The sequence below is a fragment of the Nicotiana sylvestris genome, chromosome 11 (genome assembly GCF_000393655.2).
Source record: "Nicotiana sylvestris chromosome 11, ASM39365v2, whole genome shotgun sequence".
Taxonomy (NCBI): Eukaryota; Viridiplantae; Streptophyta; class Magnoliopsida; order Solanales; family Solanaceae; genus Nicotiana; species Nicotiana sylvestris.
This window is the reverse complement of record NC_091067.1, coordinates 152,027,035-152,099,123: the sequence shown is the minus strand read 5'-3', so window position 1 is coordinate 152,099,123 and position 72,089 is coordinate 152,027,035. Positions and strand designations below refer to the sequence as shown.

Sequence of the window (72,089 nt, the reverse complement as noted above, 5' to 3'; positions counted from 1 at the left end):
CCAAACTGAGGCTTCTTAGATTTTCTTTTAGGGCATGGATAGTTGCTTTGTACCCTTTTTCCTTTTCTCCCCAGATCAACCGTTCTTGGATTTTATCATTGAAGTTTTGAATATGGGGTCTTTTTGTTGGCCTTCTTAGCTCAGGCTCTGGTACATCATCCACGCGAGACCGTTTTTCAAACCACCTTGCATATCCAGGATTTATCTCACCCTTTGTAGCGTCTGGGACTTGAGTATCACTTTTCAAGTATCGGCACCCATTCCACATCTGCTGAAGTAGAGCCTCGGGAATAGTGGCTTCTGGGTGTAATTCGATTACTTGCACACTCAAATCTTCATCATCAGGAACTATTTGATATCTCCCTAATTGCCTTAGGACTCTCAGTGGTGCATACGGCTGAATGCTTCTCAATCCCAATAGTAGTAGATAACTATTTGAGGCTGACATGTGTATTACTTCCCTCATCGGGAGCCATCCCAGAGTCCATTCAATTTGATTTGCCGTTAAAGCCTTTAGATGAGATACCCATGCTTCTATCCCTTCTGGAGCCTGATAATTTTTTGTTCTTTCCTCATAGCTCTCGATGCAATTATCATTGTTTGACCCATACTGTATGATCTTGGGCTGTTGTTGGAGATGCTCCATCACCCACATTTGCAACAAAATTTTGCATCCTTCGAAGACCTTTGCTCCTGATTTACATAAAGTCAAAGCTCGATAAATGTCTGATAGAATGATGGGGACAAAGGTGTGATTTTCTTTGGTGGTGAGGATTTGCACAATTTTTGCGGTGCGAATATCAATTGTTCGCTCTTTGTTTGGAAAGACCATGACTCCTAGAAAAGCCACCATGAAAGCAAAGCGACGGTGAATCTGCCAAGTGTCTTTGTTTTGCTTATTGGTAAGGCCTTTCTCATGAATTTCGAACCCATCTGACTTTCCGAACCTTGAATACAAAAAGTTGAAGGAACAACATCCATTGATGACATTGTTTTTCCTGATTTGACTGCTGATGTTCAGAAGACCGAAGAATCGATGTACCGAAGGAGCCTTTGTGAATATCAAGCTTTGATTTCTTAAACTTCCGTCAAAACCAGCATATCCAGCTATCTCCTCTAATGTAGGAGTAAGCTCGAAGTCAGAGAAACGAAAGACATTGTGAACAGGGTCCCAAAAAGTTACTAGTGCCGCAATCAGATCATCACGGGGTTTGACTTTCATAATGTCCGTGAGATTTCCCAAATGCTTGACGACCCATTTTTGACCGTCTTCGCCTAAATCATACCACCACATTTGAAGTTGAAATAGAAATTCTTCTGTACTCGTGGACGAGGGGCTTTGTGTGGTGCTCATTTTGTATCTGAAATTTAATTTTAATAAAGTCAAAATTCATTTTGAAAATTTATACTAAAAAAAAATCATTTTCGATTTTTTTTTTAAATACCTTTATTTCAAGATTTAAAACTATTTTTCTTTTTTTGAAATTTTTTTTTAAAAAAAAACAACAACCCATTTTATTCCTCTCTTCTCACCATGATTTCATTTAAGCTGGTCAACAAGCATGTTCGAGGCTAATGAATGCACAAATAGCAAGTAGGATGCATCATGATGGTCTTTTTATTTCGGGTTCACCTGTCCTAGACAGACCCAACCCCTGTGTTGAGTCTCCAAGGCCAAATGTGTATGATGCAAATAGATGTTCCTACTAGGGATCCGGTACATGGCTGAGTTATTCTAAGTGTAAAACCTTAGGTTGATTGTTCTAAACCTGGCTTACCCAAATGGACAGTTTGAGCCGAAGCGGGGGCAACGTACCGGGAGCACGAAAGTCTGCCCGACCTAGTTACTTGTCCCAACTCCGTCTTATTTGGTATGACTTTAACAGAAAGGTGGGTCACGCGCACGTGTACACCATAAATTCAGAAGACTCAGAAAGAAGGGGGTTTCGTAGCAGTTGTATATATTCACAATTCAAATAATATTAAAGCGGTAAAAAAAAACATTTAGCATATTAGCATATAAACAGTTGAAAATTATATAGTAAGTAAAGCCAATAAAAACAGATATTTTAAGCTCGAATTCTTTAAACCCTGAACCAATGGTTCTGGGTTACAATAGGAACTTTTGTCCCCAGCAGAGTCGCCAGAGCTGTCGCACCTCCTTTTTACCGCGCCCGCGTGGGTGCGTGGGGAGTTTTCTCCAATTGAAGGACAGTCGAAACGGGATTTATTTAATTATTTCAGAGTCGCCACCTGGGAATTTTAAGGCGTCCCAAGTCACCAATTTTAATCCCTGAATCGAGGAGAATATGACTCTGTTTATTATTCTGCGAACCAGAAATCCTGAGTAAGGAATTCTGTTAATCCGGAAGAAGGTGTTAGGCATTTCCGAATTCCGTGGTTCTAGCACGGTCGCTTAACTGTTTTTATTATTGGCTTAATTATCTTGATTTTTATTAAATACATTTGTTACGTGATTTTTCTACCGCTTTTAATTATTGTGATTAAGGACCCTTCTTTGAATCGAATTACGCGTACGTATATTCGTGTTATAAATTTAAAAAAATGCGGAATTGTGTCACGCGTACGTGTACACAATAACTTTTGATAATATATTTATTAAGCAATCATTTTTTTTTTAAAAATGTGTCGAATCAAGAATATTTGTTTTTCTTAAATAATGAACCGCACATCTCGGTTCTTTTAATGAAATTGTTTTAACGCCTTTGGAAAAAATCCTTTTCTTAAATATTCGCTCGAAATTGTGCGTACGCATAATCCGAATTTGCTTTTAAAAATATAATCAGGGTACGCGAACGCATCCCTAACTGCACAAAATACTTGTAATGGTATTAGGGATTTTCCACCAATTGTTTATTATATTTATATATTTTTTATGCGAAAATCATGAGAACTCCCACTTTAGAGGCCTATAAATTCTTTGAAAAGAATTCACAATCTATTAAAGGTTGCCCGTCGATTATAATTTTCGAGTATAAATTATATTCATCCCGCTATTCAAATTCGAAGGAAAAGAATAAAAATATGATTCAAACAAATACAACATATATATGCCAAAGGATGAATTGTATATGAAACTAACAAACATGATTTATGAAAGGAAGAAGTATTTTTGAACAATTTTTCATTATTTAATTAGTGCAAATCCCATTTCTAATTGTCATTGACATAAAGTGTTGCAATTTGTATATCTCATCTTATTCTCATATACTTGCTTTTAATCTAATAGGCCTAATTATTTATCTAAGATGGTAAATAGGCATCAAATTGATAAGAAAGGGAATTATAAATCGATTAATAATATTGCCTTACATGTGACATAGTTTGTATGTCTAAAACATTCATAGCACTTTAACATCATAATGAGCCATAACAACTCCACTTTCCATCCACTAATGGTTCTATAGATACCTGTTATAATGCCACATAAGAACGTACAACTTATATCATTCCTTCCACAACTAAATCAGATTATCAGAATAAACTAGCTATATGGTTTTGACATTTTCACGCTATTCTTTATTCAACTAACAACGTCACAAGGCCTAGTTAATGGCCAATCTTTATGTCATGTTTCCTACCTTGACAGTTCAAACATGACTAAACTAATGAGATGAAGGGCTAACATTATTACAAAGCTTTATACGAATTTCAAAGTAAGACAATTAACTCATAGCTATCAAATTGAATTCACTACTAATTAACTAACATGAAACAAAAAATGAAATTTAAACTGATGAACGTGGACAAATGGAAAACAGAATTACAATTCGAACTTCATTGATTAGTCATGTTGAATCTCTTTCCAACATAAAATTTAAAAGACATGTACCTGAAAATGAAGGTAGAAGGAGTAAATTTCAGCAGTAGCAGCAATAACAAAATCAGTAGAATGTACCGATAACACAGCAAGTCTGAACAAGACCCGTTAACCCAGATGAACAGTGACAGAAACTTGAGGGAAAGATTTCAGATTCAAACTGAAGTAATATCAAACAAACAGACCCGGACAGATCCAAAGAAAAGTATGTTTCTGATTTTCTTTTCTGTTTCTATATTTGTTTCTGTTTTTCTTTTTCCTCTTCCTCTTCAGATTCCAAGAAGAATTTGATTTTTCTGCTGGATTTTTTCTCTTTTATCTCACTCTAGGTGTATTTTCTTAAATTCTCTTTCAAAATCTGTTATGAAGTCTCTCTAAACTCTCTTTCTCTGAAAACTGATTTTTTTTTCTTCTTTTCTTTCTCTGTCTTTCTTTCCTTTCTTTCTGTTTTTTTTTTCCAGATTTTCTCTTTTTTTCCTCCTAAATCAGATTTCTTCAATCTGAAATCTCTGCCTTTCTCTGAAAACTCCTCTTCTCTGAAAACTGCCCTAAATCAGTCCCAATTCCCTCTCTGAAAAACTGACTCCTTCAGTCTATCCAGCTCCCTGTATTTATACAGGGCTGGTCCTATACAGTTTAGTGCTGGATGGACCCTTTTCTCCTTTAAAAATCAGAAAGTTTTTCCATTAAAACTACTTTTGAATAATTTAAAACTAAGTGCTATTTATCCTGTTTTTCAGCAGCCCCATTATCCCTTGTTTCCCATTAGTATTTTAAATTATAGCCAACCAACATTCCATTGAAAGCACACTATCACATTACCCTACTGTTTCATTTCAAAATAAACCTGAAATCCTTCTGTAATTACAGCCTTTAAACTAAAATCAGAATATGTTGCAAAACAGATTTTAAAGTCTGCTTTAACAGTTATAACCAGTCCTAGGATTAAATTCTTATTATAATTGTATTTAACTAACACTTGTAAACTTGAATTCAAACTTAACATCACAATCAATTATACTGAATTAACATAGCAATCAAACTGAATTTCAACATTTGAATTCACTGATTTGCAAACAAACATGATTTAATCGACGAGTATTAATCAGTTGATTACTTATAACATTTGTCCATAATTAGTCTAAAACAATAAAAACAGACTGTTTCAATTAGCATTATCATAAATGAGAATTCATAATATAACTAATCGACGAACTTAATCGAGTCGATTACTTACATTGTGAATAATCACAACCAACAGAAATAGTTTCATATTTTGATCATATAGACGGGCATGAGACAAAGATGACAGAATTTAATCAAAACAAAAATATGAAAAATCAACGAGTTATTAAAACAAACAAAAATACATACAGAATATACAAACAGAAATAGAAAAGTACCTCTGAATTTTAATCAGACTCGAACTCAACTCGGCTTCGGATTTTGTTTGAAATCAAACAGACCTTAGTCGAAGTATTTTCCACTGAAAATACTTCGACTAAGGTCGATTAAACCTCAATCTTTATTCAATCTGAACAGAATCCAAAAGTTTGGTATTTTTAGGGTTCTTGAAAGTTCGATTTGGGACTTAACCATTTCTGGTCAGATTCGAGGAGAACCAAATATGATACAAGGGTGAGGGTAGCCTAGGGGTAATTTGGTGTCAGCTTAAAACGGATCTGAGTTTGTTCTTGTTTGGTCCGAATCTTCAAAAGAAGATTCGAGAAGCTCGGAACTGATTCGAGCCAAACAAACTTCAGATCCATAACAAGGCATGCTAGGGGGTACTATGGTGTTATTTTGGAAGCCATTGGAAAGGTTGGAGTTTTCAGACCCACCTTCGATTTAATATTCGAAGAGTTGGGGTCTGATTCGAAGGAAACTAAGGTTGGATCTGTGTAGAGGATGTTCAGGGGATTCTAGGGTGTTATTTTGGTGACCGGCGGCGTTGATGCCGCCGGGTTTTAGGCGGTGGGATCCTAGGGCGGCTAGGGATAGGGAGGGGTCTGAGGAAGGTGATGCTGAACAGTAGAGAGGGGGGTTTAGTTAGGGGGCCGGGGTAGGGGTCTGGAACTTATATAGGGGAGGGGTGGATTGATCTTGTCCGTCCGATCAAGTAAGATTCACGGTCAGGATCATCTCACTTAACCAAACGACGTCGTTTGGTTTAACGTTGGGGTCGGACTGAATCGGGTCAATGAGTCGGGTTACGGGTAAGGGGATGAGATCTTAACCGTTGGTTGGATTTGATCCAACGGTTCCTGAGAAGCCACGACCAAACGCTGTCGTTTTGGTTCGTCTGGTTTGGATCGGACCTGGGCTAAAGGGGGTAATTTGGTTTGGGCCTGGATTTAAATCCAGGTCCGATTATTTTTATATTTTTTTTATTTCTTTTTCAACCATTTCATTTTTCTAATTTAAATTTCTAATTTTAATTATAAAACAATTTTAACTTCACAAAAATATATTAATTACTCTATAACAATTACTTAACACATAGACAAGACATCAATCACACAGTGGAATATTTAAAATAGAACTATTGCATATTTTTTGTGATTTTATTTAAATTATCTTTTAAATGCATAATTAAATCCTATATGCATGCAATATGTATTTTATTTTATTTTTTATTTTATTATGACAAAGTAAACACTTACGGACATAACACAAGTATTTAACACCACGCAAATTCAAAAATTACATAGTAAAAGAAATTTATTTTATTTTTTTGATTTATTTTGGAGTAGTTTTCGTAAGGCAAAAATCACGTGCTCACAATACCCATGCTAGGTGACAAACGTGTGGGTGTATACCTCGAGGGATTGAGACTTGGTCTATCCCGTGAGGTCTCATGTCCATCATATGTGTTTACGTAGTTACTTGTTGCCGAACTTGTTTGCCTTCATGTTAGAGATCATGCTTAGGCTTTATTCATGCTCACATTACTTGTACTCAGTCATAGAAATTATTGTACATGTTTACCTCAGTCTCTATTATTTACTAATATGTTGTGATACTTGATGTGAGCTGTATTCCCTTATTTGTTGGTGATAGTGAGGCTAGTGAGGTACATGATTAAGTGAGACCGAGGGCCTGGTTGTGAGGATATTAATACCATAGCGCATGAGTTAACCGTGTAGCACGTGAGTTGACTATGCGGGTCCAGGTATTTATACCATAGCGCGTGAGTTGTCTGCGTAGCACGTGAGTTTATCTTGCGGATCCAGGTATTGATATGATGGCTTGGTTGTGAGGATATTAATACCATAGCACGTGAGTTATCCGCGTAGCACGTGAGTTGACCGTGCGGGTCCAGGTATTGATACCATAGCGCATGAGTTGTCCGTGTAGCGCATGAGTTGTCCGTTTAGCACGTGAGTTGACCGTGCAGATCTAGATATTGATATGATGGACTGGTTGTGAGGATATTAATACCATAGCGCATAAGTTGTCCGCGTAGCATATGAGTTGACCGTGCGGGTCCAGGTATTATAGCGCATGAGTTGTCCGCGTAGCACGTGAGTTGACCATGCAGATCTAGGTATTGATATGATGACACGTGAGTTTTCCATGCTTAGTGCTTAGTCTTTGGGAGCCCCTCCTGAGTCTGTACACCCCCCAGTGAGCGCAAAGTGTTGAGTGTATTGAGTGTTGAGTGTTGAGTGCTGAGTGCGAGTGCTGAGTGATAGAGTGACATTGCTGTGAAGTTGCATTTACTTTTGTTGTTGCTGCATTTATCTGTTAAATTTCTTTGTGGTATTTACTAGTTATGGAATTTACATATTTATTCATGTTTATTTTTTTAAAATTGTGAAAATAAATAATTGGATTGTTTTACTTAGCTCGTCAATACTGCTTAGTTCCTTAGTTATTTCTGTTACTACTAAGGTGGTTGTACTCATATTACACCCTGCACTTTATGTGCAGATCCAGGTGAGTTAGAGCGCGGCGATCGTTGAATTCAGGCCGACTAGCTGTGGAGATTGCAAGGTAGCTGCTAGTGTCCGCAGGACCTTGTTACTCCTCTTGTCATTTCTTCTTTTGGATAGTTAGACAGTTTATACATCTTAGTTTATAGTTTTAAACGCTCATGACTTAGTGACACCCCGATGTTTGGGACTCGTTTTCGTATTTCATATTAATTATATTTAGAGTTGATTTAGTTTATGAGAAATTCAAATGTTGGAAATATTTTATTAAATTCTTATAATCGATTTAGTAGTAATATTTTGGGAAATAGGCTTGAGATTTTGGGTCGTGACATTCATGTTCTTCTTTAAAAACTAAGATTCATCTAAATTTTTTTAAGGGAAAATACATAAGTACTCCCTGACCTATACACGGATTTCCAATTACATACTCTACCTTTGCAGAATTTTTATTACCTCACCTAAACTATTTTAAAGTAGAATTATTTGCACCTTTAAAGCTGATGTGGCAGAGTGTGTGTATTTTACTCTCCTTTGGGAGAGTGAGAAGCAAGAAAAAATGATTTTTAATTATTTTTTTTGCTTTTTTTACCATTTTTTCTTACTTTTTTCCCTTTTCCTTTTCCTTTTCCTTTTTCTTTGTCTTTCTCTTTTACTTCTTTTTTCGTTTCTTCTCTAATTCTGGCGGATATTCATTCATTAGAGACTTTATCTTACTGCTTTTCTTTCATTTATTCTGTTTTTATTTTTTCTCTTTCTATTTCACACACAAATTAAACTCTCAAAAAGATCTATTTATAAGCAAAGTAAAATATACTCAGATAGGGATAGAAAAATGTCGCCGGGAAAAAACATTCGCCGAAAAAATGGTGTACTTGAAATTCCGATGACCACAATTTTATGCCGCCAATGACCAAAACAAAAAGAAAGAGAATGAAATAACAAAAAAAATGATAATAATGAGAAATAAGAAAAAAGGATAAGAAAAAGAAGAAAGAATACAAAAATACTAAAAATATATGTGGCAGCGCGTGTACTTCACCACTTGCCAAGAGTTTGGTTGTCTAGTTTTAGGGTGGTATTTATTCCATTTAAAAATAGTTTAGGAGGGTAATAGGATTTCCGCAAAGATAAAGTGTGTAGTTGAAAATCCGGGTATAGGTCAGGGGTACTTATGCATTTTCCCTTTTTTTAAAGAGAACTCGATCCATGTTACATATTTTTTTCCCTTCAAGACTGTCACGACCCCAACCCCGGTCGAGATGGCGCCCAACACACTGCTAGGCAAGCCTGACCAATTAACAACCTCAACCCATTTCTTATATAGTTCGTTATCAGCTAACACAGTTAAATTACCAAAACACCATATTAAAATTCTGAAACCAGAGTTAAATATGCGGAATTTCAAATGATAATAATACTACTACATAGCCCATATAGACCCGGTGTCACAAGTCTGAGCCTCTAATACCATTTCATCACCCTAATACATATCAATCTAGGGAATGCGGATAAAAAAGAATAGAAAGGAGAGATCGGGGCTGCGGAGGCCATGCAGCTACCTCGATGCTCCCGGATATGCGCTGCTCAACTAAAAATCCTCACTCAGCCTCAGATGCACCTGGATCTGCATGCAACGTGCAGGGAGTAATGTGAGTACTCCGACCCAGTGAGTAATAAGTATAAATAATGACTGAGAATAAGAAATCACGGAGAAACAAAGAGTAATCTATAATGTGGCATTTTAAACAAGTAATATGAAAGCAATAAACCAATGGAAACGAAATATGGAAATGCTACAACAAATAAGCAGTTAAGTGACAAACATATAAAGAAAATCAACACATAGAACAGTACCCTATAGTACCCGCTGCGGCGTGCAGCCCAATCCATACATTTATCGTCGACGGCGCTCACTAGGGGTGTGCAGACTCCGAGAGGGGCCCCTTACGGCCCAAGCACAATATCAAGTAATCTCGTGGCATCAAATCTGGGCCCTCGACCTCATATCAATATCAGTATAACACTGCTGCGGCGCGCAGCCCGATCCCATAGTATCCTCACATCTGGCCCTTGGCCGTACTCAGTCCAAAAATCATATAATCCCCTCGGGCATTAGTAAAACAGTAGTTCTCATCCCAAAACATCATTTAATATATCATTTTAGTTTCAAAACCGAGTAAAAAGTGGTTGAGTTGTAAAATAGTGGAAAACGGTACGACTGAGTTCAAGTAGTAAGTCAAAACAGTGAGGAAATAGTGATAAAATTCCCCGGAGGGTTCAAATAGTTGGCACGAAGCCCAAGTATGGCAATAAGTTCAAACAATGATGATAACAAATAAGCTTCAATCAAAATGCGCGGTAAAAGCGTCACTCGGGATGGGCTAAGTCACAATCCCCAATAGTATACGATCCCACACTCATCATCAAGCACGTGTCTCACCTCAATATAGCACTACGATGTGCAAATTCGGGGTTTCAAACCCTCAAGATATCATTTACATTCATTACTCACCTCGAACCGGCTAAAGCTCTAGCTCGCTATGCCTTTGACTCACAAATCGGCCTCCTTGCATGTCAAATCTGACCAAAACAAGAGCGAATACGTCACAATATGCTAAGGGGACAAAGCCCAGGCGAAAACAATCGAAAAATATCAAAAACCCGAAATTAGCAAAACTCGAGCCCTGGACCCACTTCTCAAAACTCAGAAATTTTCACATCAACGGGTTCCTTATCTCGCCACGAGTTTATACATATAAAAATTTCTCAAATCCGACTTCAAATGACCATTCAAATCCCAATTTAAAATCTCAAAATCCCAAGCCCTAGTTCTTCCATTTTTAGCTAAATTTCCATGAATTTCTAAGTTAATTTCACAATATAATCATGTTTTGGTTCATAGAACTTACCTCCAATCAATTCTCCTTGAATCCCTCTTCAATTCCCCTCAAAGAGCTCTCAAAATACTCAACTATGGTGGAAAAATGACTAAAACTCGCGGAGGAAATGTTTAAAAACTTCACTGTTCAGTTCTGGAAATCCCTCCTTCGCGAACACGGTCAAACCCACGCGTTCGCGATGCACAATTTTCCGTGACCCACAAATAACCCTTCATGAATGCGGCACCACACCCCCGAACGCGATGCTTTGGACCTTTGAACCTACGCGAACGCGGTACCACTTACGCGAACGCGAAGAGCAATAGCTCCTGGACCTTCACGCGCCCATCTCCACTATGCGAACGCGACACCCATCATGAGGACGCGAAACATAACCTCAAGGCCCCTACGCGAATGCGAGCCATCTGACGTGAATGCAAAGTACAAACTCAGGGCCACCCAACTTCCTTCTACGCGATCGCGAGGGATCTCACGCGATTGCGATGGCCAAAAAATCCTCTGCAACTGCTGTTGCATTTTTTGCAATCTCCAAAGGCTCAAAACTTCCCGTTAGCCATCCGAAACCACCCCGAGGCCCCCGTGACCTCAACCAAAAGTACCAACACATCCTAAAACTTCATTCAAACTTGTTCCAATCATGAAAACACCTCAAACAACACCAAATCCATCAATTCACATCGAATTCAAGCCTAGCTTTTCTAAAAACTTCCGAAACACACTTTTGATAAAAAACCTAACCAAACCGCGTACGAATGACCTGAAATTTTGCACACACATCAAAAATGACATAATGAAGCTACAACAATTCTCGGAATTCCATTCTGACCCCCGAATAAAAATCTCACATATCAACCGAAAATCGCCAAAATACTAACTTCGCCAATTCAAGCCTAATTCTACACCGGGCCTCCAAAACCATTTATGATCACACTCCTAAGTCACAAATCACCTCCCGAAGTTAACCGAACCATCGGAACTCACATCCGAGCCCTCTAACTCATAAGTCAACATCCGGTTGACTTTTCCAACTTAAGCCTTCTTAAAAGAGACTAAGTCTCTTATTTCTTACCAAAATCACACCAAACGCAAGCCAATCAACTCGCCCACATAAAATACGGATAACGAAGCATAAAAAAGTAGAAATGGGGAAAACAGAGCGGTAATTCATGCGACGATTGGCTGGGTCGTCACATCCTCCCTAACTTAAACAAATGTTCGTCCTCGAACGAGTCAAGAAATGTACCTGAAGCCTCAAACAAGTGAGGATATGTACTCCGCATCTCCAGCTCAGTCTCCCAGGTAGCCTCCTCCACGGGCCGACCTCTCCACTACACTTTCACTGAAGCTATATCCTTCGACCTCAACTTCTGAACCTGGCGACCCAAAATAGCTACTGGCTCTACATCAAATGTCAAATCATCATCCAGCTGAACCATGCTGAAGTCCAACACATGAGACAGATCCCCAATATACTTTCGGAGCATAGACACATGAAATACCGGATGCAGACTTGACAAGTTGGGTGGCAAGGCAAGCTCATAAGCCACCTCCCAATCCTCTGAAGCACCTCGAAAGGCCCAATGAACCACGGACTCAACTTCCCTTTCTTTCCAAATCTCATAACACCCTTTATGGGTGAAACTTTCAGCAAGACCTTCCCACCAATCATGTAGGATACATCTCGAACCTTTCAGTTCGCATAACTCTTCTGGCATGACTGCGCTGTACGAAGCCTCTCCTGAATCACCTTCACCTTCTCTAAGGCATCTTGCACCAAATCTGTCCCCAATAATCTAACCTCGCCGGGCTCGAACCACCCAACTGGAGATCTACACCGCCTCCCATAAAAAGCCTCATATGGAGCCATCTAAATACTTTACTAGTAGCTGTTGTTGTAGGCAAACTCCGCAAGCAGCAAAAACTCATCCCATGAACCTCCAAAATCAATAACGCAAGCACGCAACATGTCCTCCAATATCTGAATAGTACACTCGGACTGTCCGTCCATCTGAGGATGAAATGTTGTGCTCACCTTCACCTGAGTACCCAACTCTCTCTACACGACTCTCCAAAACTGCGAAGTAAACTGAGTACCTCTATCTGAGATGATAGAAACCGGAATACCATGCAATCGAACAATCTCCGGATATAAATCCCTGCCAACCGCTCTAAAGAATAGGTAGTACACACATGAATGAAATGCACGGACTTGGTCAGCCGATCCACAATCACCCAAATAACATCAAACTTTTTCAAAGTCCGAGGAAGTCCAACAACAAAGTCCATAGTAATCCTCTCCCACTTCCACTCCGGGATAACCATCTGCTGAAGCAAGCCACCCGGTCTCTGATGCTCATATTTTACTTGCTGACAGTTGAGACACCGAGCTACAAATCCAACAATATCTTTCTTCATTCTTCTCCACCAATAGTGCTGCCTCAAATCCTGATACATCTTCACGGCACCCGGATGAATAGAGTACCGCGAGCTATGGGCCTCCTCCATAATCAACTCTCTAAGCCCATCCACATTGGGCACACAAATCCGACCCTACATCCTCAACATGCCATCATTACCGATGGTTACATTTCTGGCATCATCATGCTGAACCATGTCCTTAAGGACAAGCAAATGCGGATCATCATACTGGCGCTCTCTGATGCGATCATAAAAGGAAGACCGAGAAACCACACAAGCCAACACCCGACCGGGCTCCGAAATATTTAGTCTCACAAACCGATTGGCCAAGGCCTGAACATCAACTGCAAGAGGTCTCTCCCCAACTGGAATATATGCCAAACTCCCCATACTCACTGCCTTTCGGCTCAAAGCATCGGCCACCACATTGGCCTTTCCAGATGATACGGAATAGTAATATCATAATCTTTAAGCAACTTTAGCCATCTCAACTGCCTCAAATTAAGATCCTTTTGTTTGAACAAATGCTGAAAACTGCGATGATCGATGAATACCTCACAAGATACGCCATACAAGTAATGCCTCCAAATCTTCAATGCATGAACTATGGTAGCCAACTCCAATTCATGAGCGGAGTAGTTCTTCTCATGAGGCTTCAACTGACGAGAAGCATAAGCAATAACTCTACCCTCCTGCATCAATACATAACCAATACCAACTATCGAGGCATCACAATAAACAGTATATGAACCTGAAGCTGATGGCAAAACCAACACTGAAGCTGTGGTCAAAGCTGTCTTGAGCTTCTGAAAGCTCTCTTTACACTCGTCCGACCATATAAATGAAACACCCTTCTGAGTCAACTTGGTCAAGGGCGATGCGATAGATGAGAATCCCTGAACAAACCGGCGATAATAGCCTGCCAAACCAAGAAAGCTACGAATATCTATGGTTGAGGACGGTCTAAGCCAACTCTGAACCGCCTCTATATTCTTCGGATCAACCTGAATGCCCTCGCTGGACACCACGTGTCCCAAGAAAGTCACTAAACTAAGCTAAAATTCGCACTTGGATAACTTTGCATAAAGCTTCTCCTCCCTCAATTTCTGCAACACAACTTTCAAATACTCCACGTGCTCCTCCTGACTTTGCGAGTACACCACGATATCATCAATGAATACAATAACGAACGAATCCAGATAAGGTCGAAATACACTGTTCATCAAATGCATGAACGATGTTGGAGCATTGGTCAGCCCGGAAGACATGACAAGAAACTCATAGTGACCATATCTATCTTGAAAGCGGTCTTAAGAATATCTGAATCCCAGATCTTCCACTGGTGATAGCCCGAACGGAGATCAATCTTAGAGAACACCCTCGCTCCCTGAAGCTGATCAAATAAATCATCAATGCGAGGCAAATGATACTTGTTCTTAATTGTTACCTTGTTCAATTATTTGTAATCAATGCACATTCTCATTGTGCCATCCTTCTTCTTCACAAACAGAACCGGCGCACCCCACGGTGACATACTAGGCCTAATGAACCCCTTATCTAGGAGTTCCTAAAATTGCTCTTTCAATTCTTCCAACTTTGCTGGTGCCATATAATACGACGAAATAGAAATGGGCTGAGTGCCCAGCACCAGGTCAATACCAAAATCAATATCCCTGTCTGGTGGCATGCCCGACAGGTCTGCAGAAAACACATTGGGAAAATCCCTCACAACTGGAACAGAATTAATACTAGGAGTCTCGGCTCTAACATTCCTCACAAATGCTAGATATGAAAGGCAACCCTTCCCAACCATACGCTGGGCCTTCAAGAAAGAGATAACTCTACTAGGGATATAATTAGTCACATCACGCCACTCGATCCGCGGTACACCCGGCATAGCCAAATTTACTATCTTAGCATGACAGTTCAAAATAACATGACATGAAGATAACCAATCCATGCCCAAAATAACATCAAAGTCCACCATACTCAATAGCAATAGATCAACTCGGGTCTTCAGACCCCAAATAGTCACAACACATGACCGGTACACACGGTTCACAACAACAATATCGCCCACCGGGGTAGACACATGAACAGGTAAAACAAGAAACTCCCGGGGCGTACCCAAATAATGAGCAAAATATGAGGACACATAAGAATAGGTGGAACTGAGATCAAATAATACAGAGGCATCTTTGTGGCAGACTGAAACAATACCTGTAATGATAGAATCTGAAGCAATAACATTTGTCCTGCCTGGAATAGCATAGAAACGAGCCTGGCCACCGCTTGATCGACCTCCCCCTCTGAGGCGACCCCTGGCTGCCTGACCTCCACCCCAAGCTGGTTGGGCGGGTGGTGAAGTAACTACTTGCTCAGGTATGCGAGCAGTAAGGGTTTGATTGCCTCCCCCGGCCTGTGAAGTATCTAGTGCGATTGTGGCTGAAACTGCCTGAACCAGGCCAGTGCAAACTGATAAGATATGTGCCAAGGCCTCCTGAAGACCCGGAATCACGATGGGCACAACTGGTGCCAGAACTGGTGCTGCGGGAGCCTGATCCGGAGCTGGGGCAGCTGGTGGATCAATAGGTGCTGCCCTCACTGCTCTGCATCTGCCACATCCACGACCACGTCCACGACCTCTGATGGCCTCAGTGGGTGGCACTGGTGGTCGTCCGCCTCGTCCGGTAGCTCGCGTCCTCAACATCTGTGAGAGAATATAATAACAAAAGTTTAGTTCTCGGATCAACAAGGCCGCACGACAAGAGTTTCAAGAATATGAAGTTTTTCCTAAAGGTTCTGTAGCCTCTCGAGGATAAATACAGACGTCTCCGTACCGATCCGCAAGACTCTACTAAACTGTCTCATGACTTGCGAGACCTATGTAACCTAGGCTCTAATACCAACTTATCACGGCCCCAACCTCTGTCGTGATGGCGCCCAACACACTGCTAGGCAAACTTGACCAATTAACAACCTCAACCCATTTATTATATAGTTCATTATCAGCAAACACAGTTAAATTACCAAAACACCATATTAAAAGTCTGAAACCAGAGTTAAATATGCGGAATTTCAAATGATACTACTACTACTACATAGCCCATATAGACCCGGTGTCACAAGTCTGAGCCTCTAATACCAGTTTATCACCCTAATACATATCAATCTAGGGAATTCGAAGAAAAAAAGTATAGAAAGGAAAGATCAGGGTTGCGGACGCCATGCAGCTACCTCGATGCTCCCGGATATACGCTGCTCAACTAAAAATCCTCACTCAGCCTCAGATGCACCTGGATCTGCACGCAAGGTGCAAGGAGTAATGTGAGTACTCCGACCCAGTGAGTAATAAGCAAATAATGATTGAGAATAAGAAATCACGGAGAAACACAGAGTAATCTATAATGCAACATTTTAAACAAGTAATATGAAAACAATAAACCAATGGAAAAGAAATATGGAAATGCTACAACAAATAAGCAGTTAAGTGACAGACATATAAAGAAAATCAACACATAGAACGGTACCCTATAGTACCCACTGCGGCGTGCAGCCCGATCCATACATTTATCATCAACAACGCTCAGTGGGGGTGTGCAGACTCCGGGAGGGGCCCCTTACGGTCCAAGCGCAATATCAAGCCATCTCATGGCATCAAATTTAGGCCCTCAACCTCATATCAATATCTGTATAACACTGTTATGACGCGCAACCCGATCCCATAGTATCCTCACATCTGGCCCTTGGTCGTACTCAATCCAGAAATCATATAAGCCCCTCGGCCATTAGTAAAACAGTAGTTCTCAGCCCAAAACATCATTTAATATATCATTTTAGTTTCAAAACCGAGTAAAAAGTGGCTGAGTTATAAAATAGTGGAAAACAGTACGACTGAGTTCAAGTAGTAAGTCAAAACAGTGAGGAAATAGTGATAAAATTCCCCGGAGGGTTCAAATAGTTGGCACGAAGCCCAAGTATGGCAATCAGTCCAAACAATGATGATAACAAATAAGCTTCAATCAAAATGCGCGGTAAAAGCGTCACTCGGGACGGACCAAGTCACAATCCCCAATAGTACACGACCCCACGCTCATTATCAAGCGCGTGTCGCACCTCAATATAGTACTACGATGTGCAAATCCGGGGTTTCAAACCCTCAGGACATCATTTACATTCATTACTCACCTCGAACCAGCTAAAGCTCTAGCTCTATGCCTTTGCCTCTCAAATCGGCCTCCTCGCATGTCGAATATGACCAAAACCAGAGCGAATACGTCACAATATGCTAAGGGGACAAAGCCCAAGCGAAAACAATCAAAAAATATAAAAAATCCCCAAATTAGCAAAACCCGAGCCCCGGGCCCACTTCTCGAAACTCAGAAATTTTTACATCAATGGATTCCTTATCTCGCCACGAGTTCATACATATCAAAAGTTCTCAAATCCGACCTCAAATGGCCCTTCCAATCCCAATTTAAAATCTCAAAATCTCAAGCCCTACTTCTTCCATTTTTAGAGAAATTTCCATGAATTTCTAGGTTAATTTCACAATATAATCACGTTTTTGGTTCATAGAACTTACCTCCAATCAATTATCCTTGAATCCCTCTTCAATTACCCTCAAAGAGCTCTCAAAATACTCAAATATGGTGGAAAAAGGACTAAAACTCGCGGAGGAAATGTTTAAAAACTTCACTGTTCAGTTGTGGAAATCCCTCCTTCGCGAACGCGGTCAAACCCACGCGTTCGTGATGCACAATTTTCCTTGACCCACAAATAACCCTTCGCGAACGCGGCACCACACCTGCAAATGCGTTGCTTTGGACCTTTGAACCTACGCGAACGCAGTACCACTTACGCGAACACGAAGAGCAATAGCTCCTGGACCTTCACGCGCCCATCTCCACTATGCGAAAGTGACACCCATCACGCGGACGCGAAACATAACCTCAAGGCCCCTCCGTGAACGCGAGCCATCAGACGCCAATGCGAAGCACAAACTCAGGGCCACCCAACTTCCTTCTACGCGATCGCGAGGGACCTCACGCGATCGCGAAGACCAAAAAATCCCCTGTAACTTCTGTTGCATTTTCTGCAATCTCCAAAAACTCAAAACATCCCGTTAGCCATCCGAAACCGCCCCGAGACCCCCCCGAGACCTCAACCAAAAGTACCAACACATCCTAAAACCTCATTCAAACTTGTTCCAATCATCAAAATACCCCAAACAATATCAAATCCATCAATTCACATCGAATTCAAGCCTAGCTTTTCTAAAAACTTCCGAAACACGCTTTTGAAAAAAAAAAAACCCAACCAAACCGCGTCCGAATGACCTGAAAATTTGCACACACATCACAAATGACATAACGAAGCTATAGCAACTCTCGGAATTCAATTCAGAACCCCGGATCAAAATCTCACCTATCAACCGGAAATCGCCAAAATACTAACTTCGCCAATTCAAGCCTAATTCTACACCGGACCTCCAAAACCACTTTAGATCACACTCCTAAGTCACAATTCACCTCCTGAAGCTAACCGAACCATCGAAACTCACATCCGAGACCTCTAACTCATAAGTCAATATCCGATTGACTTTTCCAATTTAAGCCTTCTTAAAAGAGACTAAGTGTCTCATTTCTTACCAAAATCACACCAAACGCAAACCAATCAACTCGACCACATAAAATACGGATAACGAAGCATAAGGAAGCAGAAATGGAGAAAACAGAGCGGTAATTCATGCGACGACTGACTGAGTCGTCACAAAGACTTTATATAATTATTATAATATCTTTCAATTTCTCACAAAACAACTTCATCATTGCTGACGAAGTACTATTCTATAGGTTTCCCTTAAAGTCGAATCCCGAAGGGACATTAATAAGGTAGTTTGTCCCTCCTACAACTCTTAAAAAGTGATGTGCCTCTTTGTCCTAAAGTTCACCGTTGAAGTCTTATATCTATTTTTTTAAGAATATTTTATTAGAAGCACTTTTATATATTCTAAAGAATTAGAAGCACTTTTATATATTCTAAGGTTTGTACACTCAAAGTAATGTTTAAGAATAAATGTATATCAAAACTTTAAAATAAATCTAACAATTATAAGATGAAAGGTAGTTGGTCAAAACGAAAAACAATGAATTACTTGTGCCATAGTGCTTGGTATGATACAAAATTGCACAAAAGCTCACTTGAAAAAAAAAAACAATATTTAAATTAGTTGTGTTCCCATCCATGCAGACTTACTTCAAAGCATTGAACCTTATTGCATCAGCTCATAATAGGATAGGAACATGTAATTTCTAAATTTCTTCATGATCATATTCTTTCTTTTCGTACGCGTAGAAATCTTTAGCAATATCAAGTATGTTAGAACTTAAAGATACCAAAAAAAAAACTGAAATAGTACTAAAACTTACACAATAAAGATACAACTCCCAATTAATTTTCATACTATTAGCAATATTACTACTCTTTTCTTGATCCGTCAATGATTTGTGATTATGTTCGTCCTTGCTCCAAACACTCACATAGAAGTAGAACAGAAGAAGCACAACTCTCAACTTTATCACTTGTCGAACTCGTAACAGATATATTACTTGATGATAGGAATATACACAATTTCTCGTTGTTCTAAAATCTAAATAATTTTAGTTCCAGAATTCGAATTCAAGAAATTCACCAACAAACAAATTAAGTTGGTGAATGTATTAACCAACCAAGAAACTAAACTCTAGTAACCATAAAAAATCAAAAATTAAGATAATAACTGACGTTTCTTAACTCTTGTAATAGGGATATTAAATATCACTCCAACTTTTTACTTATTCTATTACTCTTTTTCCCTTTTGAACCTACTACAGCTTTAATTTCTCCTTGAATTTTGTTAACAATAAGTTTCAACTTATTCTCCTATTATTTCTCTTTTCCTTTTTTTAATCAAACCCTCTTTATTAGGGATATTAATTGAAGAAGAAGTTTCTCCTATTAATTCGTTTTTTTTTGGGATATTAATTGAAGAAAAGTTTCTCATTTATTATTCTCTTCTTTTTTTCCTTTTTTGTCATATGGAAATTTATTTATTTATTTTAAATAATCTTTGATTTACAATTTTATCCAACTTCCAATGCACTTATAAAGGTTAAAAAAAGGCTAACAAACATTTCACCAAAGCATAGTATATATATACGGGCAACAACGATCCAAACATAACACAGTGTAAGTAAAATCTAGCCGCCACAATTCCGTTTATCTCTGAAGAACAACGGACAAACCTCATCTCTTACTCTCAGTATTTCACACACCATACTCATAGACTCGCCTCACCATCTGCAGTTTCGTTATTGAGATTTGAAATCGAGGGTAGCTAAGAAACACAAGAGCAGCAGTTGAAAATACTCCAAATGCCTAAAAATGCTAGTTTAGATCTGTAGCTTCAAAGAGCTATTTGGTTTTCTGTTGATTTGTTGGTTAAACTCTCAAATTGCTGCCGAGTGCTGCTGATTCACTTCATTGTTGAGCTCCGAAAGTAAATCCCGATCATTTGTCTGCATCCTAGGTACATATCCCAAACTCTATATGTAAATTCTGGAATTCTAGTAAAATCATCGCTTATCAGCTCCATTTGTTTTCAATCTATAAAATCACTGTTGCTAGTTATAATTGCTAGTCCCTGTTTGATCTAATGAATATGTTACTTGTTACTTTATGATTATGATTTCCATGATATGGTCCTTTGTTCCTTTACTTCAAATCATTTTGGCATTCAAATTACTGAATTAAACACGTTACCTGCCGATTTGGAATCAAATAAATATGTGCCATATATATCTTATGTTGATGCGTTAGTTATGTACATGATTATTTTAATGACTGCATAAAGAGTGACTGGACTTTGAAAGGCAATTGTAAAGTTACAGATTAAGCGAAGGCTAGAAATCTGATGGTCATTACTGTAAAAGATTTGGTGTGAGGTTTATAGTTTGACTTTCTTTCACCTTTTGTTGAACTTAAAAGTATATTAGTTGCTGTTGGATAAAGAATTTGACGTAACAGTTTTGCATATGTTTAAATCACATGATATGGGTGTGTAACATTTGTGACTGTGTGAAAACTACTTGTATTTGGTCAAAGTCATGGTTTGGCCCCTGTAAATCCCATTTCCCCTATGGTCTGGTAAGTTTTCTTCCCGAAAGTGCAGTTGATGAATTGATTCACTGCGTGAAATGGAGTCCTTACACTATATTAGCATTTGATTCCTTGAAACAGTAGTGAGGGTGAAGTATGTTAACTCTTGAATGGGGTAATTGCCTAATGATTCAACATGTGAAGGGCAATCCTTTTGTTTTTTTCCAAAATCGGTTCACTTTAATCTCCAGTAATGACTCGATGGTTTATGGCTTTATAAACAATCTCAAACTTAGTGTGATAAATATTTCATGAACCTAATTCCCAATTAGAGTGACTTGGGATTCATAAACTAATCATCGTTACTATGGGTACGGTTCCCGTGGCGTAGTAATGATACATAATCCCCAATTCGAGTGTGCGTTTCACGCTACTCGACCATAACTTCAAATAATAATTAAAATGAACATGTTGTAAATCGCGGGTGCGTTTCACGTGACGTGATTCACAATATGTACAAAAACAAACGAGTGCGCGACATCGCGACTTGTTCAAATAAACTCCATAAATTCTAAAAGCAATTCAAATTCTATTAAAAGCGGTTAGAAAGTTAAAAATGCACAGTAGGTTTTAAATATGTATTAAATCAGATAATTAGGCCGATTATTAATAGTTGAGCGATCGTGCTAAAACCACGGAACACGCGAGTGCCTGACACCTTCTCCTGGGTTAACAGAATTCCTTACCCGGTCTTGTGTGTTTTGCGGACCATAAATAGAGTCAATTTCCTCGATTTGCGATTTTAAAATAAACCGGTGACTTGGGGACACCATACTGAATATTCCAAGTGGCTACTCTAAATTAAATAAATAATTCCATTTCGAATATATCACTTTGATTGGAAAAACTTCCAATACCTCGGGAAAAAGGAGGTGTGACACTAGTCGTAAGAATATCCCCTTGTACGTCACAATATAAGTGTAATCAAAACTAGCTTTATAAAATGGTAGCAGTCCTAGATATGCATCATTAAGCTTGATATTGACTATTATCAATGATCTAGTCATAAGAATATCCGCTTGTACTTCACAATATAAGTGTAATCGAAACTACTTTATAAGATTATAGCGTTCCTAAATATGCATCATTAAGCTTGATATGTCTATTCTAAATGATAGTCATAAAAATATTCCCTTCTACTTGAATTTCAAAATAAATTTTGTGTATAATGCATTTAGAACAAGCACAATTAATGAGAATTTTAATTCTCGGTAAAATAAAAATATAGTTACAAGAGTGCAAGCATAATTTTGGTCACTGCCACATCCAACACAATTTACAAGCATTAATCTATCACCTTATGGAAGAAAAGGTAAGATCTAATTGAAAAAAAACTTAGGTCTAACCAAAATAATTCATCTGTGTATTTAAAAAGTATTATTTTATGACGAAACCCAATGTTTTATATTGTTTTGATGTGCGTTAATTTCTTTTTTGAAAAATTATTTTTCTATTTTTGTTAAATAGCAATGTTTTATCTGAAACAGAAAAAATAACTTGTTTTTCAAATATTATTTTTTCTTAACTTCTCCATAAAGCTACAAAAGAAATTATTTTGATAAAGTTTGAAAAAAAATAAACTCTTTTAAGACAACCAAAATAAACAAAGCTAGAAAACCTAAAAAGAATTTACCAAAACAATTTCAACCATTTCTCCAACCAAACCCTTTTTTTGTGTGTTTTGTTGTTTTTTTTCTTTTTTTTTTTTAAAAGTTTCTTTTTTCTAAAAAAACATTTTTATTACTCTTTTTTGAAAATCAAATCTCTTAATTCCTCGGTCCATCAGTTGCTCGCCCTCTATGCACCGTCTGCTCCATGTATCTGCTTTTCTACAGTGGTTCTCTTTTTCTCCTCTTCATATTAATTCCTGTCGTACTGTTCTAAAATTTGCTAAAATCTTGTTTGTCAAAGGTGCTAACTTTAGACTCTAAACTTGAGCTTAATCTTTTTTTTTGGGGTTTGGGGAGGGGGAGGGGGGAATTATATACTACCGAGTTTAAACGTGCACCAATGGCCCTCGAGGATTTATGAGTTATAGAAAAAACTGAGCTTATTCTGTTTAGAGTAGTTAACTTAAAAAGTTCAAATCTTGAATCGTTCTGAATTAGCTTAAATTTTTAGTTAAGGTGTTGAACAGTTGAACAAATAAAGAAGTGATTGGAATTACTAGCGTGGGCAGCGTTCATTATGATTGCGTGACTGAACTTTGGTTGAAACTAGTATTGCTTTTGTCATTTGATGGACCGATACAAGAATCTAGCATCGTCTTTTTGCAGTGCAATTTTCGTCTAGGGTTTATAAGTTGCTAAGTTCACTAATTAAATGGAAAGCTATGACTGACATGTGTCCAGTGGTTTTTTTTTTGGAGGGGGGGGGGGGGCTGGGAAGAAGACACTAGTATAGCAATATTTTAACTGATGTAAATAAGAGAAGAAGCTTCTTGGTTTCAAATGCATGCTGAAGTAACTTGATACATGGTTCTTGCACATGTTTTTCTATATAATTTTTGACAGTATATATTCTAAAGCATGTCTTGTCTTATATTTTCAGATTTAGCATTCTTTTTGTTCCGTCAACATACACTTCAAGTGTCTGGAGCTGTATTACTCTACAAACAAGACTATAGTGAGACTTGACTATGTTTCTGACAAGCAATGTCCACACACGCTCTTCTGCATGTGAGTGCGTTTTCTCTATCCCAAGTGACCTCCCAACGTCTCTTTTCCGTGGAGTATGCTGTAAAGTTGTTGAAAAAGTTAGCTGATGATGGGAACTTCAAGTTGGGAAAAGTTGTTCATGCACTTCTTGTTGTTTCTAGTCATGCCTCAGAAGACCACATAATTCAGAATAATTGTCTCATTAATCTCTACTCGAGGTGTGGACAACTTGCTGTTGCTCGGCGGGTGTTTGACAGATTGAGTCAACGAAATGTAGTTTCTTGGAGCATTTTAATGGCGGGGTATTTGCACAATGGTTATGCTTGGGAAGTAACCAATTTGTTCAAAGACATGATTTCAGTGGATAAAATATTCCCAAATGAGTATGTCTTGTCTACCGTACTTTCGTCTTGTTCCAGCGGTCGTTTGCTACACGAAGGGCAGCAGTGTCATGCATTAGTGTTAAAATCAGGATTGGTGTTTCACCAGTATGTGAAGAATGCTCTTTTATCCTTGTATACAATGTCTTCAGATATGGAAGGGGTTCTGGAAACCTTGAAGTCTGTTCCTGGATTAGACATGATTACTTATAATTCTGTACTGAAAGGGTTCTTGGATCATGGGTATACAAGTGAAGCATTGGATGTTTTCTCAAGGATGTTGGCTGACGGCTCGGCGGGGGATAGTGTCAGTTACGTGAACATATTTGGTCTTTGTGCTCGCCTCAAGGATTTGAAGTTGGGTAAACAAGTTCACTGCAGAATGCTGAAGTCTGGTCTTCAGCTTGATGTGTTTCTAAGCAGTGCAATCATGGACATGTATGGAAAGTGTGGTGAAATTTCAGGTGCAAGATATATTTTTGATTCGTATCCTAACCATAATGTGGTGTCTTGGACGGCAATCTTGGCTGCAAATTTCCAAAATGAATGCTTTGAGGAAGCCCTGAAACTGTTCTTACGAATGGAATTTCAGGATGTTGTGCCAAATGAATACACATTCGCAGTGTTGTTGAATTCCTGTGCGGGTCTATCAGCACTTGGTTGCGGGAAAACGTTACATGCACGTGTTGAGAAGACAGGACATGGAGCTTTTGTTGTAGTTGGGAATGCTTTGATCAATATGTATTTTAGGAGTGGCCATATCGAAGCAGCTAGGGCCTTGTTTTCAAACATGATATCTCGAGATACTGTTACTTGGAATATGACAATATCAGGTTTCTCTCATCATGGGCTTGGTGAGGAAGCATTGTTTGTGTTTCAGCACATGTTAGCTGCCGAAGAGAAACCAAACTATGTAACCTTTGTGGGGGTTCTTTTGGCTTGTGGACATTTGGGTAGAATAGAAGAAGGATTTTACTACTTGCAGCATCTAATGAGGGACATCGGCCTTGAACCTGGGTTAGAGCACTATACCTGTGTTGTTGGGCTCCTAGGTAAAGCTGGAAAACTTGATGAGGCTGAGAATTTCATGAGGTCGACGCCAATCACATGGGATGTCGTTGCCTGGCGTACATTGCTTAATGCTTGTAACGTCCACCGCAATTATGATTTAGGAAAGAGAGTAGCAGAGCATTTGTTGCAATTGAATCCCAACGATGTGGGAACCTATATCCTGTTGTCCAATATGCATGCCAAGGTGAAAAGGTGGGATGGAGTAGCAAAGATACGGAAGCTATTAAGAGAAAGGAACATAAAGAAAGAACCTGGGTTGAGCTGGACTGAAATAAGAAATGAAACTCATGTGTTTGTTTCTGATGACACTCAACACCCAGAGACGGCTCAAATTCATGAGAAGGTGAGAAAATTGTTGGCTGATATAAAACCGTTGGGTTATGTTCCAGACACAGCTTCTGTCTTGCATGATGTCGAGCAAGAACAACAAGAAGATTATCTTAGTTACCACAGCGAAAAGCTGGCTGTAGCATATGCTCTCATGAAAACACCATCCCAAGCGCCAATTCATGTTATTAAGAATCTCAGAATATGTGATGATTGCCATTCTGCTTTGAAGCTTATCTCAAAGGTCGCAATGAGAATGATAGTTGTAAGAGATGTCAATCGGTTCCACACCTTTCAAGATGGGTCCTGTTCCTGTGCAGATTACTGGTGAGAAATCACAAGATTGACATATAGTGTCTTACAAGGCGTCAAAGGAGAATTTTGCATGCTGCTGTGTGATTGGTAAAGAAGCTCACATAATCGTATTCTCAGCCAACCAGAGGTAGTGAGTTTGAACAAAGCTTTTTTAACCACCTATTCATCATATAATAAGTTTGTTTCTAGTTTCCAAAATACCAGTAATATTTATAGCATCGAAATATACAAGCTAAAAAGAATTGATTATAAAAGCAGCAAAGTGCATCATCTAGTATGAAATATTAAAATGTGAGCGAAGGATCTGCTATAGCTGACTAGATATATTAATATATATGTGACTACCTTCTGTCCTTGTGTTAGCTGTTCTTCCTATCTCAATGGAGATCAGGAAGTTGCAGATGAAGCTTAATGCTAAAAGTATGAAAAGGGAACAGTCTAGTTTAACAGAATTCTTGAATTCTCCCCACAGATTAACAATCTGCTTCCAGACAGCAACTCCACAAGGGAATCCACCGGTTTAGCATCCCAAAAACCCTCTTTCAAATACTTAGTGATAATAAGTAATAACAGTTTCCATAAAGCAGCTTTCCCATCGTTAAGCCTCCACAACCATTTACATAGCAAGCCTCTGTTATATTCTAGTATCCTCACCCCAAGTCAACCTCCTTTTTTCATATTTTGATTTTTTGCTACCTAAGCAAATGCAATTTTCTAATTTCAGGATTGCCATCCTATAAGAAATTATTTCTAAGACTGTTTATTCTCTTCTCCACCTTCACTGGAATAGGCAAAAGTTACATTAAAAAGGTTGGTATACTTTAGAGTGATGTTCGGAGAAATTGGAGGGCATGGTTATGTATTTTTCTTGAAGGCATCCACTTCTCTTATGTATGCTGTATCTTATGACTGAAGTTTTCTTATTTCTGTCAGTTTTTGGGGTGTAAGCACTTAAAGAACAATTAATGTGTCGCATGCGTGCTCCCTATGTGCACCTCTAGTAAACATGAACGGAAATAAAAATGCGATCATTCAGTCTCTGTTTCTGAGGGAGTATTATAAATTGCGTGAAGGTTGTCGACATTTTCCTTAACTGTCTTCATTTCTATTCTTTTTTTGACGACTAAGCAAAAAACGGCCTTCAGTTCTATTTTTACAAGTTTTCCTGCAGGTTCCTGAACGAGTTGCAGCCGCTGCTGCACTGCACGTGTTCTAGCTGGACTACCTCCCCATCAGAGACATGCTCTGTCATCAAGCTCAGAGGAATTGAGCTCTATATATGGGAGCAAACAGCCTGGTCAAGTTGGCGAGGAGCTGGAGGAAGAATTCTATTAAGAGGTTTCACCTTCTGCATTTTAATAAATATTATAGTTGCGTGTCTTTCTGTCCTGTACGTTCTCTAGTGGATCATTGGTATAGTACGGATGATGATCCTAATACAGATTTCATTGATGTGATAATATTTGGCCTTTGCTAATGAGCCTATGAAAGTCGTTGTATACCTCATTTCTTATATATTAGCAAGATCTGCATCAATCTTTGCACGAGTATTATCGGAGTAGTTACCAGGCATATGATCTGTAATTCCCAGACTTCTTCCCCAGGATTTATGTAACAAAGCTCTTTCCATGAACTTTGAACAGGGTTAACACTGTCAGTCTCTATAAGTTGTCATGTTGTTGTTGCTTGTAGTTTGATTGCTATTGGATAATTACCTCTAATTTTCTTCTCATGATGCAAGTTTTTGATTTTTCTTTGCGTTCTTAGTCAAAATTCTTCCATCAGCTCAATCCAGACTTCGCTCTTTTGAAAGTATTACCTCCACACTTAACATTTGTTGAGAAACAAGTGTTTATGAATTGGAGACAAGAAATGCCAATCGTGGTGGACTTTCTACTAATTACAGTTTGGTGTGGGTGTAGACTGAAAGGATTGGCCTGCCTGTTAGGCTATTACTTCTGTCAGCAAACAACTCATGTCTTTTATTAGTTCTTTCATCAAGATTGTTCTGTTAATGAACCTAGCTTTCATTCGTGTGAAAGCTGCAGCATATGCATGGGTTATTGTCTTTCTACATGGAAAGGATCTTTGAGTACAGCATACATCTTGATTCCTGGCCATGTTATTTACTCGTTATCTTCCTCCATTGCCAATCTGTTGGAGATCTATTTTTTTATTCCCTTAGTTGCTTCAACTTTTATCTTCTTTTCTTCCCCTTAGTTGTCTCTGTACTTGAGCATTTGCAGTCCATATCACTCCAATTCTCGTGATGGTTCCTGGGATATCTACATGTAGGAATTTGATCCTGTCGGACATATTCTGGAGCATATTCCTTCTGAAGATGGTGAACTAGCTTACTTGGAAGAACAGGTACTTGCAATTCTTTCTTATGGGTGCTGAGGGAGAATTCTTTATTTGATTTGCCATATGCTTGTCATTGTACAAGTTTAATTGTTGTTTGTTATGTTTAACTGTATATCAATTAGCAAGAGAGTATTTTTTTTAAGATAGAAGAATTGTTATCCGCTTTATGGTTTATGAAGAATCTGAAAGTTATTACTTCCGCTGCAAATATGTACCCAATATCTGCATCAGATTACTTTGTTGGCAAAGAAACAGTCACCTTTAATTGTTGGCTGATAAAAAGAAGGCGGTGCTTGATCTATGTTGGGTTCAATAGGCTCATGGCAATACGCACTAGTTTTAGATCCAGTGATCCAGCCAATTATGCCTTGGGTAATGATACATTCAAGTGACAGATCCACAAAATATAGGCATAACCGTCCTCATGCCCCTCAAAGTTCTGGTTCAACGGCGAAGGGGATACATCGTGGGATGGGTGGTAGTCGCACGTCATGAGTTTGAATCCTGGATGGGGACCAAGTCTAGTATTTAAGTGGAGAACGGTAGAGGGGGCCATTATCCCCCGAAATTTGAAGCTGGAAAACGATTTTCTTGGTAAAAAAAAAGAAAAATCATCGTCATTTGGATGTTAAAATGTCCCATTGAGTTGTTTAGACATTTCCTTTTGCAAGTGGATTGTGGCAGAGATCATTTGGGTTATTTGGCAATTTTGTGGGGATTCCATATTCAGTCAGTTAATGTTTAACGGACAAAATGGTGGCACAATGAATGGTAAACTTCTCTTGCAAGGTGTTTTATTGACTATTCTATGGCGCATTTGGATTTTAGACAGAGTGTAAGCCCAGAACTCTCCCTTTTTTCAAGATAAGGAGTGTAAGCTCAGATTTCTTCTCGAGTGGTCTCTTTCACAGCAAGATGCTTGGGTACAGCAGTCTTCCTCCATTCTTTGTGTGTAAAACAATTTACCACTTGCATAATGTTTCTCTTACAATCTTCCACAAGATTTAGGAAACTTTGTTATTCGACGTAGATTGATCATTGACGACATGTACTCATCTTTTATTCCTTTCATATCAATTTGAGTTGTTTTTTCTTATTAAAGAAAGAAGAATAACGGTCAAAGGGACATGGCTCTAAACTGTCCACTCTCTTGACGCTACTCTTTACTGTATATATACTTGATGTAAGTTGGATAGTCAACATAAATGTGCAGTCCAGCGCATTGGTTTAAGCAAGCTTTATACTCGTATTATTTGAGTATTTTGACTAGTGAAGTATTTTAACATTTTACTTAAAAGTATAGTCCCATCTCAACAAAAAATCGGAGTGAAAAACGATATTTTGTGAAAACTGGAGAAGGCGGACTAGAAATGAGTTCTATTCTCGTTTGTATTTCTTCTCTATGTTTGGGGGCCCCAAGCATGTTGAAGATTGTTTCTTATGCAATTTGTTATTTGTCTGCATGCAAAGAGGGTAAGCTTGGAAGTATGCTACTAATATTTTGCTATTGGTGCATGTGGTAGAGTATACTAGTTGAATATTCCACTCTATCTTTGATCTTGTACTAGTTTTCCTAACATTTATTTGTTGTAAAAAATAATTGATATTATTTGTTGTACGACTTGGTAAGCTGCAATGACGAGAAGGAGCTTGTTTTCCTCGATTTTTGCCTTTATTTTATGGAATTGAATCCATTTCTTTTTTCAGCTTCTTTCCTATTTTGTCACCAATTCTCGTTCCATCGGAAAAGCAACTCATAGTAGAAACAAACATAGGGACCACATTTTATAATTGGCTTTGTCATGGATAAAAGAGCCCCAGAACTTTTTACCAGTATGCTTTTATGAGACATGTATCAACTTTATAAATAAATGCTTCATTACTAAAAAAATTAATTCTGCTTTGTATTAAACTGTAGGCTGCTCTTAGATTAGCACAGCTGGACAGAATTTCTGAACGCTTGTCACGCCATGTCATGGAGCATTATGAAGTAATGGGTAAGAGATGTTCTTGGTGCCGTTTTCTTGAATCTACTGGAACCATTTAGACTTACTTGTGCATGCCTTTGTACCAGTATTATGCAGAACTGCTTGCTTGATAGCCCCAGGTGTGGGGGATGAGAGTTGTAATAAAGGGTAAAATATTTTCATGTTTGTGATTGATTTCAGTTTTACGAGAAGAGGCAATGCTTTTGGTTGAGATTTAATAAAGTAGCATGTGTATAGAAGAATTACCCTATAAATTTGATCGGTACTTCTCTTACTCGGAAGAATGACCTGTGGAAATTCATGACATAAAAGATATGGACTATTGCGGTATGTCTAAGAAATTTGTTAGACCCTCAATTTACATGCAATTTTTTGTTATTTGTATAAAAAAGAAATTGTTCAAGCTTTTACTTGCCTGTGAGTTAGTCACATTTCTACAGAGTCATTAGTCAAAGCTCAATCTTAACTCGCATCATTCATATTTGATTTGTTGAGTCTTATAATGACATTAGTGGAGAGTTGTGCTTGATAATCTCTATACTCAACCTCAAATTCGTGAAAATGTTCATCATCTGGGGTGCTCGTGTAGTGTTTGGAGAAATGTTGATTGGTTATGCAACCTAACTCATGTACGCATGTTTTATACGAAGTCATTTAAGTCAGATTTAGTAATTTGATCATTAAAGTGTTGGAATAAAAATAATCTCGCTCAGGAATAATATCCACAGTAAATAATAATAACACAAGAGAGTAACAATGACACCAAATATTTTAGCGAGATAAAATACAATATCCGAGTGGAGCAAATTACCACTATAATATTACAACTCAGTAGTGTCAAGAGACTACTACAACTTAGAAAGAAATAACACTCTTTATTTAAAACACCTCACTACAATATTACTACCACTCACTAGTTATCTCACAGACCACAATCTGTGGATTACTCTCACTGATTTATGCTTCTCTCGTTTTTTGGTGTGATTCAAATGAAGAAACGAGGCTGCTATTTATAGGAAAAGTTTCCTTGTTTTCAATCAATCATGGCATGCTTTGAAAGTTTGTTTTCAGTCAATCATGACATGCTTTGACAACTTGCAAATGCAAATTGGATTTGCAAATTGCATCAGAAATGTAGGCGCCTACCTTTGCCTTTCTCTTATCCAATCACGTTTTTTTCTCTCTTTTTCATTTGTTATTTTTATTTAGGGGCCCTACAAATCTCTCCCTTAATTTTGATTTTTCTACTTCATTCCAAGTCTTGATCTCAATCTTTGAAAATCTTCAAACTTAAGAGGTTTTGTGAAGATATCTGCAACTTGATCATGAGACTTCACATATTTGAGCTTGACTTCCTTCTTGGCAATGCACTCTCTGATGAAATGATACCTTGTATCTATATGCTTGCTTCGATCATGTTATACCGGATTCTTGGCGAGTGCCTGTGCAGATTTGTTATCAATACAAATCTCTGTAGCTTCCATTTGTGGCAAATTGAGCTCCTTTAATAATCTCCTTAGCCAAATAGCATGACAGGTACATGATGTTGCTGCTATATATTCGGCTTCACAAGTCGAGAGAGTAACAATGGACTGTTTCTTTGAACTCCAAGAAATAACAGAATCACCCAAGAAAAATACAAAACCAGTTGTACTTTTTCTATCATCAATATCTCCCGCATAATCACTATCACAAAATCCCACAAGGTTGAAATCATTAGAAAAAGAATAAAATAACCCAAATTCAATCGTACCTTTTAGGTAACGAAGAATTCTTCTAGTGACCTTCAAGTGAGTAGAGGTAGGAGCCTCCATGAAGCGACTTACTACTCCAACTGCAAAAAGTATATCTGGTCTGGTACAAGTCAAGTACCTCAAACTTCCCACAAGACTTTTGAAGAATGTGGGATCCACTTTTTCCCCTTCATCAAACTTGGACAATTTTGTCCCACTTTCCATCGGTGTGTTCACGGGGTTGCAATCGAGCATGTTGAACTTCTTCAATATCTCCTTTGTATAGCTTTCTTGAGAGATAAAAATTCCATCCTCCATCTGCTTCACTTCTAGGCCCAGGTAATATGACATGGACCCTACGTCTGTCATCTCGAACTCACGTGACATATCTTTCTTGAAAGCTTCAAACAAACTTGGGTTATTACCCGTGAAAATAAGATCATCAACATAAAGATAAACAATTAAGATATCTCCATTAGTATAAACTTTAAGGTAAAGAGCATATTCATGGAGACAACGAGTAAACCCATTGTCTTGAAAATACTTGTCGATGCAACTATTCCATGCTCGTGGGGATTGCTTTAATCCATATAAAGCTTTCTTCAACCGCAACACTTTATCTTCATGGTTTTTGACCATGAAGCCTAATGGTTGTTCAACATAGACTTCTTCTTCAAGATAGCCATTCAAAAAGGCTGACTTGGCATCTAGTTGATGAATCTTCCACTTCATTTGCACCGCCAAAGAGATCAGCAAACGAATAGTCTCCATGCGGGCAACAAGTGCATAGACTTCTTCATAGTCAATGCCTTGCCTTTGCTTGTAGCCTTTAGCCACAAGTCATGCCTTGTATCTCTCCACATCTCCATCATCATTCTTCTTTGTCTTGTATACCCATTTCACTCCAATTGCTCGATGACCCTTGGGAACAGTTGTTAACTCCCAAGTGTTGTTCTTCTCTATTGACTCAATCTCCTCCTCCATGGCTTGTCTCCACCTTTTGTTTGTAACAGCTTCATCAAAGTTCATTGGTTCACTGTCAGCAAAGAGACAACATAAAAAATCAAAATTAGTAACTTCTTATGTGTCCTCATAGAGCTCTTGAATGCACCTTGTCTTTTACGGCTGTTCATTTGAACCTTCTTGAGAAGAGGGAGATGCAACATTTATTGGAGAAGAAGGTAGAGTTGTGTCCTGCACAGGTTCCACGGTCTCCGGTTCTTCTTCATCACCAAAGTATGGAAGAAAATCATATGAAGTTTCTTCCTCAGCTTCCCAATTCCATGCCAGTTCTTCATCAAATTCAACATCACGACTTACCACCACCTTACCGCTGCTTGGGTTGTATAGCTTGTAGCCTTTTGAACTCGTATCATAGCCAACAAACACATGCTTGACACTTCGATCGTCAAGCTTTTCTCTCCCTCGATGTGGCACATGAGCATAGGCTATGCTCCCAAAGATTCTCAAGTGCTTGACACTTGGCTTTCTTCCACTCCATGCTTCTTGAGGAGTTTGATCTCTAACATTTCTTGTTGGAGACCTGTTATTCAAATAAACTGCACAAGAAACAGCTTCGGCCCAAAATTCCTTAGGCATACTTTTAGCTTTCAACATACATCTAGCCATATTAAGAATCGTTCGATTCTTTCTCTCTGCAACACCATTTTGTTGAGGTGAATAAGGTACCGTTAGAGGGCGACGAATTCCATGAAGTTGACAGAAGTCATTAAATTTGTTTGAGGTGAATTCGCCTCCTCTATCGGACATTAGAGCTTTAATTTCATAGACACTTTCTTTCTCCACAAGTACTTTGAAATTTTTAAAAGCAGCAAAAGCTTCAGATTTTTGGTTCAAGAAATAAACCCAAGTCTTTCTACTGAAGTCATCAATGAAAAGCAGAAAGTATTTTCTTTTACCAAAAGAAGGTGGATTGATTGGTCCACACACATCAGTGTGGACAAGCTGGAGCGGCTTGGTTGATCTTGACATGGCCTCCTTTGGAAAACTCCTCCTTGCATGCTTTCCAAGAAGACAAGCTTCACACAATTGATTGGGATGGTTAATTGATGGTATCCCATGCACCATGTTCTTTTCTCCCATTGATTTGAGCGCTTCAAAATTTAAGTGCCCAAATCGCATGTGCCAACACCATGATTCATCTTGCACATTAGCCTTCAAACACTTTGCATCAATTGTTTTAAGATTCAGAGAAAACAATCTATTCTTTGCCATATGCACTTTAGCAATTAGAATTCCACTTGAATCTCTAAGCCAAAGATGCATATTTTTCATGTGGATGTCATATTCCTTTTCAAGAAGTTGGCCCAAACTTAAAATATTACTTTTTAATTTTGGCACATAATAAACATCTTGAATTAACTTGTGACTACCATATTTACAGGAGATCAGAATCGTACCTATCCCTTCGATTTGAACCTTTGAGGTATCTCCAAAGGACACATTACCTCTCACTGTTTTATTGATCTCCACAAACTTCTTTTTGCATCCACACATATAATTTCTTGCTCCATTGTCCAAATACCACGAGCTGCAATCATCTCTGTCTTCTTCCTTGATTGATATCAACAACGTTGACTCATTTTCTTCTTTTTTGTCGTCAACAAGGTTAGCCTTTTCTTCAACATTGCTTCGACATTCCCAAGAGTAATGGCCAAATTTATGACAATTATAACATTCAATTTTTGATTTGTCATACCTTTGTCCATTATTTTCTTGGTAGTATCCACGTCCTCTTCCCTCTCTTTGTCCACAACCACGACCTCTGAATGTTTGGGTGATTTTAACTTCATTGTTGAAGTTGTTACCATTACTTCTTCCTCTTCCATGACCTCCTCGACCTCGGCCTCTTCTTCGTCCTCGTTCGTTTCCTCGATAGCTTGTTTCACCTCCATAATCCTTGAAGGATACCTGAGTTTTAAGAAGTTGCTCCAATGGCACTTCTTGTCTCCTTTTGATCTTTTCTTCGTGGACCTATAAAGAACCTTCCAATTGCTCCACCATCATAGAGTCTAAATCTTTAGATTCCTCAATAGCACACACCACAAAATCAAATTTAGGTGTTAAAGTGCGAAGGATCTTTTCTACCACACAGACATCTTCTATGTCCTCCCCGTATCTTCTTAGTTGATTTACAACAGCCTTCACTTTTGAAAAATAATCCGAGATGCATTCGGATTCTTTCATTTTTAAAACTTCAAAATCAGCCCTTAGAGTTTGAAATTTTACCTTTTTCACCTTGTCAACTCCTTGAAGAGAATTTTGTAAAATCTCCCAAGCTTCATTTGAGGTGGTAGCATCTGCCACCTTCTCAAACATGGCATCATCCAAACATTGGTGGATGAGCGTGAGGGCTTGTTGATCCTTCTTCCTTGTCTTTGCCAAGACCTCTTTTTCATTTTGGGGCAGAGCTTCCTCATTATCGGGTTTTGCATACCCTATGTCTACGATTTCCCATACATCCTGAGAGCCAAGGATGACTTTCATACGTAGACATCATTTCTCATAATTATCTTTTGTCAGACGGGGGTACTGAAAAGATAGCGGACCATTATTTGCCATGGCTCTGATACCACGTTGTTGGGATAAAAAATAATCTCGCTCAGGAATAATATCCACAACAAATAATAATAACACAAGAGAATAACAATGACACCAAATATTTTAGCGGGATAAAATACAATATCCGAGTGGAGCAATATTACCACTATAATATTACAACTCAGTAGTGTCAAGAGACTACTACAACTTAGAAAGAAATAACACTCTTCATTTAAAACACATCACTACAATATTACTACAACTCACTAGTTATCTCACAGACCACAATCTGTGGATTACTCTCATTGATTTATGCTTCTCTCGTTTTTTGGTGTGATTCAAATGAAGAAACGAGGCTGCTATTTATAGGAAAAGTTTCCTTGTTTTCAGTAAATCATGACATGCTTTGAAAGTTTGTTTTCAGTCAATCATGGCATGCTTTGACAACTTGCGGATTTGCAAATTGCATCAGAAATGTAGGCGCCTACCTTTGCATTTCTCTTATCCAATCACTTTTCTTTTCTCTTTTTCATTTGTTATTTTTATTTAGAGACCCTACATAAAGACCCTTCATTAGAGTTATCCTGTTTGTGTTTTTGCACCCTCTGCATGATAAGATATTAAATATCTTTTCTAATACAGGCTCTCAAGATGGTGCTGGAAAAGGAGAATTGGCTGATATTGCCATCGGTGACGACAGAAGTTGTAAGCTTTGCTGGGCTAGTTGGTGATGGAGCAGCTTTGATAGTTTCATCTGAAACCTCTCCCGATGCTCGACTGCCACGTAAATCTGTACATCTTATACAAACTGACTCGAAGAGGAATGGATTTTCAAGTTGGCTTAAGGGTGGAAACCCGTTTCTGCCAAAACTAAATGGTAGTTCGAAGGAATACTTGGACTCTTGTTTGCTTAATGGATCTGCAACGCAAGAAAGTGGAAACTCCAATGAAGATTCTTTTGATAAGAGTTCTTCTTTGACAAACAGTGACGTAAATCATGTCAAGGGGAATGCTTCTTTATCTGAAGATGAAAATGAAGATCTTCATGCTGATTTTATTGACGAAGATAGCCAATTACCTAGCCGGATTGCTAAACCTGGTCATTCAAGAAATCGCTTTTCACATTGGAACAATGAACAAATAAAAGCACAAACAGGATCATCACTTAGCCTCCTGAGGTAAATACTGGTCATACTTGGATATGCTGATGATCATGGTAATGAATTCTGTCAAGCCGAACATAAATACAACACAGGTTATTCGATAAATATGCGAGGTTGATTCAGAAGTTAGAGATTGTTAATGTTGAGGTTTTTAAGGTAATTTTATTGCCTTTAGATGACATTGATCTCCTATAAATATTCGTTCTGCCTGGTGATTTTCTTTTGTATTCTTTTTTCTTTCTTCTTCTTGAATATAATTTCCTCAACAGGGGTTTTGCTAATTGTTTGGATCTTCTTTCACTTTGTCTTTGCAAATTATTGCAAAGTACTCATCCTAGTGGAAAGGTTGTGACTGACACTCTTTTCGTGTAAGATATTAAATATTTTGCCTGCCTTTTGTCCTTTATAAAGCCCTGTTGCTCTTATGGTCCCCAGATAGGTATAAGACTGCATTATCACGAATAACACATGATTGTGACCAATGGATGAAACCCAACCTCAAATCATTTTCCTCCTCTCCTTCCTCCAGAAGGGGAGCCTTGGTGTAACCGGTAAAGTTGCTGCCATCATAGGTTCAAGCCGTGGAAACAACCTCTTGTAGAAATGCAGGTAAGCTGCATACAATAGACCCTTGTGGTCCGGCCCTTCCCCGGATCCCACGCATAGCGGGAGCTTTAGTGCACCGGTCTACCCTTTTGCCTCCCTCCAGCTCAAGCACATCATTTTCTCACATGGATGTCACTCCTATCAGCCTGCCAAGTTACTTAACTGGTGCATCCTTAGGACCGAAGATGCTTCTGTTCAAAAGTTATGGTTTATGGGATGTTTTTTTCCAGAATGTCTGGTCCACTTCTTAGATAATTGAACTGGTACTGGTATTGCTACTTGCTTGGTCTATTGAGATGTTGCTTGCTCTCTGATCTTTCTCCTCAATTCTTGCTAGACAAGTGGGTTGGGATGTTCTTGGAGAATACAAAAAAATGAGCTTATAATTTCATCTCCACCTTATAGCCCCATGATAAAGTTGGGTCCAATATTTGGCGTGTCTTGATTGTGAGGTCCACACCTCACCAACCAAAAGAAGAAGATTGAAAAAATTGAACAAAATAGGCTGCTTGAATACATATGGGCGGCTGAAGATTTCAATTTGCAATTTGCAATGCAATAAGTCAAATTTGTGTTGCTAAGTGGTTGACAAATTTGCCTATAAATAAAGATGATTCCCTCTCAGTTAAGACACACCAAAATAAGAGAGAAACAATAGAATTTAGAGAGAATAATCCACAGATTGTTGTCTGTGAGATAACTAGTGAGTGGTAGTAATATTGTAGTGATGTGTTTTATATAAAGAGTGTTATTTCTTTCAAAGTTGTAGTAGTCTCTTAACACTACTGAGTTGTAATATTATAGTGGTAATATTGCTACACTCGGATATTGTATTTTATCCCGCTAAAATATTTGGTGTCATTATTACTCTCTTGTGTTATTATTATTTGTTGTGGATATTATTCCTGGGCGGGATTATTCATTTTATCCCAACAACGTGGTATCAGATCCGTGACAAATAATGGTCCGCTATCTTTTCAGTACTCCCGTCTCACAAAAGATAATTATGAGAAATGGTGTCTACGTATGAAAGCCATTCTTGGCTCCCATGATGTGTGGGAAATGTAGACAGAGGGTATGCAAAACCCGATAATGAGGAAGCTCTGCCTCAAAATGAAAAAGAGGACTTTGTAAAGACAAGGAAAAAGGATCAACAAGCCCTCACGCTCATCCACCAATGTTTGGATGATACCATGTTTGAGAAGGTGGCAGATGCTACCACCTCAAAGGAAGCTTGAGAGATTTTACAAAATTCTCTTCAAGGAGTTGACAAGGTGAAAAAGGTAAAACTTCAAACTCTAAGGGCTGATTTTGAAATTTTAAAAATGAAAGAATCCGAATGCATCTCGGATTATTTTCCAAAAGTGAAGGCTGTTGTAAATCAACCTAGAACAGAATGTATTCCCGCATTATACTGGTGGGTGACCTAGAACAGAAAGTATTCCCGCATTATACTAGTGGGCGACCTAGAACAGAAAGTATTCCCGCATTATACTGGTGGACGACCTAGAACAGAATGTATTCCCGCATTATACTGGTGGGCGACCTAGAACAGAAAGTATTCCCGCATTATACTGGTGGGCGACCTAGAACAGAAAGTATTCCCGCATTATACTGGTGGGCGACCTAGAACAGAAAGTATTCCCGCATTATACTGGTGGGCGACCTAGAACAGAAAGTATTCCCGCATTATACTGGTGGGCGACCTAGAACAGAAAGTATTCCCGCATTATACTGGTGGGCGACCTAGAACAGAAAGTATTCCCGCATTATACTGGTGGGCGACCTAGAACAGAAAGTATTCCCGCATTATACTGGTGGGCGACCTAGAACAGAAAGTATTCCCGCATTATACTGGTGGGCGACCTAGAACAGAAAGTATTCCCGCATTATACTGGTGGGCGACCTAGAACAGAATGTATTCCCGCATTATACTGGTGGGCGACCTAGAATAGAAATGTAAAGACATAAAGTATTCCCGCATTATACTGGTGGGCGACCTAGAACAGAAAGTATTCCCGCATTATACTAGTGGGCGACCTAGAACAGAAAGTATTCCCGCATTATACTGGTGGACGACCTAGAATTGAATGTATTCCCACATTATAATGGTGGGCGACCTAGAACAGAGAGTATTCCCACATTATACTGGTGGGCGACCTAGAACAAAATGTATTCCCGCATTATACTGGTGGGCGACCTAGAACAGAAAGTATTCCCGCATTATACTGGTGGGCGACCTAGAACAGAAAGTATTCCCGCATTATACTGGTGGGCGACCTAGAACAGAAAGTATTCCCGCATTATACTGGTGGGCGACCTAGAACAGAAAGTATTCCCGCATTATACTGGTGGGCGACCTAGAACAGAAAGTATTCCCGCATTATACTGGTGGGCGACCTAGAACAGAAATGTATTCCCGCATTATACTGGTGGGCGACCTAGAACAGAAAGTATTCCCGCATTATACTGGTGGGCGACCTAGAACAGAAAGTATTCCCGCATTATACTGGTGGGCGACCTAGAACAGAAAGTATTCCCGCATTATACTGGTGGGCGACCTAGAACAGAAAGTATTCCCGCATTATACTGGTGGGCGACCTAGAACAGAAAGTATTCCCGCATTATACTGGTGGGCGACCTAGAACAGAGAGTATTCCCGCATTATACTGGTGGGCGACCTAGAACAAAATGTATTCCCGCATTATACTGGTGGGCGACCTAGAACAGAAAGTATTCCCGCATTATACTGGTGGGCGACCTAGAACAGAAAGTATTCCCGCATTATACTGGTGGGCGACCTAGAACAGAAAGTATTCCCGCATTATACTGGTGGGCGACCTAGAACAGAAAGTATTCCCGCATTATACTGGTGGGCGACCTAGAACAGAAAGTATTCCCGCATTATACTGGTGGGCGACCTAGAACAGAATGTATTCCCGCATTATACTGGTGGGCGACCTAGAACAGAACGTATTCCCGCATTATACTGGTGGGCGACTTAGAACAGAATGTATTCCCGCATTATACTGGTGGGCGACCTAGAACAGAGAGTATTCCCGCATTATACTGGTGGGCGACCTAGAACAGAAAGTATTCCCGCATTATACTGGTGGACGACCTAGAACAGAATGTATGCCCGCATTATACTGGTGGGCGACCTAGAACAGAATGTATTCCCGCATTATACTGGTGGGCGACCTAGAACAGAAAATATTCCCGCATTATACTGGTGGGCAACCTAGAACAGAAATGTAAAGACAGAAAGTATTCCCGCATTATACTGGTGGGAGACCTAGAACAGAAATGTAAAGATAGAAAGTATTCCCGCATTATACTGGTGGGCGACCTAGAACAGAAATGTAAAGACAAAAAGTATTCCCGCATTATACTGGTGGGCGACCTAGAACAGAAAGTATTCCCGCATTATACTGGTGGGCGACCTAGAACATGAATGTATTGACAGAAATGTATTTGAATTTGTTTCCTCGTTCCTCCGAGAAATTTTTTGACAACGACAGAAAATTTTCTACCCCGGTTTTGGTGACCTTTCTGGCATCGCGTCCTTTTGCCATCATCAACCTTTATTTTCCTGCAGCAGACAAAAGGACTTTGTTAGTTTTAATCCTAGTGTTAATTTTCCGGTTTTCTTTTCTTGCTCTGTGCCCCCACCACTGGTTGGGGGACAAAGTTGCTTGCTGGGGGTGACCTGTTTGATGGGGATGGTTTTCCATTTATCCCCCTTTTCTGCTTTTCTCTTTACAGAACAAACTGTGGGAGTCTGCTTCCATCCCGAAGCCACTCCCTTTGGGAGTTTACTTCCTCCCAGATCTGCAAGGCATAGAATTGCATCGCCTGGGGATAACCTTTAGGATTGTTAGGGTTATCTCGCATCGGATTAATTTCCCTTTTTTGTGGCGTTTGACCATTTCGGACTTGGGTCCGTGATTTATCGACATTCTGCGGGGAAACCTTCTCAGAATTTGGTCCACAAGTCCTTCACCCGTCTTTTTCCGCTCTCTTTACGTCACCCTTAACTTTCTGCACAATTCGTCCTTTGGTTTTGCAACCGACGCCTTTTGTCTTATTGCCTCGGCCTTTGGCCTATCCCCTTCGTATTTTGCTTTTGTACTCCCTCGGCCTCTGGTAGTAAACTTTGAAAAACCCTTTTCAAAACGAATTTTTAGAAAGAAAAAATGAAAAAGATAGAAAAGGAGAAAAATCTTTCTGAACCAATACTTGGTGGAAAAAAGGAAAAGAGAAGAACTTATCTGGATGACATGACTGGTCCTTACGATCATGACGTGCACCCTAGATTCCCGACCCAGTCTATTTGTATCAATCATCCTGCCTGATGGTCTTACTTGCTGGGGATAAATGGGTGTCCATTTCTTTGCGAACGTGGACCCTCCTGTCAATCTGTCTTGTCGCCTCATAGTGCCCTTCGGGGGTTTTTCACTAATGAGGCTCTCTCTTTTCTCTCGGCTCCCGACGCCTTATGGTGCCTGTGAAGGTTTTCACCGATAAGACTCTCTCGTTTTATATTTCTCATCTTGCGTCGCCTTATGGTGCCTGCGAAGGTTTTCACCGATAAGACTCTCTCATTTTATTTCTTCACCAGGGAATTGGAGTGCTGTCGATATGACCCTCTCTTCTGGAGATTCCTTTTGACTATCAATTCATTTCCAGTTTTATGATCCTCTTCTTTGCTGGGGATCAGTGTATTATTCTTGGCTTTATTTGCCTGACTTGGCACCTCTTGGAGGTTTATCGGGAGGTATTTTTTGGACATCGATGTTGGTTTTGGTGTGGGGTAAAAAGAAAGGCTGTCAAGAATCTGAAATAACTTTGACGGGTGAGCCACTACAACTCTTGGAATCAAACCTTTGTTGAAACTTTAAGACATATCCTCTGCCCCAGTTTTCTCGCTTGGGGGATTTTTATTTTTACACTATGTTGAGCTATGTGCGTTACGCACACTGTGCCTGCTATGCACACTATGTACACTGTGCACACTATGACCGAGCCGTGAGGCGCCTACGTATCCTCTTTGAGGAATCAGGTCAAACGTAGTTCCCAACAGTTTTGTTTGTTTTTTTTTTCTTGTGATTTTTATCTTCTCTCTTTTTTTCATTTTCTTTTAAATTCTTCTTCTTTTCTTTCTCTCTTTTTTTCATATCTTTTCCATTAGTGATTCCAAAAGAGGGGTATGAAAGAATAACTTAAGGCTCAAAAGGGGGAAACAAGGGTAAAAGTGTTTGGATAGAAGAAAGAATTGCCTCCGTCATTTCATTATCCAATAAGTAACAAATACAAACAAACGAACCAATAACTACCATAATCAAAGAAATTACGCATAATATCTTTTGACTGCATCAGAATTGATAGCCATGTCGACACATCTTCCCTCGATATCCGTTAAACACAAAGCACCGTTGGACAACACTCTGGTCACGATATAAGGCCCTTGCCAATTTGGGGCGAACTTGCCTTTTGCTTCGACTTGATGCGGGAGGATCTGCTTCAATACCTGCTGCCCTACTTCAAACTTCCTGGGGCGTACCTTCTTATTGTATGCCTTTGCCATTCTCTTCTGATACAGCTGACCATGGCACACTGCTGTCAATCTTTTCTCGTCTATCAAGCTCAACTGTTCCAGTCGAGCTTTGACCCATTCATCATCATCAATCTCGGCTTGAGCGACAATCCGGAGGGACGGAATTTCGACCTCTGCTGGTATTACAGCCTCAGTTCCGTACACCAACAAATAAGGAGTTGCACCTATGGAGGTCCTGACGGTAGTGCGATAACCCAACAAAGCAAAGGGTAATCTTTCGTGCCATTGTCTAGATCCTTCTACCATCTTCCGCAGTATCTTCTTGATGTTCTTATTGGCTGCTTCGACCGCTCCATTTGCCTTGGGGCGATATGGGGTGGAATTACGGTGTGTAATCTTGAATTGCTGGCATACCTCTCTCATCAGGCTGCTGTTAAGATTTGCACCATTGTCTGTGATGATCACTTTTGGGATCCCAAATCTGCAGATGATATGGGAGTGAACAAAATCTACCACTGACTTTTTAGTTACCGACTTGAAGGTTTTAGCCTCGACCCATTTGGTGAAGTAGTCAATGGTCACCAGAATGAACCTATGGCCATTGGATGCTGCCGGCTCGATAGGCCCAATGACATCCATGCCCCATGCAACAAACGGCTAGGGTGCTGACATCGTATGTAACTATGTTGGCGGAGAATGAATCAGATCTCCATGTATCTGACACTGATGGCATTTCCTCACGAAAGTGATACAGTCATGCTCCATGGTGAGCCAATAATACCCTGCTCGAAGGATTTTCCTTGCTAGTACATATCCGCTCATATGCAGCCCACAAACTCCAGCATGTACCTCTGCCATAACCGTCGTGGCCTAACCGACATCTATACATCTCAACAATCCTAAGTCCGGGGTTCTTCTGTACAAAACTCCTCTGCTGAGGAAGAAACCATTCGACAAACGCCGAAGGGCTCTTTTTTGGTCTCCAGTGGCCTGTTCCGGATATATCCCCATTTTGAGGTACTCTTTGATATCATGAAACCAGGGCTCGCCATCTGCTTCCTCTTCCACTGCGTTGCAATAAGCGTGCTGATCACGAACCTGGATGTGCAGAGGGTCAACATACATTTTGTCAGGGTGGTGCAACATTGATGCTAAGGTGGCTAATGCATCCGCAACCTCGTTATGAACTCTCGGGATATGTTTGAATTTCACCGATCAAAATTGCTTGCTCAGATCGTGCAAGCATTGTCGATATGGTATGAGTTTCAAATCCCGTGTTTCCCATTCACCCTGAATCTGATGTACCAAGAGGTCCGAGTCTCCCAAGACCAAAACGTCTTGGACATCCATGTCCGCAGCTAATCGCAGCCCCAAAATGCAAGCTTCATACTCGGTCATATTATTGGTGCAATAGAAGCGTAGTTGAGCTGTAACAGGATAGTGGCGTCCTGTTTCAGAAATGAGTACTGCTCCTATTCCAACCCCTTTCGCGTTCGCGGCTCCATCGAAGAAAAGCTTCCAACCCAGTTCCTCGGGTAACTCCAGCTCACTTGTATGCATCACTTCTTCGTCGGGAAAATACGTTCTCAAAGGCTCGTATTTTTCATCAACGGGATTCTCTTCCAAGTGGTCGGCCAGCGCTTGGGCTTTCATGGCTGTCCTCGTCACATAGACGATATCAAACTCTGTGAGCAGAATTTGCCATTATGCCAACCTCCCTGTGGGCATAGGTTTCTGAAAGATATACTTCAATGGGTCCAAACGGGATATGAGATAAGTAGTATACGAGGACAAGTAGTGCTTCAACTTCTGAGCTACCCAAGTTAGGGCGCAACATGTTTTCTCGAGTTGAGTGTACTTGACCTCATATACTGTGAATTTCTTGCTAAGATAATAAATGGCCTGCTCCTTCCTTCCTGTGTCATCATGTTGCCCCAGTACACAACCAAATGAATTTTCCAGGACCGTCAGATAAAGAATTAAGGGTTTCCCTGGCTTAGGCGGAACCAACACGGGTGGATTAGACAGATACCCTTTGATTTGGTCGAAAGCCTCTTGACACTCTGCCGTCCAACTTACCGCAGCATCCTTTTTCAACAGCCGAAATATGGGCTTACAAGTCGCTGTGAGTTGAGCGATGAACCTGCTGATGTAATTGAGTCTACCCAACAGACTCATTACCTCTGTTTTGTTCTTTGGCGGTGGCAAATCTTGGATGGATTCGATCTTGGATGGGTCTAACTCAATACCCCGTCGACTGACGATGAATCCTAACAGCTTTCCTGATGGAACCCCAAATGCGCATTTGGCCGGGTTGAGCTTGATATCATACCTTCGGAGTCTTTGGAAAAATCTCCTTAGGTCTGCTACATGGTCTTCCTGACGCCAAGACTTTATGATCACATCATCTACGTACACCTCGATTTCTTTGTGTATCATGTCGTGAAACACAGTAGTCATTGCTCGCATGTACGTTGCCTCGACATTCTTCAATCCAAACGGCATTACCCGATAGCAGTAAGTTCCCCAGGGCGTAATAAAAGCTGTCTTTTCCGCATCTTCCTCGTCCATTAGGATCTGATGATAACCCGCATAACAATCCACAAAGGATCCGATCTCGCGCCCAGCGCAATTATCGATCAGGATATGGATGTTGGGCAATGGAAAATTTGTCCTTGGGACTTGCTTTGTTGAGGTTGCGGTAGTCGACGCACACCCTGATTTTCCCATCCTTCTTTGGAACTGGTACCACATTGGCCAACCACTCGGGATATCGAGTGACCCGAATGACCTTCGCCTGCAGCTGCTTAATCACCTCTTCTTTGATCTTTACACTTATTTCTGTTTTAAATTTCCTTAGCTTTTGCTTGACCGGAGGGTATGCCGGGTCAGTGGGCAATTTGTGAACCACTAAATTGGTGCTTAATCCCGACATCTCATCATATGACCATGCAAAAACGTCTTTGAATTCCACGAGGGTTTTGATCAATTCTTCCCTAACATTCGGCTCAATGTGGATGCTGATTTTGGTTTCTCGGACGTTATCAGCGTCTCCGAGATTCACAGCCTCAGTGTCATTTAGGTTAGGCTTGGGTTTCTCTTCAAATTGGCACAGTTCTCGGTTTATCTCTTCGAAGGCCTTATCTTCGTCATACTCAGATTCATCATCACAAACGACCTCTTGTATCATTAAGTCGGACTCAGATTGATTTATTAGACTAGGTCGAAGATCCGCTGTGCATGCCATGTCATTAGAACCAGTAAAAAGAGGACTGTTCAGAAAGAAAAAGAACAAAACAAAATTAAAATGAGACAAAAGAAGAGAACTTTATTAAACTTGCGGGATAAAAGGGTTCACACTTTTACAAACAAAAGTAAAATTTGGATTACACCCTGGAATAATCCGAACAAGAAAAAGCATAAATCAAAGCCTACTACCAAGGCTCCCCCCGGACAGGAAGAGGAGTAACCGTCCAATTGTTGGTTTTGGCCTCAGGCCCCACAAACTGTATCTCTGCTCTGCTGGAACCTTCTCCAGCTTCTACCATACTGACATCAGCGAATAGCCTCTCGAAACTCTGATTTAGGTCCCCGTACATCCCGATCAATGGTCCGAGAATCTTTGGGACCGGTGACCCCTTGGCACTTGCTCTGACAAAAGATCTCGAGAGACGTGGTACGGGTTTGGGAAGATACCAGACTTTCTTCTTCATTTTTCGTGCTTACTTTACATCTGCTGCGGTTGGTTTGAACCCCAACCCGAAAGTTTCCAAATTTTTAGGCAGGGAGACAGGTTGGACAATCCCTTGAAGCTCAGCTCCCAGGACTTTTCCCGGCACAAATCCATTACCCAGTATTTCCGAGGCCATCATGACTATTGCGGCAGCTACCCTAGGGTGCGGGATGATTTCTCCTTCAGAAATTTTGTTTGCCGACACTGTATCGAAACTCTGGTAGACCCAAGGACCTTTGTCATCATCAGTCTCTATGAAGGGCACAATGGCGCCACCCATGGTGCACGCCGTGTCCTCGCCGTGTAGTACGACCTCCTGCCTATCCCACTCGAACTTGACCATCTGATGTAGGGTGGAGGGCACTGCTTTGGCTGCATGAATCCACGGTCGTCCTAACAGAAGGTTATAAGATACTGTGGCGTCTAACACCTGGAACTCCATGGTAAACAGGACTGGACCGATGGTCAATTAAAGTACAATATCCCCCACAGTGGCTGTTCCATTTTCGTCAAATCCTCGGACGCAGATGCTATTCTTGTGGATTCTTCCGTGGTCGATCTTTAACTGGTTCAGGGTGGATAATGGACAAATGTTGGCACTTGAACCGTTATCCACCAATACCCGAGTAACTACCGAGTTTTCACATTTGACAGTTAGGTAGAGAGCTTTATTATACTCCGTACCTTCCACCGGCAGATTATCATCTGAGAATGTTACCCTGTTCACCTCGAAAATCTTGTTGGCAATGGTTTCCAGGTGGTTTACAGAAATCTCGTTGGGCACATGAGCTTCGTTCAATATCTTCATTAGGGCCCGACGATGTTCCTCAGAATGGATTAGTAATGATAGCAGCGAGATCTATGGCGGTGTTTTCCTCAGCTGTTCGACCACAGAGTAGTCCTGCACTTTCATCTTCCTCAAGAATTCCTCAGCCTCTTCTTCGGACACAGGCTTCTTGGTTGCAGCTGGGTTGGGTCTTCTCAGCTCCACCGGAGCAAAACACCGTCCTGATCGAGTCAGCCCTTGTGCTTCACAACTAACCTCCTCCACTTGTTTTCCTTTGTACATCACCACTGCCTTCTCGTATTTTCAAGGCACGGCCTTGCTATCAATCATAGGCAGCTGGACTACAGGCTTCATGGTGACCAGTTCCCTGTATACCCCTTTCAACACAACTGCAGGTGTGGGTGGAGTCCCTGATATTACCAACTTGTTTGGCTTGGGTTTGCTTGTTATGGCAGACGGGCTCTTTCCCAATATCACTACTGGCTTGACGCCTTCTCCCTGCGACTGTACCCCCGGTCTTCCACTGGTCGATCCCTCTTTCGGAGCGGCCTAGATCATCATTACTGTCTGTGAGGGCTTCCTCAACTCTCCTCCCTCATACACCAACTCGATCATGTGAGCCCCGTGGTGTGCTGGCAATGGGTTCTGGTTGATGTTAGGCGCCTCCGGTGTCTGGACCTCAATCTTATTGGCATCAATAAGATCCTGTATGGCATGCCTCAACTTCCAACACTTTTCAGTATCATGTCCCAGCATCCCTGAGTAGTACTCGCAGCTTATTGATCGGTCCAAATTTTGGGGTGGGGGATTTGGTTCTCGAGTCTCGACAGGACTAACCAAACCCAATTGCCTCAATTTGTGGAACAAAGCGGTGTAGGTTTCTCCCAACTCTGTGAAAGTTCTATGTTTCCGCAGCCTGTCATTCCTAGCAGCTGGATTTCCTCGAAAGCCTGCCCCTGGAGGGTTTCTATATGCCCTTGGTGGAGGATAGGTGTTTTGTGGCGGTGCATATGTGTCCTGGGGAGCTGGCGCGCGCCATTGCGGGCGAACCGGAGGCTGAGTGTATGTCTGGGCCTAGTGTACGGAGCAATGTGGTTCTCGAGGCGGATAGCAGTGCTGTGGTGGGTTGTATGGGTAGTTTGGCCTGTGAGGTCTGGGTTGGTTGTAGTGGGGTTTGCCAGACCTGGACCAACTATTTGCATCAATCGTGGCAATTTCTTCTTTCTTCCTTCTTCCCAGCGCACCTCCCGTGCCGCCCTGAATAGCCTAGGTCGTGGCCTTGAGTGCCGAGTAATTCAGGATTTTGTCAGACCTCAGACCCTCCTCTATCATGACCCCTATCTTCACTACCTCGTTGAAGGATTTTCCAACCGTCGTCACCAAGTGACCAAAGTAGGTTGGATCCAATGTTTGCAAGAAGTAGTCCACTATCTCTCCCTATCTCATGGGAGGATCAACTCTGGCCGCTTGCTCTCTCCAGCGGAACCCGAACTCACGAAAACTTTCCCCGGGCTTCTTCCCGGTCCTCAGCAATGTGAGACGGTCAGGGACTATCTCGAGATTGTATTGAAAATGACCTGCGAAAGCCTGCGCTAGATCATCCCAGGTGTACCATCTGCTGGAATCCTGCCTGGTATACCATTCTAGTGACGATCCGCTCAGACTTTGGCCAAAATAAGCTATCAGCAGCTCATCTTTGCCGCCTGCCCCTCTCATTTTGCTATAGAATCCCCGCAAATGCGCCATGGGATCACCGTGCCCTTCATATAAATCAAACTTAGGCATCTTGAAGCCAGCCGGGAGCTAGACATCCGGGAAAGGGCATAAATCCTTGTAGGCCACGCTGACCTAGTTGCCCAATCCGTGCAGGCTCCTGAAGGACTGCTCCAGGCTTTTGAACTTCCTCAATACCTCATCTTGTTCTGGGACTTTAACCGGCTTTTCAATTTCTGCCGGTACCTCCAAGTGCGGATTGTAGGCATGTGGTTCGGGGGCATGGAATGTGGGCTCAGTGGGATAGTATTGCGTATCGTGAGCCTGAAATAATGGCTCGCTGGTCGTTCTTTGCAGGGTGGCTGATGTGGGTCCCACAAAAATGGGCACATTTGGTGTTGGAAGAGGTTGATGGGGTGGTGGAGCTTGGGAATCATGGGGGCTTCTCTCCTGATGATAACGGTGATTTGGGTGGCTCGTTGAAGGGCCGGAGTTGGGGTATTCCGGCAGGTGCCCCAGTGGCTCAGGGCTCTTTTGTGCTTTGGCTAGAGCTAGCTGCATTGCATTCATCTCTAGTCCCATCCTTTCTATCTTTTCCAACGCCTCTTTTAACAACTGGCTCATCGGCCTTTCTTCCTCGGTGCTATTCTCGGAGGTAGTCATGCTTGTTGTTACCGGTCCTTTGGATCTGGTTTGGTAAGGGTGTGTTGCCAGAATTCTTTAACAACTAACTGTCTGGATTCAGACAACAACAAACTTTGTTAGCGTTAGAGATTAACAGATTTGATAACAACACATTGAGGATGCAATGCTCCTAGGCAGTCAACCGTTTCTAACATGCTATGCTTCAAACAACATGCGTCATCCCGGCTTGCTCATTTGTCCTTTTTAAATCACTTTGGAAACCTTGTACTTTATTTTTTTATTTTTTTGTATTTTCTTTCTTTTAAAGCACCTTGAGGATAGGCGTTTTTTCTTTCTTTATTAAAGGCGGTCGAATCTTATGTGGATTGCCTACGTATCACGTCCCCGCGCGAATCAGACCGGGCGTAGTTCTGCCATAATGTAAAGAAACACAAAATTCTTTTGGAATCATTAAATTTATTCTCAAAATTTTGCTATTACAAATTACTTCAAACAAGGAACAACAATAGTACAGACTCCACAGTTCTTAACCTGATTTGACTAAAAGAAAAGAAAACAACATATGGGAAAGCAACAAAGCCAAATAAACAGGACTCGACCAAAGATTAATTTTCCAACTTAGGGGCCCGCGAGGCATCAATCGGCCTTTTCGCGGCCCTTGGTGTGAGGTCTCTCTGCAAGCTTTTCAACTCGTTCATAATCCGGTGGACGCAGTCCATGATGGAAACAAGGAGGGTCTTCTGAGGTATTTGCTCACATGCTAGGCATTTCATGTAGATGTAATGCCCAATTTCGTCGATCCTTCCTCGAATGTTGTCCCTTTCAACGAACAATTGCCTGATTCGTCGGTTCTTCAATCCCAGTGCCTGAGCATTGTCGGCGAGTCGATCCTGGAACAACTCCATTTGTCTTTCCATGCAGGCCATTGCATCGTAACAATGTCTTCTGTCGGCCTGGGCATCTCGTGCTTGTTTGATGATCCGATCATGAAGAGTGGAGTTCGTTTTCCTTAATATCCCGATGCTCATTTCATAATCCCTTTATGACCTGTTGCAGACGCTGCCTCCGGGCCATTGTACCTTTTGCCCATCTGACCTTCATCCTTGCTACGCAAGCTTCTGATTGTTCTAATTCTTCTTGGCTTTGGATGACCTGATTTCTCAAACTTGCTATCAATCTTTCGTCGGAGCGACGTTTCTGTCGGTCAATGTTACTTTTGCTGGCTTGGCGTAGGCGGGCCTTTAGTGTCTGGTTCTCTTGGGCTAGCTTGTTCTTTTCGCCCTACTCCGAGGCGACTTGCACGTTGTTCTTAAATATAAGCCTCTCAACTTGTTGCTTTAGCTTCCCGATTTCAGCCCGGTAGCCTTCTTCCCTTTTTAACCAGCCCCACTCTGCCTGTGAGGATTCCTCAAAGCCTTGGATGTGAGCTCTCTTGGTTGGTCTCTGATGTTCAATCTCTCTTCTATACCACGGGAGGTATTTCGGCGACACTTCGCCCTTGGCCCGATCTCGTACACAAGTATCTAACTTCAGGGTTTGACATTCATTCCAGATCCTCCGAACGAACACTTCAGGGAAGTGCCCAACAGGTCCGATTTCGATCACCTGGCTACTGAGATCTTCTTCCTTTGGGATTATTTGGTATCGTCCCAACTGTCTCAACACTCTGCATGGAGCGTAGGGTTGGATACTTTAGAGACCCATCAACAACAAATAAGATTCAGTGGCTGACATGTGTATGACCTCATCTAGGGGTAGCCACTCGAATGCCCACTCTATCTGGTTTGCTGAAACAGAGCGCAGTAGCGTGACCCATTCGGCGACCCCTTCTGGCAAGCTGATCCCATCGATCCTAGTGGGGAACTCTTCTATACAAGTCTTTTGTGACGACCCATATTTCAGAATTTGAGGGCGATGACATAGATGATCTATCATCCACATTTGCAGTAGTACATTGCATCCCTCAAAGAAGCTTCCTCCGGTCTTGCAGATAGTGAGTGCGCGGAAAATTTCCGCTATTATCAGTGGTGCCAGAGTGCTGTTTTCTTGTTTGAGCAAGGTGTTGACGACCCCAACGATTTGTATGTTAATTTTCCCATCCTTTCTAGGGAACACTAGAAAACCCAGAAAGGCTATCATGAAAGCAATACATCTATGCCTCTCCCATTTCAACCGGCTTTCCCCACTGCAAATATTACTCTTGGGATTGTTGAACCCTCCCAAATGACCGTACCTGTCGTACAGAAATTCCAAACTACAAAACCCTTTTGATAATTCTGGGTTATGTACCGTTCTGCGGATCTTTACGATGTCCAGGAATTTGTGTATAGTTACGGTCCTTGGTGCAATGAGATACTGTTCTTTCATAGGGACATTAGGACGTCCAACGTACCCTGCCAACTCTTCCAGCGTTGGGGTGAGCTCAAAATCTGAGAAGTGAAATACATTGTGTGCCGAGTCCCAAAACGAAATCAAAGCTCTGATTACGTCCCCTCACGGATCGATGTCCAGCAATCCAACCAAATTTCCCACGTATATTTTGACCGTATCTTGCCCTGATCCTCCCAAGTCGTTCCACCACATGCGTAAGCCCAGAGGAACTTTGTTTATAATGGCCTCAGATGAACTCTTACTTGTGCTCATTCTGCACATTTATTAAGGTGATTTTAGACAAGAAAGAAAAGATTTTTATTTTGACTCCAAACATTTTTTTTGAAAGAAATAATATATGTATATACATACATGGGGATATATATATATATATATATATATATATATATATATATATATATATATATATACCTATATATAATTATTGGTAAAACAAAATCGAGGAGTTGGACCCGATAAGGGTTGCCTACGTATCCCACATCCGGTGGGAATCAAATCGACGTAGTTCGGGTAAGAAATTTATCTAAATCACGGGTTTTCCTCAAAAATATTTGGACACTGCCTTTTAAGTGAGAAATTCATTTTTTATCATTTCTTTCATTTATTTTTTTCAAAATTCCCGTTACCATCCGCCGGTCAACATGCAGATTCGAAGCAAATTAATGCGATAACAGACAAAATGCCACATGATGGTCTTTTTTGTTCCGGGTTGCTATTCCTAGATGGGCCCAACCCCTGCGTTGAGCCCCCTAAGTCAAATGCAATGTGATGCAAATAAGCGCTTTCCTACTAGGGATCCGGCATGAAGTTATGTTTTACTAAGCTTCAAACTGGGCTTTGTTCTAGACCTGGCTTACACGAGCGGACAACTCGAGTTGAGGAGGGGGCTACGTACCGGGGACCCGCGGGGTCGTCCGGCTTTGTAACTTATCCGAGCCTCTTTCTACTTACGGTATGACACTAACAGAATAGGGAGTCTCGACCAGCGAGCTTCTCCCCGGAGGTAAGAAGAGAAGGGTTTCGGCACAGTTTATATACAGTTCAAATAATATCAAAGCGGTAAAAGCATCATTTAGCACATTAGGCATGTATCATGTAACAAAATCAGATAAAACCAAATATAACAATTCATCTGAGCTCGAATTTCTAACCCTGAACCAGTGGTTCTGGGTCATTAGATTCCCCAGCAGAGTCGCCAGAGCTGTCACACCTCCTTTTTACATACCCGAGAGGGTACAAGGGAGTTTTTCCAATTAAAGGACAATCGAAACGGGATTTGCTTATTTATTTCAGAGTCGCCACTTGGGAGATTTAGGGTGTCCTAAGTCACCAATTTTAATCCCGAATCGAGGAAAAGAATGACTCCATATTACAGTCTGCGTACCAGAAATCCGGATAAGGAATTCTGTTAACCCGGGAGAAGGTGTTAGGCATTCCCGAGTTCCGTGGTTCTAGCACGATCGCTCAACTGTTATATTCGGCTTGATTATCTGATTTTATACAAATATGAACTTATGTGCAAATTTTAACTTTTTACTGCTTTCATTATTATATTTTACGAGAATTGCAACGTCGTGAAAACATATCTCGAACCACGTTACATCAATGCACCCGTGGTTGTTTGACATATCTCGACTCGGTTGAGATTTGGATTTAGGTCACATAAATGTGCACCCGAGTTAAGGAAAATAAATTATTAAAGGCGTGCCTAAAGCAACTAGCGTATTGTTATTTTGGGGAGGGCCGTAAAATTCGCTAAATGGCCTGTCCCGAATTCTAAGTATTTTAACATATATACATTTAGAGGGCCCCGCAGCTTGTGCATTTTTTGTTCGTCGAGGCTCGTCTCATTCATTATTTAAAAAAGAATTAGCAACGTCATGGAAACGCGTCTCAAACCACGTCACAATCAATGTGCCCGTGATTGGAGACACATTTCGATTTTGTTGAGATTTGGATTTGGGTCACATAAATGTGCACCCGAGTTTAAGGAGATATCATTATCAAATACGTGCCTAAAAGGACTATCGTGTTATTATTCTGGGAAGGCCGTGAGATTTGCTAAACGGCCCGCCCTGGAAACTGAGTGCTTTGATATATACATTTAACGAGGGCCCTGCAACTTGTGCATTTTTATTTGTCGAGGCTCATCTCGTCTTTATTTTAAAAGGATATCCTATAGTAGCTACGTTTCTTGTCGCATTTGTCTCTACTAATCGAAAGCAACAATGACCCTACTTAATTACATGCTTGCAAGTTATTTATAGCGGGATTCCGAATGCTTTCACAAAATCAGAAACATGGCCACGCACGTGGGCAGCTGATCGAGTATATTGGGCCCAAACCCCGCTCATGCAGGATTGGCCAGGCCTGGGCCACTGTTTTTCGATGAAGGCCTGCTTAGTTTGTTTCGACTTGGGCTCGACCTTCGTGAGGTTGAGACCATAAACTTGTGTTCTTTGTTCTAAAGGTGTGGTTTGCCAGTTATAACGAGGCAATTTATCAAAAGGGAAGGAACTTAACTAGTAATGGATAGTTTTTATGCTTGGCATGCATTAAAGGACATGCTAATCACAAACATAGCTAATTTCTAAGATATAACCTACTATACTGTCAAATCTTTTATCTATCAGCCTACATACACAATAGGATATCAAGTTACCATACATTGACATTTACTATGTATGAGGGCTACCTCCAGTATCCAAGCAAAAAATGTAAACTATTATACATCACATGATATTCAATATACAAGCTATGTATGAAAGTAAACATCTTCAACTCTTCTCTTTTGTATTCATGCTCAACTTTCAAGTTGCATTGACAGTATTAGTCGTGTACCTGGTATAGAAAAGCAAAAGAAGAAGGAGAATGATCAGCCGAGCAGTATGCAACAAACACATCAACAGCAGCAAACAGAAGCACACTCAGTCCAACAGCAACAAAAATCCCAGCCACAGATCTTTATAACCCAGGTAAGAAAATCCAGTTGCAACCAATGATACCAAACAAATGCAGGCAAAGCAGTGAGAGGAACAGATGCAAGAAATGGTATCCTCTGGTTGCTATGATTCAAAACCAGCACAATCCTAACTCTATCTTACTCTGAAAATTAGACTGCCTTCCTAAGATTGAAAGACCAGCCCTTTTCTTTTTTTTTCTCTGAAGACTAAAAAATGTCCAGCCCTTTTTATGTTCGGAAACAGCTTATTTATAAGCTAATCCAGGTCAGTCAAGCTGCCCGGATCCCTGCAAGTTGTAGTCTGCCCATACCCCTTAACTCCCCATGCCTAAAGGCATCTTTCTTGAAGTAAACTTATCAGCCCCCCCCCCCCCATGCCTGTCTTATTACTCTAATCAAGAGTTATAGGTTTAAAGTATTCATTTAATTCCCATACTCTTATGTTTTGTTCCCCATTGTCATTAGGCTAATAGTATTTTAATTACCACTTGACATGTTCTTAAGTTAATGCCTGACCAAGCTCTGTTAAATGCCAAAACTACCCTTAACCTTTGCATATTACTGTATTACCCTAACTCCTAATGACCAGTATATAAGCCTCTCTGAATTCAACTAATCACTGACTACTAATTACTTAACTTAAACTCAATGCTGACTTCAGGTGGATCTGTTAGCTTTCCATAACTAACAACCAATTTTCAGCCTAAATTCAGCCAATGATTCCAATTCAATCAAACATGGGTGCCAATTAAAGGGTACGAGTTGGTCATATTGATACAAGTATCACCATAAAATAAAAGAAATAGGCATAGTAATCACACTGAAATTCAACTCCTGATTTTCTAATCTTTCAAGTGAATTCAGTTGATGACACTTATTTAAACGACTACACAAACTATAATATACAGCAAACAATCATCAAAACCACAAAACAAACTAAACATTAACTCAAAATTCACACACATGGGCAGAAAAATCAAAAACAAACCAAAGCAGGCACGAAAGACAAATAGAATTCACAGGAGGACAAAGGAAAAGGGAAAATTACCTCAGGAATATGAAATTAAGACTGACTCAAGCTCGAACTCGGACCAGGTCATTTTGGGGTCTAATGGACTTTAATCGAGGTGTTCTCAACTGAGAACACTTCCGTAAAAGTCTATTAGACCCTGATCCTGTTACTGATTCGGACAGACCCCCATAGATCTGAGTTCTAGGGTTCTTGAGGTTCGAGTTAGGGGTTCGAGCCTCTTTGGTTAGATTTGAACGAAAACAAAGCCATTCAGGGGGGTGAGGGAGGTCAGGAGATGCTTTGGTGTGAGTTTGGGGTCAGTGGGTGTAGATCTGGTTTTTGCTCGAATCTTCGATTGAAGATTCGAGAAGCTACGGGGTGATTCGAGGTGAACGGTTAATGGATTCATGTTCAGGATGGTTGGGTGCATCGGGGGTGTTATTTTGGTGGTCATCGGAACCGTGGTTGCCGAGCTTTCGGCGGGGGAATCCTAGGGTTGCTAGGGTTTGAGAGGAGGGGGTTCTGGGGACGATGATGAATAGTGGGGTGAAAGGTGGGGTTTGGTTTGGGGGGCGTGGGGTGTGATGGGGAGATTATATACCGAGTAGGGGATTAGATCTGGGCCGTTAGATCAGATGATCTCAACGACTTGGATCCACTGGTGAGGGACGGGACGGGGTCGTTTGGTATAGAAACGGGGTCGTTTGGTTTAAGTGAGGGGTTGGGTTGAACCGGTTACTGGGTCGGGTTTGGAAACGGGTTGCTGAAAGGGGTCCTGGGCCGTTGGATTGGCCTGGATGGATGGCTCAGATGGAACGCCCTATGCGGCGTCGTTTTGGGGTCGTGCCTGGGCAGGCCTGGTTTGGACTGGATACATGCAGCTGGTTTGGGCCTGTTGTTTTAATTTCTGGGCCCAATCCGAGTATCCTCATTTTCCCTTGTTTTTTCTACTTTAATTTAAACAAAAGCTCCTAAATAAAAATAAATAAATTTACACACCCCCAAACTAACATTTAATAAACAATCACCCAATGACAAAAAACACTTATGCGTATATTTTTGATTTTCTTTTCTTTTGGAGTAATTTTCGTGAAGCAAAAATCACGTGCTTACACCTATAAATAAAGATGATTCCCTCTCAGTTAAGACACACCAAAATAAGAGAGAAACAATAGAAGTTAGAGAGAGTAATCCACAGATTGTTGTCTGTGAGATAACTAGTGAGTGGTAGTAATATTGTAGTGAAGTGTTTTATATAAAGAGTGTTATTTCTTTCAAAGTTGTAGTAGTCTCTTGACACTACTGAGTTGTAATATTATAGTGGTAATATTGCTACACTCGGATATTGTATTTTATCCCGCTAAAATATTTGGTGTCATTGTTACTCTCTTGTGTTATTATTATTTGTTGTGGATATTATTCCTGGGCGAGATTATTTATTTTATCCCAACATTGATATGTATGCTTTAGCTTTCTTCTTCTTATGTGTCTAAACTACTACACGCTTCATTTTACCTTGAACCGTCAAATGGACGGCAACGAATACTGATGTGTTAAAATCTACTCCCTTCATTTGTGTAGTCCTTTCCTCATAAAGAGCTCTAAATTATGAAAGGTTATTGGTTAGGAATCAGAGCTATATAAATAAATGTTTATAAAAAAATTAATATTTTCTTAATTGAATTTTCCTAATTTCATATCCATCTTAAAGCTTCATGATCCAAGTTGCTATCCGATATTTGGCATGTCTTGATATCAATGCTTCACCTTATTGCTGGCTTCATTTTACCTAGATTTATTTCATTTCGATTAACATTGAAATCCTGATTATCATTCAAATGAGTGTGGGAAGGTTCTTTTTTCAAATTATTGTAAAGAACAATATACCAACTAAACAACCATAAAAAACCACATCCTTCGATTCAGTAGAATTACAAGGAGAAAGGAAGAGTTTCTCTACTTGTCTTGATGCTTTTTCCCCCACAAGGATCCTATCCTAACTTCTTCACAGGAAAACATTTTTGGGGAAACAAACATAGAAAATGATTAAGGTAGAGGCAGACCACCTCTCACCGAAACAATGGCGCATTTTCTCTTGTATATCCAAGCAATTCTAGTGTCTAGTTTTCAAATTCCAACTTCGGAATTCATTTCAAATTTTAATTGACTGTATCTTATATAGTCAATTTGTGATAGATTTCCTCAGTTGCATAGATTATTAGATTCTATGGACTGATACCTGTTGCTTCATCTGTGAGTTATATGCATTTTTCAATCTGTATCCTTATAAAATTCCTGCCATGTTTCTTCTTTTCGCCTTCTGAACAGAATTAGCTATAACATGATGGCATTGTATTCATCCTACAATATCCCTTGGTGGTAAAAGAGTAGATGCCAACTAGGAAAAATATGAGCTTAATGCTTCATCCAAGGGCGTTTTCCTATGATGTAACAGGAGTGGAAAACTCTCTTTAGAAAAATATTTTACTTGAGGCAACAATTTTGGAGACAATTTCTTTGTGTTGGATGACTCAAGGATAAGGCCTAGTTATTTTACTTTGGACATATTATTTTAGAGAATCTCATTTTAGGTGAAAATCTTACATAAATTAGGTCTAGGATTTGAAGTTAGTGAAGGTAAATAAAGACATTAAGTGTTCGCCTCAACTATTAAAATTTATTAATATAGTCAAATTGTACAATACAAAGTTTCTTTTAAACATCTTTATTTAATTAATCTCGATTCATAGATGTTTATATGTATTAAGAATTTTGAAATTTGTTCTTAAATATTGTATAATATTTTCAAACTATTAAATCACTTAAAAGTTAGTTACATGTAACCTTCTACAACAAGCTTTGATCGGTGATAAGCAAAATGACGAGTGATATGTTACAACAGATATCGTATAAAAATCTTTCAAAATGTTAAAGTTCAACCTTTTAAATCTATATCTATATAAATATATAATAGAAGGCCTTCGACCGGTTACGTGGCACTCTCTCTCATCGGGCAGGGAATACATTTTTCTGCCTCTACGTTTTTTCACTTTTAACGACAGAAAATTCACCGCTTTAAAACCTAAAGATTAACCGCTCAACAACAAAAGACTCCTCACGCTACAACCTTACCGCTTCACATACACAACCGCCTCTTCCCACAGGCCACAACCATAGTTTTCTTCCCGCAAGGATTTGTTACTCACTGTTGCCCTACTTATCGATTCATCTCTAATTTTTAATTTCCTTCTACAACTTCTCGCTACCTTGACCTTTGTTAAATTTCTTCAAACACAACTCTCTCTAACTTCTTTGTTCTATTTATTTATTTTCTTAGGGGAAAGGAAAATCCGGTTTGTTCACTGCTAACCTCTAGATTTTTCCCTCGCCACAGTTTTCCTCACCAAATGCAATGAAGTCTAGGAAACAAAATATATTTTCCCCCGCTGTTTGTAATCCTTTCAAAGTTAATCTTTACCATTTATGCCGTTTACTTATTCTTCTAAAATTGTTTACATCTTAATCTTACTGTATAAGTGTGGACAACCAAAGATTGGGGTGCCAAAATACCATGAAGAGATTGAGGTACAATCCAAAACTTCTTTCACTACTACGCTTTTAGCGCAGTTCATAACCATTGGTGTGAATATTTTGGAATACTCTAATTTTCTTCCCAAATCAATAACTAAGGATGTAAACATTATGTTAAGATTCTAAAACACTTTAAACTTTGTAAAAAAATAAAATTCTTCACTACTATATGATTTTAACACAATATAACTAATGTCTAAATATTACCATGAACTACTATAATTATTTGCCTCATTACTGCTTTTTTACTTGGAAGCAAAGTTCGACAACAGTGTCTTTAGATGTTGATTACATATAAAGATTCTTCCTACATTAGTATTATTATTATTATATTTGGCCTGCTCATTTCCTTTGGGTTCTGCTTGAAGTCCGAAATATGCATTTAACAAAGCGACAAAAGCATAATGATCAGAAACATACTTTTCCCACATCAATATTGTAAAACCAGGAAATTTATTCTGCAATTTTCTTATATCTTGCTCTTTTCCTTTATTCAAAAGATATGCCTCTTTTTAATCCTAAGTCATGCCTCCTACCCTTCTTCTTTCTCTTCCTACAAAACTCACTCCTTCTACAGTAATATCTATAAATGTTGTTTTTTCGTGCTTGCAGTAGATAACAACTAGATGAATCCTGATATCTTTAGACAAACTAAGGGGGAAAAAATAGGCCACGCCTTCAACAACAATATCTATAAATGCTGTTTATATATAGTTTAATGTTATGGTGTTTAGACTGTACCAGATTTTTATTGTAGCCTTATATTTTGGTACTGCATAGTAGTTCAACTTTCTGTTACTTCTCTTTGTCTAAAAATCATGCATACAATAATAATATGTTTAAATATTTTTTATATATAGTTTACTGATATGAAGTTTAGATTACCTTAGCTTTTTATCGTAGTCTCAGAAATTGATATTGGATAGTAGTTCAACTTCCTCCTCTGTTAGAATTTCTTTCTCTACACTTTTATGCTCTGCTTGCAGCGATATATATCATGCACATCGAATTTCTGCGAATAATTATCAAAGGTAGATTTTTATGCATGGTGCATTGCATTTGTCACTGTAACAAGTGAAACTAAAGAACAAGTCTCCATAGATTTGATGTATCGAAACATCTCACAAATGTGGATTGAATATGTCAAAAAATAAACAAGTACAACTGAGATCCGAAATATATGAAAGAGTTTACCCGATCAATAATGCAAAGATTGACTTCCAACATATTTGCGTATGCAAAGATTATTATGTATGTTATTGGATTTATGACTTTTGAATTACATTATTGTAGATAAATAATTTATAAGTAACTTTACCAAGCGAATAGTGTGACTTACTCTTGCAATAACTGATTCTGCATACAATTGTTTGGTTATCTGTATGTCAAGGACTATATATAGAGTGGAAAGAACAGCTATTTAATCCTGTATATATCATTTTCTCTGTATGCAAGTCCATTTCATTCTAACTATGTGTTTTAAATAAACTAAGGTTATCAAATGTTTACTTTTACAAATTAAAGTATGTTGCCATGTGTTTGCAGATTCGGTTTATTTTAGAACTCAGTTAGTTCAAATGGTAAACAGCTCGGTTTGCAGGTTAGGATTTATTTATAGTCGTTGTTTATATAAATTCAGATAGAAACTTGTATTTTGTAGTTAATCTTCTGTTGCTCCTCTACCTTCCTCTCTTCCTATTATTTTTTATATATAGCTGCTTTTCGATTTAAATATGTATTGCTACTTATGTAGTAAAGCATCTATATATAAATATAAAGCTGGGAATGAAAGAGTTGATGTGGCACATCTAATAAGCCAAGAAAGCTATTTATCTTTTTTCTCATATTTTTTGAATTTTTTCTATTGTTGCTCTTTTCTTATTTCTCAATAACTCCTTATTTACGAAGAGTTGCAAATTTATGCTCTTCTTTTTCTTTCTTCCGTAACTGCCTTTTTCTGAAGAGTTACAAAGACAAATGAGGGGTTGTTTTAATTGAGAATAACTTCCCAATTTCAATTTTCAGATTGCATTGAATGATGCATTAAAGAAGGATTAAAGAAAATCTGGTGACTTTGGGATTCTCTCTTCACCGTAAAAAATCAGTCAAAACAAATTTCCCCTCAAGCTAAAATCAGAGAAAATCCCATCAAATGCATTGTATAAGTCACTACCTTCTAACTGAAACATGGAACTCGATACTTGGTAACATTCTCTCTCTTCGCTGTTTTTTCTTCTTCTCTTCTCATTGCTTTGCTCTTTTTTCTTTCCATATAATTGTTGTAATAGAAGAGAGTAGAGACCAATGAAGAGTAACAACGGCAATGAAGAACTGTGAAGGCAATGAGGAGGGATATGCTTTTAGACAACGATTTATTGAAAACTGTTTCAACTCAAACGCTTAGAATTTTTTATTATTTTTTTGGGTTTCAACAAGATTCCCTTATTGGTAGATAGTTGAATGTGCATTAATTTTTTGGGTAGTCTCCTCATCCTTTGTTTAATGCAGAAGATGTCTAGCCAGGCTTCGTATGCAATCAGATCGAATATCCGTTGACAGTTTATATGAGTCGAATGATGAAGCTGCTGGTGCTGTAACTCTCTCGGACTAATAGCCTATTTGGCCAAGCTTCTAAAATCAACTTATTTTTAGAAGTGCTTTTAAAAAAAATACTTTTGGTGAGAAGCAGTTTGTGTTTGACTATTTAATTTGAAAAGTACTTTTGAGTAGCAATTATTGTTTGGCTTAAGTTTTAAAAAGTGCTCCTAAATGTATTTTTCTCAAAAGTATTTTTTTAAAAAATCCTTTCGGAAATAAACTATTTTTTCTGCTTCTCAAAAACTGCTTCTGCTTCTCCTCGCAATTACTTTTTTTCCTTTTAAAAGCTTGGCCAAACACCTTCATTTTAGAAAAAAAAGTATTTTTGCCTCAAAAGAAGCTTGGCCAAACAGATTATAACCAATGAGAGGGAAATGGAGAAAATTGTTTAATCTGATGCAGTAAATTACTATGATATTGGGTTTTATTCTTCTTCGTTTTTGTGTAATTCTTTTGTCTATCTGTAATCAGAGGATCCAGCTTATTCGTAAAATCGAGCAAATTATTTAATTTAATGCAGTAAATTGCTCCACATAATATTTCATTTGTCTTAGATACATTTTGAAAAGGTTGGATGTGTAAAAGGTTATTCGTGCTAAGTTTCAGGGGTAAACCATATTTCTGCCTTTATGAGGTTTATATCTTTTAAATGTATGTATGATACATCATTATTATACATAGTCTTTTGAATGTTTGTTTGAAATTATGGATGCAAAATATATACATGACAAGTTAATTTGACGCGTGCTTCGGGTAGATGCTATAGTTTACACAAAACAAGTATTGATTTTTCTATGTGAAAAGAAAGGTGTCAAGCTTTTGGATATTTTGCCTTCATGACTTTTTACAATATTAAAATTAAAAAAGTATTTATGCTACTTTCATACTTTGGTTGCAATCACTTGCAGCTTTGCCAGAGGATACAGTAAATGCAGAAATATTTTCTTGCTTATGAACATGCCAAAAGAAGAAAATTTCAGATTTTTCTTTTCACTACTTCACAAGTTCTTAGTATAAAAGGTAGTCCATGAGTTTATCTATATTAAGACTTTAGGAGAATTAATTGCATATTTTTATCCATCTCTTTTGTGTAGGACAATTGAATAATTGAAAAACATTATACATTTAAACATATTTCATTTTCACTTTTGTGCATGTTATTATGCTAACCAAAGCAAATTAATGAATTAACCAAGATGTATGTTATTTTAGGTGTTTTTTTTTGTCACAAGAATAGCTGCAGTTTAAATTTGTTATAAACCAGCAAATCATTTATAAAATTATTTAGTATGTCTTAGCGACTACGCGAAGCGCGAACAAATTTACTAGTTATAATTATAAATGAAATATTTTTGCTGATATATAAAAATAAGTAGCTACCCACCCAATCGCTTAAATTAAAAATAACCGATAAATATATAATTTATATAATTCATGTATAATATATGTATAAGCATGTATGTAATCAAATATAAACTAGACAAGAAAAGTAAATAGTGATTTCAACCATCTACTTGTCTAAAGATCCCCTTTTTTCTCACTGAAAAGTTCACCAGGGCTAGAAGCACAAGCAAGGTACCTCTATCTTTCTCCACTTAAATATAGTCAATGACCGGGTTTAACCCCATAACATGCGCTTAACGTACACACCACGGATAACGCTCATGCCACTAGACCAGTAGAACCCTAAGAGAAAATAAAACAAAGATTTTAGGATAAAGAAAGAAAGTAACAAGTCCATCATTTACCATATTTATGGTTTTCTCCGGTCAAACCACCAGCAATACCTGTTTTGGAAAATTTCGTTTTGGCAAATGGCAAGTGCCACAAAATCATTGCATCCACAATTTAGAAGCCATGAAAGAGGACAAAAAGCAAAAACCATAAGCTTCTTCAAGTCTACATGGTTAAAACAATTTAGAGTTCTTTTTCTTATTTCCACCAAGTGAAGTTGGGAGTGACCCTGAACTGGTAACCAACTTGTAAAATATCATTTGTGAGTTAAATCTACTTATCCACCAAGCCGACTTGCTTCTTAACTCTGCGAGCACATTCTGCAAAATTTTGAACCACATTAGCACAATTTAGGGGATCCTTTTCGTGTTCCTTGTAGCATTTCACACAAGCATCTCTCTCATCCAAGCAGGGGATAGGCTTTTGATTCGGAAGCTTGAACTCCTTATCGTGTAGATCCTTCGCCTTCTGTGTCACTTCTTGCAACATATTTTCCTCCTGTTTCTGCAACCTCTCCAAAACCTTCTCACTCTCTTTTAGGACAGATCGAATAGCATCTAATTCTGTGATTGCAGGTTGAGGTTGAGGCGGGACTGGCATGAATAAAGGAGGCTGAACAGGCCATCCTGTAGCAGCAGGCCCCTTCACTACGTCAGGATCACTAGAGATTGGCTTCTGATGCACATTAGCCTGCGCTGATTTGTTCTCTCTTTGTGTCTTTGTTTTTGGCTTCCTTGTTTTTTTCTTCAGCTTTTCACCATCATCAGCAAGTTGTTTGACTAAATTGCTGCTGATCTGTATAGTGAATGATTCACCCATGGCGACAGCAACTCTTCACAAGTATCTGAAATCAATTCATTAGTCATATAAATTGACAACTTGAGGCAATATGAGAAAATTTGATTCTCAATGAAGGCAAAAGGCAACATAACGTTTAACAAAATGCAGCAGTAAATCATACAGATTCAGCATGACGTACTTCTGGAACACTTCCTCTTCTTTTCTTATGTTAAGTTTTCATTACGAAGAGAATAACTAGACAATCAATATAAGTGCAGGATTGTTCAAACCCAGTGTCACCAGATTGCAGGATTGATTCATGTGGTTGTATATGTATGTGTATAAACAGTCTTAAACAAACGCTAGACAGCAAAATCTTTAAAAAATATACATATCCAACAACATTTACTAATAAGAAAGACCAAGCACATGCAAAAGTAAATATGATAGGCCACTGAAAAAAGAAACAGGGAAATCTAATTGATTCATTCAGAAATAATAAAGTAGTAATCCGACAAGGAGACTCTTCAGCTCCACTTAGATAAAACGGGATATAGGAAAGAATGTCAACAACAAGAAATCATAACCCAAAACAAATATGTTCTAAACTGAAATGGGAGGTCAGAGTTGTAAGCAGAATAAAAACAATCTGACAACAAAAGTGAACATACAGTGCAACTAAATGCACAGATGGATCTCAGGAAAATGGCAAACAGAAATGCAAACTTAAGGTTATTTTTCCTTCGGGTGGATGTTTTTCAGTGGTGACAGGAAACATGCAAAGAGCTAGGGAGGTCAACTTTTTGTTTGGATGGAGGCATGGGAACCAAAGAGGAAAAACTGAGGCAAAGGAAACTAATACATTCCTAGGTGCTTCTTATGTACAGAGACTAGGGAGAATGTCAACCATCTCATGATCCACTCAAAGTTAAACTCAAATAACAAGAGTGGCTAAAAAGAATTCAGGTATACTGAAGAGTTGGAGAACACGCGTAGGAGATGTAGAAGAGACAGAGCTTGTGACAAGCAGCGACCACATGGAAAGAGAGAAATTTGTGAATGTCAATAGAATAATTGCAAATGATTTTGCTGCTTTTGTCTATTTTTGGAGCACATATGACAAACCCATTCGTACAAATCAATAAGATGAAACTCTTCTTAGGCTTTGGTGTATACCTCTTGATAATGAACCATCTAGTATTAAGAAATAAAGGGAAACAAATAAAGGAATTACCACCATACAAGGTCAGCTGATCGTCCACTGGTTAATGTGTGCCCGTTTGATCAACCAAAACAATTGGATATCTTAAAAGGAAAAGTCTCACCAAAAATAAGATTGAACTGAACTATGGTAGTATGACATTCAAAGAGAAAGGGTACTTCATATCCATCAACCAGCCATTTCATTTTCGTTTATTCAGCAGTCAAAAGTGCCAAGGTTTACTGGAACTTTAAGCTTAAAGTACATAATGTTTGAGCAGTTATATATCATGCATGGAAAAGAACAACTATAAACACAAAAAACAATTAGATGGGTAGACGAATTGCCAAAAAGATTAATGAAGTGAATACATAACAACCATCAAATGAACAAAATGCAAACATGTTTGCAATTTAAGGAATTAATCTGACATAAGATAGAACGAAAGGAGCTTATGAGTTATGACATACAACTATTAAACGAAATTGGATCATTCCTTGGAATATCATGGGCACCCAGATGCAAACAGAGTCACGAATGTTATGGTGAATATTTTTTGTTTTTTCTTATAATCGAGAAATCCTCGAGGGCTAGTGGCACACAGTACGAAACTCGGTGGCTGATCGGCCCGCCCCTCTATCTTCTCTACTAACTTAAATACTAGGCTTTGATCTATGGCAGAGTTGGAACCTATGGTGTGAACATAAACCACCCATCACACGCTGCACTCTTACGAATAGATCAAAGCCTCGGGGGCAAATCTTATGATGCATAATGAACACAGACAGCAAGAAAACATAGGTAATCCGAAGAAGCAAAAACAGCAGTGGGGGATCCATGTTAGAGGTGGAGGGAGCACAAAAGTATCAGTAATTAGTCATCTAGATTTTCAAAAATTCAACAGAAAGGCCAGGTATGGTAGACACCCAATTTCCCCTACTCTGTACTAGCAAAGGAGCACCTCCTGCACGGGGTAAGCCCGTCCTTTTTTTTTTTTTGCTTATCGAGAAATCTGCCGGGGGCCAATTCTTAGGACCAACTACAACCTCCAAAACTCGGGTATAATGGGCACGCCCCTCTACCCTTCCCCACTTCAATAACAGGCTTAATTCGCATGAAGCAAGCATCTAACTTGTGACCAAAGTCTCAATTCCCTCAACCTTTACCACTTGAACTAAGTCCATCTGGATTTTCAGATAGCTGATTCTTACTTCTTAAAGCAAACTTAGTATACCCATCACAAATTTGAGCAATTATAACTTTGAAAGAAAATAACCATAAAGTCCCAGGTTCAAATCCCAATGGAGACAAAAACACTAGACGATTTCTTCCATCTAATTAACGAGCCATCATGGACCAAGTTACCTAGTACCTAAATTGCTGGTGGGAGGTCGCAAGTATCCCATGGAATTAGTCGAGCTGCGCACAAGCTGGTGCGGATACCACAGTCGTAAAAAAACACAAACTTGCAAAAAACACAAGGAACAATAACATCACAGCCGAGCAAACACAGCATTACAAACGAATTTACTAAATTTTAAGTTTTACCCATTAAATATCACAACAAAAAGGGAAAAGGGTTTGTTCTAAGAATTGCAACAATATTATAAATCAAAATTCACTGCCTTAACCCATTACCATGATTGCAACAATAAAAAAAAGGACAAAAAGTTTTGGCCTAATTATATATAAAAATAAAGGGGAGAATGTGTAGAAAAATGGATACGTACAGCCTTGATTCGGACAGGAGAACAGTGAGAAGATGGGGGAATGAGATGCGGGAAGAGAAGACTGTAGAGAGGAGAATTTGGCAAGAATTCTTACGCAAGAAAATGGATGAATGTGGGCTCAATTTGTTTGTTTTTCATCCGGCCCGTTACATGGAATTTGGGCTTGGACTAATACCCTTCCATTCCAGGAGAGTGCACGGTTAGCCACTAATAACATATGTATTTACTTTTAAGTTACTGTTTAAAATATATTTAGTCTTCAGCCACTGCTTTAATAAACTGTACCTGCCCGAACGAAAACACCCTTCTACTCATAAAAGTTCAGGACCAACTGTTCTTAACTTTTAAACTTGCAATTCTAAGTTCAGGACTTCACGACTACTAGCCTGTTTGGCTGTCACGACCCAATTTAAGATTGTGACCGGCGCTTAGGAGCAAGTCTCCCAAGTAAGCCTCATCGGTAATTTTGCAGAAAATCGGACAGAGTTTCCCCTGTTTTTGGACCATCCCAAAAATTTTCCTGTCTCAAATCAACAACCAAGCGTCCTAATATCATACCAAAAAATTGACAACTTGTCAATTAACCAATACAAGTTTCCACCATAAATAAACCACCAACTAACCACTAGAAATACTAATTTATCTCCAACTTTAATAAATGAGAACGATACTCAATATAAGACTATAATAACAAAAGAATACTCATGACACTAAAATAATGACTATGGAGCGACTCTAAGAGTTCAAATAAAAGAGTATAACAATAAATAAAGTCTCCGCCCACGCGAACAAGTGCGAGGCTCATCAAGTACTATCAACCTGTGCGCTCTAATTAACAAAATTCTCGCCCGCGTCAAATGCTGTCTCTGTAAAAAAAATTAGCAGGGAATGAGTCGCTAGCTCAGTGAGTAATAACACTTAACCACAACCGTTTTTATTTGGGGACAAGTCAGAAAATATGCTAGTATACTAAACAGATATTATCATAAAAATGCCCCTTTCAGAAACAATAAACAATTTTCAATCTCATCATGTTGTTCTTGTAGTATAATACGATTGACAATTCCGTAATAAACTCGGTAACCACTGTATAATATCAATATTCATATTTTGGGAGGTTTCAATGAACGGATCATGTAATCGGTATAATTGTGGACTTCTTCGCAAGAAGTCAAATATAACGACAGTCTCTACTCGAGCAAAATCGGTAACGGTATGTTTGTTCTACCTTCCCACTAGCTAGGGCTACAACGGTAACCTGTAATTACACGATGCACCAGGTCTAACGAACCCGCCGTTAGCTACGGGATCCTTCAATGTCTACTCCCATTTATACTTGTCTCTGTAATCCGTATATATACTCGTAGAAAATATTTTAAAATAATACAGGGCATTTCGGTTCTTATCAAATCATATAATTTCATTTTGATAACAGTAAATTCAAGTAACAGTAAAATAGATATAGTGACAATGGAAATATTTAAAACCACGATAACCATCTCAAATAACTATTTCGGTATCATATCGAGTAAAAGACTTGTCCCACATGCAACTCAGAATAATCGGTAACATATTCATCTTAAAAATCATGTGTAAATCATGCAAGTTATGAAAACACAAATTGCGGTAAGATTACTACTCACAATACTTGTGCCGAAATACCAAACGCGTCCCCACAAGCAATCCGTACAACTTCTTCAACTACCTATACAATCATAAAACCAATCTATATATCAACCTTATGAACTACCAATACAATCGGTTAAATTCTATTAAGTTTAATTAATTCACTTACCTTATTTTTTTTTGGAATACAACTATTGACTCTCTGTCAATTCATATAGGCGTATTTCATTGAAAAGAAAGATAAATCATATTTTTATATCTTGCTTTACATTGTTACTACAATCTCTAAATGAATAAGAATTCAATTTGTTTGGAGAGCAAGAATGGTACTTGCTACAAAGTTCTTTATAAGCACTCATGACTCCTCCATAGATTGCTAAAGATTAACAAAAGTTTTACATATCCTTCCTTGTTTTCACTCACTTTTAGCCAATCTCATTATTTAATTCCAATCATTAAGATATATTCTCAAATTAGTGAAACAAAGTACCTTGAAATTTGAAACAAAAATTGGCTGGAAAAAGCTTCCTTTTTGCGGCACCAAAGCTTTTTCCCCAACTCTCCTGGTGTACTTTGGCTGTTGGCTTTCCTCTTCCTTATCTTCTATTTTCTTTTGTTCTAAACCTTGTTAGCAGCAATTGCTGTGTCTCCCTATCCCTAACCCCTTTTCTTCTTTTTGTTCCGGTAGTCTTTTGCCCCTCTTTTACTTGATTAGTTTTTTTTAAAAGTTATGTTAAAAGACTAATATGCCCTATATTAACATGGGGTATTACATTCTCCCCACCTTAGGAAATTTGGTCCCAGAATTTAAAACAAGTCCATACCTATTGTCTGAAACATATGAGGGTACTTGACTCGCATAGCATCTTCCACTTCCTAAGTAGCTTCTTCAATAGTATGATTCCTCCATAAGACTTTTATGAACTCTATTTCTTTTGAATGTAGGTTTCTTATTTGTCTATCCACAATAGCCATCGGCTCCTTCTTTTAAGAAAACTTTTCATTGAGCGGTAGAATAGGTGCTTCAAGCACTTGAGATGAGTCCGATATACATTTTCTTAGCTTTGAGACGTGAAATACTAGATGAATAAAAGATAATTCAGGAGGAAGTGCCAAACGATATGTCACAACTCCTACTTGTTCAATTATCTCGTACGGTCTTATAAAATTTAGGACTTAATTTCCCTTTTTTTTGAATCACACTACACCTTTCATGGGAGAGATACATGGTAAAACTCGATCTCCAACAAAAAATTCCAAGTCCTTTTTCCTTTTACCAGCTAAAACATTTGTCTGCTTTTAGTTGTGAGCATTTTTTTTGCCTAATCAATTCGACCTTGTCAATAGCTTCTCGTACTAGCCAGGTCCCCATAAGTTAGTCTCACCAGCTTCAAACCATCGATAGGAGAACAACATCTCTTACCATACAATGCCTCGTATGGTGCCATCTGAATGTTGGACTAAACGTTATTATGGTAGGGAAATCCAGCTAAAGATAGATAGGCATCCCAACAACCTCCAAACTCAAGAATACAATCTCTCAACATATCCACCAAGATCTGTATAGTATATTTGGACTTTGCGTTTGTGGGTGATAAAACTAGTACTAAGATCTACTCGTGTGCCCAACGTCTCTTGAAAAGATTTTCAAATCGTGAAGTGAATTGTGACCCTCTATCAGAGATGATGGACAATAGAGCTCTATTGAGTCAGATAATATTTCTATTCATGTATATCTGTGCATATTTTCCTTACTATAAGAGTTTTGACTAGCAAGAAACGTGCCTACTATATAAGCCAACCTCTAATGGTTTAGATAATTTAGACATATATTGTGTTTCTACTTCAGAATCTTGTGTTGTTGTAGTGGGCCTATGAGTTTCAAGTGCTTGCCTTAACATGCCGACATGTCAAATAGTTAGAAACAAAGTTAACAAATTCTTTTTTTTATTTCTTTTTTTTCTTTTCCAACCAACCCATTTTTTTCTAGTCATATTACATCTTATAGACTTGCGATATATAGTGCATCTAGAGTTGTGAGCTTCATCACAAATAACCTGTCTCAACCCATATATGTTTGCTACGCATAATTGATTACTTAGTCAGAGAATACCATCATTATTAACAATCATATCCTAGCTTTTACTAGCTAAAAACTAATCTCTGTACTTGAACAATCGCTCATCCTCGTATTGACTAGCCTTTATGCAGTCTACATCAGTCTGGACCAATAGCCAATAATGTCTTTGATTTTTTTTTTTCACATTGAGTGTACCTTCTAGTCTATGCGCATCTTTGTACAGAAGTATCTTACATGAACTATATGCGCCAAATTACCCATGTCTTTTTTATTTTTATTTTTTTGCATAAGCCATAATATGTTACATTTCCCATACAATACAAAATAGTACAGTTATATCTTCAGTAATTTCCTCTATCGGCATTGATAAATATTTATATTTGTTGTGGTTTTAAATGTGCTTCAGGCTCGTGTACTATGTGTAAATCTCATAGGTTTCTTCGTATAAATAGTATCTCTAAATCCTAAATGGAAATATCATTGTGACC

At 39.2% G+C, this 72,089-nt stretch overlaps 4 protein-coding genes and 1 long non-coding RNA gene across 11 annotated transcripts; 3 read left to right on the top strand and 2 right to left on the bottom strand.

Moving 5' to 3' along the window:
• Positions 1-13,229: 13,229 nt before the first annotated feature.
• LOC138881855 (uncharacterized) lies at positions 13,230-14,910 on the bottom strand. Its single transcript, XM_070162143.1, has 3 exons — positions 14,746-14,910; positions 13,652-13,789; positions 13,230-13,529 (listed from the first exon to the last, which is right to left on the bottom strand). Exons 1-3 carry the CDS (start codon positions 14,908-14,910, stop codon positions 13,230-13,232), a joined length of 603 nt encoding a protein of 200 aa, XP_070018244.1.
• Positions 14,911-20,309: 5,399 nt separating this feature from the next.
• LOC104223719 (pentatricopeptide repeat-containing protein At5g39680) lies at positions 20,310-30,755 on the top strand. Of its 6 annotated transcripts, XM_070162341.1 has the most exons (7): positions 20,310-20,667; positions 23,847-26,173; positions 26,980-27,119; positions 27,192-27,384; positions 28,342-28,416; positions 30,329-30,407; positions 30,485-30,755. In XM_070162341.1, the coding sequence occupies exon 2, from the start codon at positions 23,951-23,953 to the stop codon at positions 26,060-26,062; it is 2,112 nt and encodes a 703-aa protein (XP_070018442.1). In that variant the 5' UTR covers positions 20,310-20,667; positions 23,847-23,950; the 3' UTR covers positions 26,063-26,173; positions 26,980-27,119; positions 27,192-27,384; positions 28,342-28,416; positions 30,329-30,407; positions 30,485-30,755. The 6 variants fall into 6 exon arrangements, with proteins under 6 accessions (XP_070018442.1, XP_070018443.1, XP_009773496.1 ...); XM_070162342.1 differs by lacking the exon at positions 26,980-27,119 and having other exon boundaries at positions 27,218-27,384; positions 30,579-30,755; XM_009775194.2 differs by lacking the exon at positions 26,980-27,119 and having other exon boundaries at positions 27,218-27,384.
• Positions 30,756-36,343: 5,588 nt separating this feature from the next.
• Positions 36,344-55,243, top strand: LOC104229861 (uncharacterized). The gene is made up of 2 exons (XM_070163094.1): positions 36,344-36,870; positions 55,138-55,243. The coding sequence occupies exons 1-2, from the start codon at positions 36,344-36,346 to the stop codon at positions 55,160-55,162; spliced, it is 552 nt and encodes a 183-aa protein (XP_070019195.1). The 3' UTR covers positions 55,163-55,243.
• Positions 55,244-59,383: 4,140 nt separating this feature from the next.
• Positions 59,384-62,981, top strand: LOC104245472 (uncharacterized). Of its 2 annotated transcripts, none has more exons than XR_011403773.1 (3): positions 59,384-59,846; positions 61,398-61,452; positions 62,141-62,981. It is a non-coding gene; the product is annotated as an uncharacterized lncRNA (long non-coding RNA). The 2 variants fall into 2 exon arrangements; XR_011403772.1 differs by having other exon boundaries at positions 61,878-62,981.
• A 1,185-nt stretch (positions 62,982-64,166) lies between these two features.
• LOC104245473 (uncharacterized) lies at positions 64,167-68,003 on the bottom strand. The gene is made up of 2 exons (XM_009801081.2): positions 67,896-68,003; positions 64,167-65,028 (listed from the first exon to the last, which is right to left on the bottom strand). The coding sequence occupies exon 2, from the start codon at positions 65,001-65,003 to the stop codon at positions 64,458-64,460; it is 546 nt and encodes a 181-aa protein (XP_009799383.1). The 5' UTR covers positions 65,004-65,028; positions 67,896-68,003; the 3' UTR covers positions 64,167-64,457.
• Between the last annotated feature and the right edge of the window lie 4,086 nt (positions 68,004-72,089).

What these genes read in the sequence shown, in the direction of transcription:
- LOC104223719 (XM_070162342.1), top strand. Translation starts at nt 23,951, where the DNA reads ATGTCCACACACGCTCTTCTGCATGTGAGTGCGTTTTCTCTATCCCAA.
- LOC138881855 (XM_070162143.1), bottom strand. Translation starts at nt 14,910, where the DNA reads ATGGTTGGGAAGGGTTGCCTTTCATATCTAGCATTTGTGAGGAATGTT. An exon ending in TTGATTTTGGTATTGACCTG is followed by an intron (nt 13,790 to 14,745) that starts GTGCTGGGCACT and finishes GTATTGATGCAG; the next exon opens with GAGGGTAGAGTTATTGCTTA. An exon ending in TGTATGGCGTATCTTGTGAG is followed by an intron (nt 13,530 to 13,651) that starts GTATTCATCGAT and finishes TCATCTGGAAAG; the next exon opens with GCCAATGTGGTGGCCGATGC.
- LOC104245473 (XM_009801081.2), bottom strand. Translation starts at nt 65,003, where the DNA reads ATGGGTGAATCATTCACTATACAGATCAGCAGCAATTTAGTCAAACAA.
- LOC104229861 (XM_070163094.1), top strand. Translation starts at nt 36,344, where the DNA reads ATGGTGCTGGAAAAGGAGAATTGGCTGATATTGCCATCGGTGACGACA. An exon ending in TCATCACTTAGCCTCCTGAG is followed by an intron (nt 36,871 to 55,137) that starts GTAAATACTGGT and finishes TACCTGGTATAG; the next exon opens with AAAAGCAAAAGAAGAAGGAG.